Source organism: Prionailurus viverrinus, unplaced genomic scaffold, assembly GCF_022837055.1.
Source record: "Prionailurus viverrinus isolate Anna unplaced genomic scaffold, UM_Priviv_1.0 scaffold_60, whole genome shotgun sequence".
In the NCBI taxonomy this organism is placed as follows: domain Eukaryota; kingdom Metazoa; phylum Chordata; class Mammalia; order Carnivora; family Felidae; genus Prionailurus; species Prionailurus viverrinus.
In genome coordinates, this window is record NW_025927622.1 from 65,441 (window position 1) to 131,535 (window position 66,095).

General features: G+C 63.1%; 3 protein-coding genes and 1 long non-coding RNA gene across 16 annotated transcripts; 3 read left to right on the forward strand and 1 right to left on the reverse strand.

Moving 5' to 3' along the window:
• The first annotated feature begins 3,704 nt into the window (after positions 1–3,704).
• On the forward strand, positions 3,705–35,774 carry TCF3 (transcription factor 3). 9 transcript variants are annotated; one of them, XM_047848318.1, is made up of 19 exons: positions 3,705–3,843; positions 6,730–6,861; positions 10,072–10,144; positions 20,918–20,991; positions 21,189–21,267; positions 22,989–23,056; positions 24,228–24,357; positions 24,940–24,989; positions 26,150–26,252; positions 26,352–26,458; positions 26,543–26,675; positions 26,996–27,054; positions 27,161–27,239; positions 28,047–28,120; positions 28,473–28,631; positions 28,722–28,845; positions 32,082–32,217; positions 32,392–32,627; positions 35,045–35,774. In XM_047848318.1, the coding sequence occupies exons 2-19, from the start codon at positions 6,790–6,792 to the stop codon at positions 35,185–35,187; spliced, it is 1,899 nt and encodes a 632-aa protein (XP_047704274.1). In that variant the 5' UTR covers positions 3,705–3,843; positions 6,730–6,789; the 3' UTR covers positions 35,188–35,774. The 9 variants fall into 9 exon arrangements, with proteins under 9 accessions (XP_047704274.1, XP_047704273.1, XP_047704275.1 ...); XM_047848317.1 differs by lacking the exon at positions 3,705–3,843 and adding an exon at positions 4,570–4,866; XM_047848319.1 differs by lacking the exons at positions 3,705–3,843; positions 32,392–32,627 and adding exons at positions 4,570–4,866; positions 34,687–34,913.
• Positions 35,775–41,845: 6,071 nt separating this feature from the next.
• On the forward strand, positions 41,846–44,250 carry LOC125159756 (cytochrome b-c1 complex subunit 10). Of its 2 annotated transcripts, none has more exons than XM_047848382.1 (3): positions 41,846–41,977; positions 43,376–43,524; positions 43,968–44,250. In XM_047848382.1, exons 1-2 carry the CDS (start codon positions 41,928–41,930, stop codon positions 43,494–43,496), a joined length of 171 nt encoding a protein of 56 aa, XP_047704338.1. In that variant the 5' UTR covers positions 41,846–41,927; the 3' UTR covers positions 43,497–43,524; positions 43,968–44,250. The 2 variants fall into 2 exon arrangements, with proteins under 2 accessions (XP_047704338.1, XP_047704339.1); XM_047848383.1 differs by having other exon boundaries at positions 41,898–41,977; positions 44,114–44,250.
• Positions 44,251–44,772: 522 nt separating this feature from the next.
• Positions 44,773–47,623, reverse strand: LOC125159757 (uncharacterized). Its single transcript, XR_007149895.1, has 2 exons — positions 46,545–47,623; positions 44,773–45,131 (listed from the first exon to the last, which is right to left on the reverse strand). It is a non-coding gene; the product is annotated as an uncharacterized LOC125159757 (long non-coding RNA).
• A 1,066-nt stretch (positions 47,624–48,689) lies between these two features.
• MBD3 (methyl-CpG binding domain protein 3) lies at positions 48,690–59,383 on the forward strand. 4 transcript variants are annotated; one of them, XM_047848341.1, is made up of 6 exons: positions 48,690–48,792; positions 53,799–53,958; positions 54,653–54,790; positions 55,596–55,686; positions 55,974–56,151; positions 57,727–59,383. In XM_047848341.1, the coding sequence occupies exons 1-6, from the start codon at positions 48,779–48,781 to the stop codon at positions 57,923–57,925; spliced, it is 780 nt and encodes a 259-aa protein (XP_047704297.1). In that variant the 5' UTR covers positions 48,690–48,778; the 3' UTR covers positions 57,926–59,383. The 4 variants fall into 4 exon arrangements, with proteins under 4 accessions (XP_047704297.1, XP_047704294.1, XP_047704295.1 ...); XM_047848338.1 differs by having other exon boundaries at positions 48,763–48,888; XM_047848339.1 differs by lacking the exon at positions 48,690–48,792 and adding an exon at positions 49,240–50,721.
• The last annotated feature ends 6,712 nt before the right edge of the window (positions 59,384–66,095 follow it).

Sequence of the window (66,095 nt, forward strand, 5' to 3'; positions counted from 1 at the left end):
TGAGCCCCGAGAGACCACGTTGCCCTCCTGGCTTCTTCCCAGAAGCGCCGGGTGAAACCCAAGCTCCTTGGAGTGGTGCGGTGCTGGCGGCAGGGAATGCCCTCCCCGCGTTTCTGGAAGACGCCAGGAAGCACGTGGAACAGCTTGGCGGGGCAGGCGAACCCGGTGTGTGAGCCTTGCCAGCCTCGGGCTGGGGCCTGAGCCTCAGTTTCCCCAGCTGAGCCATGGGCTTGTGTGCGCCGCCTCATCTGTGAAGCTCAGGGGACCTGGAGAACGCCAGGAGAAGCAGCTCGCCCTTCGCGTGCCGGGGAGAGACAGGAGGGCCCCCTCGCTGCCAGGGGCAGGGGTGAGTGGGGCCGCCCCGTGGGTGGGTGCGTGGGCAGGTGGCGGGAATCCGGCCGGCTCCCTGTCCCCTGCCCACGCCCTGGTCCCCGGGAACTAGGACGAACAATGCGCATGGGGGCCGCCGAGGAGGCACCCCGTGTTTACACAGGCCACCCCGGAATGTGGCAGGACAGGCCCTGGGGGGCCCCTGAGTCAGGAGCCGTAGGCACCAGGCCAGGAGGGGGGAAGGGCCGCCCTCGGCGGGTAGCGCGGTCCTCGGAGGCGGCTGGGGCCCCGGGGGAAAGAGGCTCGATGTGGTTGGGTCTGGTCCGCAGCGGGGGCCCCCGCCGGGGTCGGGGTTCAGTCCGGGGCTGGGGCTCAGCCCCGATGCATTCACCCACTCACCTGCTGCCCCTGGTGCACAGCCCTCCGGCCAGGCGCTGGCTCCACCCCATGGGGCCTGGGCACGGACGGCACGTGAACTTCCCATGCCTCAGCCATTCCTGCCACCAGCGCCGAGATGTCCCTGCTCGGAGGGTGGCCCCGCACCCAGCGCCGATGGGTGGCTGTGTCCTCACCCCCACGCCGTCAAGAGCCCCCCCCCCGCCCCGTCTGCTGCTCATTACCCCCACAGGCCAGCCCTTCTCTCCCCCTGATGTCTGTCTCCACCCCTCCCCTCTTGAACCGCCCGCCACAGGGCAGCCATAGGGACCACATCTCCCTTCTGCTCAAATCCCTGCCATGGCTCTCTAGTGCCCTCACCGTTAAGGCCCGACCCCTCTCTGGCCTTAGTTCCTTTGGTTTCCATTTCTCTGGGCTTAGGTCCCGTGGGCCTGGAGGGCTCCTCACAGACATGACACACGGCCCCATCTCCCAGCCTCTGCCCCTGCAGTTCCCCCACTGACTCTTCTCATCCTTCTGGTCACACCCAAGTGTCACTGCCCCGGGGACACACCCCAGGGAGGTCAGGGGCCTGTGGGGCACATAAAGAGCCCCTTCTGGATATTTACCGACACTTGGCAATGGGAGGCATGAGGCTGGGGGGCTGGCCGCTCTCAGCCGGTTCCCAGCTCCCCTGGCCCCCTGGCTCCCCAAGAGGGGCTGGGCAGGTCACTGGGTCCCCTCCCTTCCTTGACCTTACAGCTTCCAGAGCCAGATTAGTCGTGCCTGGGGAGGGGCTAGAGCTATATCCCCGCCCCCCCCCCCCCTTTACATCCCGCATAGCCAGCGGCTCCTTCCTCCTGCCTACCTCCAGGGAGGTATATCCAGGGAGACCCCCAGCCCCAGGCCCAACCATCAGGCCCTATGGAAGCCAACCTCCCTCCCAAAGCCAGGGAGAATGCACGAAGGATGGAAGGAAGGAACCCTGACCCAGGTCCCCGGGGGAGGGGCGTCAGGGCAAGCATGTGGACGTGCCTGGGTCGGGACCCTCTGTAGGGGCCTGAATGGACGAAGAAGCCCCCAGCCTCTGTGGCCGTCATCACCCCTGTGTGAGTGTGTGCTGGGGATGGTGACTGGGCCGGGGGTCTGGCTTAAGTGGCAGTGCCCCTCCATCCTGCCAGGGCTTCTGAACAGCAGGGAGGAGTGGTGGCGGGGGGTGGGGTGGGGTCTGCTCACACCCCAGGAGAAGGTACCCACTTTGGAGACAAATGAAAACACATGTCGGGAGGATGCCCCCAAAGTCCTGAAGTCAATTACATTCTCTCTGTGGACAACCGTGGCTTGTATGCCTTCTGTGTCTCTTCCGGAAGTCTCCACCACCATGCCTATGTTCTGTCCCTTATCCCCCCACTCGCTGGTGACAATCTGTTCTTGGCATTAGTTTTGCCAACCAGAAATAGGGTTATCTCCCTCAATGTGGGGTCCCCGGCCTGGGGTGTGGCTTGGGTGGAAGGAGGAAGCAGGTGGGGAGGCAGGGCTCCGGCTCCAGCCTGCCCAGGCCCAGCAGGCGAGCACCCAGAGGAGAACAAAGGCCACAGGCAGGCAGGCAGGGGTGGGCGGGCTGTGGGCCGGCCTCAAGGGGCCCCTGGCGCCAGCCACCCGCTGCCTGTCCTCATGCCAAGGCCTTGCAGGGCTCACCCAGGCCTCGGGGCTGGGCAGAGGTGGCAGCGTGGGGGGCCCCTGTGGACTGCTCCACCCAGTGACTCAGCCCATGCTGGGCCTCCCCAGGGAGGACAATGGTGGCTTGTGGGTGCCGGGAGGGCCTCCTGGCAGGTGTGAGCCCCAGGGTGGACCAGGCCCCAGGGAGGAGCTTTCTAAGCCTTGCTATCCTCATCTGTACAATGGGTTTAATCTCTCAGGCATGAGGACCTGACAGCCAAACATATGGATGGAAAGAGCCACATTTGGAACCAAAGGAGGACCTCTGATGGCCCATCTTGCCTTGGAGGGCAGGTGCTGGGCAGGGCACAGGCACCACTGTGGCCCAATGCCCAGCACCAAGAAAGGCACCCAGTTGGTGCTCGATAATTGCATGGTCCACGAATGGATCTTCCCCCCCACCTCCAGTGAGTGTGTTGAGGGCCACTCCAGGAACCTTAACCCCGACGCTAAGGGTTAGACCCTGAGCATTCTCGGGCAAGGGGGAACTGATGTACGCTGAGCGAGGCTGGGACCCTGAGAGGCCTTGGCCCCAGCCTGGCCCTCAAGAAACTCCCCGGGCTGGGGGGATGCCGGAGCAGGAATAGGCCCATGGGGTCAGAGTCGGGCCACACGGAACAGCTGGGGACTGAGGGGGCCACTGCCCTGCCACAGACGCGGGCCCGCCACCGGGGAGAGGCTGAGGGATGCGGGCACAAGCTGTGGGCACCGACTCTGTACCCATCGCTGTGCCTTCCATTTTCCTGAGGGGGAAACTGAGGCCCAGAGAGGGTCAAGAATTTGCGCAAGGTCACGGTGAGGCGGGAAGGAATGAGGAATTCGAACCCAGACCCCAAGACCCACACCTCCCTCTCCAGGCGTGCGGCACAGGGAGCTTCTCTGAGCTAGAAAGGATCAGGGTCAGCCTACTTGGGGTGCAGCGTGAGGGGCCTGTGCCTTTACTAGGAGGCCCCTGAGCCCTCCACTCACTCCTCACCCTGGACCCCCTCTTTTCTTCCTGGGCCGGGAGCAGCACTGAACTGTGGTGATTTGGGGTTTCCAGGTGTGAGTGGAAAAACACGCCAGACAGAGGGCAGGACAAGGACAACGGGGCCTGCCCGGAGGTGAAAAGGAGTCTGGCAGCTTCCAAACCAGCAAAGAGGCCCCTGGTGGCGAGAGCCCAGTGGGCCAGGAGGATGATGGCTTCTTCCCAGGCCTGGAAGGGAATGTGGCTTTCTGGGGACCCAGGAAGTCACGAGAGCTTGTCATATTTTCATTTATAATTTTATCATCCCCTTTCTGAAGGGTCTGTGGTCCTCAAAAGCTGAATTGCCCCTGGAGGCGGGAAGAGTTTCAGACCCCAGAAGACACACAGCCCGCTGAGAACCAAAAGGCTTGCGTCCAGATTCCGTTTCACAGATGAGCAAACTTGAGAATCAGGTAGGCCAAAGCAACCAGCAAGTCAGAGGCACGCACAGTGCGGGTTCCCTGTGGGCCTCTCTGACCCTGAAACAGAGCTGGCTTCCATTGCTCTACCAACAAAATGGGTCCAAATCCTGTCCTCCGGCCATGGATGCCCGCTCTCAACAGCCAGCACCAGGGGCCAGCCCTAGGAACTGAGACACGACCCAGCCCAAGAGGCCGCGCGGGCGGCAAAGCAAACCTGACAAATAAAACCCCAAAACCCTCCCCCCCCCCACCGGTTCTCGAGGCCTAACGCTCCGAGAGTCCCACCTCCTTCTTCGCTAGACGCCGCGGAGGCGGGACAGGGGGCGGGGAAGCCCCAGAAATGGCCGACGAGCCCGCCAATCACGGTTTCGCGCCCTCCGATTGGCCACTGCTGCCGTGTCTTATCTTTCCATCTCAGGGTCCCCTCCCACTTGCGTCACGGGTGTGTCCCATCCTGCGTGCGCCTCCGCGCTGGAAGATAGTCCCGGCCCCCTCCCCGAGCCTTTTGCTGGAGGCCCGGCCGGGCGCCCCTGCTCCTAGAGCCCGGGCCTCACGAGCCCCAGCCGCCGCCGCGGGCGCGCTGGAAGGCGAGCCGCGGAGACCGGCGCGGGCCGAGCGGGCGGCGGCGGCGGAGGGATCCGCAGCGACGCCGGGCGGGGCGCGGGGCGGGGCGCGGGCGGGGCCTGGCGGGGGCGGGGCAGCGCGCGGGGCGGGGGGCGGAACATGTCTCCCGCCGCAGGAAGATGAGGCAGCGGCGGCGGCCGCGAGCGTAGCGGGCCGGACCGAGCCCAGCGACGCGGGCGGCGGGCACCGCGAGCTCCTCACACGCCGCCCCCGCCAGCGTCCCGGCCGCGCACGGGCCCCTCGGGGCGGGCCGCGGGGAGGGCCGGGCCACGCGCGCCGCTGCCGCCGCCCACGCGCGACCCTCGGGGGCCCGGCGCGACGCCCCTTTGTCCGGGGGGGCCGTTCATGCCGCCGCCCCCCGCGCACTGCGGGCCGGGCAGCGCCGAGCAGGTGAGCACGCCGGGACTGCGGGCCCCGTGGCTTTGTGCGAAGTTGGTCGCCCCCCCCGCCGCCCCCCCCCCCCCCCCCAGCCGCCGCCGCCGCGGGCCCGGGGAAGTTGGGGCGGGGGCGCCGTCCGGGAGTTCGCCCCCGCCGCGCCGCGGGCCGGGAGTCATTGTTCTCCAACTTTCGGCGGCGCGCCCCCCGCCCGCCGGGCCGCACTTGGCGAAAGTTTGCGGCGCGGCGGGCGGGGCCGCGGCGGGGCCCCCTCCGCCGGCGCCGGAGTTGGTGGGGGGCGGGGGGGCGGCCTTTTGTCTGGCGGGGAAGGTGCGGCGGCGCGGCCCGCGGGCGCAGGTTGAGGGCCGGGCCGGGCCGGGCGGGGGGGGCGGGGGCCGCGAACATCTGCTCCGCGTTAGCGCGGCCCGGGGCGGCGGCGGCGGCGGCCCGGCTTCAAAGGCCCCCGGGCCGCGCGCCTGCACCGGCCGCGGCGGGGGGGTGGGGGCGGGGCGCGCGGGCGCGGGGGCCTCCCCCTGGGGCCGGCGGCCGGGCCCTCTGCGCCCCGAGCCCGTTTCCAGCCCCCCGAGGTCCGGCGACACCCCAGAAGTTTCCAGTCCCCCCTACCCCGGGTCGGCCCTGAAATCGGTTTCAACCACCCCACAAAAAAGTGCGGTTTCGTACTCCTCAACAAAGTCAGTTTCACACGCCCTGCGAGAGAGGGAGGACTTGGGGGAGGGGGTGCGCCGGGGCGGCCGTTTCACACCTCGCCCCTGGTTGGCAAACAAAGCGGGGGTTCCTCCGCTCCTGGAGTTGGGTCTCCCTCGACCTTGGCACCCCCTCTCCCCCGCAGCCTCCGTGGTTTCCGTGGGGCCGCCCCCAGCCTGGGAGCTCGGCACTGAAGCCGGAGGGGCCCCGCGCTCTGTCCGCGGGACGACGGAGACATATTCCGTTCCCTTCCCTGGGGGGGATGGGGCCAGGCAGGTGACTCTCCACCCCCCGTTGTAGAGCGGAGGCCCCTGGGACCGTGCGGGGGAAACCCTGGTTTGGGGGACCCCCTCTCCACCCCCCTCCAGCGGGAGGCAAGGGATGTTTTCAAAGTTGCTTAAAAATAATTCCCGGATACGTCGTGACAATAAAACAACCTAGGATTGTTTTTTGTTTTTTTTTTTTTTCTCTCTTTTTTTGAGTTCTGTTGTTTTTCTGTGTGGGGGTAGGAAGTTAAGGGTGGAGGGAAGCTTCGTAGGTAGGTCTCTGCACAGGGCACCCCACCAAACTCCCTTGCCTGTTTTTTTGTTCGAGAGTTCTTTTTGCTTTTGAGTTTGGGGTAACCTGGTTTTCAGCACGCTGTGACAGCTGCTCGTGGGGGGGGGGGTCACAAAATTTCCCCTGGGATGCAGCCTGGGCCCCCCTCCCCCTTCCCTGGCGGGTGTGGGAGAGAGGCGGTGGGGAAGCCTGTGGGGGGGGGGGGGTTGGAAAGGAGAGAGGTGGGGAGAGGGGCGGGTTCTGGCCTACTGGGGAAGGGACCACTCCCACCCTGCATCCAGTTTAAAATTTGCAATCTGATTCCCTGGTGGTCTTGGAGGGAGTTTAGGGAGTGTGTGTTTGCAGGGTCCCGACCCCCACCCCCACCATCCTTCAGACTCCCTGAGGGCTCTGGGGAGAGGTCTCCTGGGGCCCAAACCCAGTCCTGCCTGCCCTGCCCCCACCCCCAGGGTCGTGAAGGGGCTCCTTCTGGGAACACCCAAGCCCTCTGGGCCTTTAGAGGAAGGGCTTTTTAAATAGCTCCCCCGTTCCCCATCTGTCTGCCTCTTGTTTTGGTCACTCAGACCTCTTCTTTTTCTCTGTTTTTCTGTGTGTCTGTCTCCTCTGCTCTTGTAGGGCCGTCTCTAGGGCCGAGGTGCCCATCCTGCCCCCTGAGCCCACCGTTGCCACTGGAGAATGAACCAGCCACAGAGGATGGCACCCGTGGGCACCGACAAGGAGCTCAGTGATCTCCTGGATTTCAGCATGGTGAGCCAGGGCCCTGCCTTCCTGGTGCCTCCTCTGCCTCAGTGTGGGTCTGCGCACCCAGGGTTCCTGGGAAAGAAGCTTCCGCCAGAAGTACCCCAGCAGTCAAGAACCGAGCCTCAACGTTGGTTGGGCGGAGGGGTCTGGTGGGGGGCTGGTTGGGGGAATTGGGCTGCATTGGTTGTGGGTAAGCAGCGGCCTTGGTCTTCTGATCTGGAAAATGGGTGTGATCAGGGTTATTTATTCCAGCGTGGACGCAAAAAGAAAAAGGTGCCTAGCACCAGGTGACGGGTGTGGGGGCCCTTTCGAGTGAGGCAGGGACACGGGTGTTGGAGGTCTAAGAGCTCGGTTATTCATCCGCGTGGCGGCTCGTGCGATGGTCGGTCGGGAGGGGAGCAGCGGGCAGGCAGGCAGAGATCTGGAGAGCGTGCGCATCCCAGGGTAGCAGGAGCTGCCGCTGTCACTGCTGTCCTGGCTGTCACAGGGAGGCAGGCCCGGGTGGCAGTCTCCCTCATGCTTCCCGGGCCCGGTGAGGCTGGGAGCCAGAGCTCCCTCGGTGACTAGAGCCGGGGCGCCTCGTGAAGGACCAGGGGGCTCCGTTTGCCCATCTGTGCCGTGGGCCACCTGTCCCAAGTGTCGGGGTGGCCAGCGTTTTCTTCAGAAACTCCGCACCGTGCGTGTGCGCGCACGATTCATCTGTCCCGCTCCCGCACCTCCCAGGCAAGCGCTAGACCCGTTTGAAACGTTGGGGGAGGGTGCTTTCAGTGTGAATTCACTCCTCTGCCAGTACGAGGCCCCGGCCACTGAGGCCTGTCGAAAACAAAAGTCCCCAAACCGAAACGACAGCAGCCATCCTGTGGAAAAACACAGCCCACGGGACAGAGGGGCTACAGCTCCGGAAGGGCCGTACTGGTATTTTTGAGCCATTTTTAAGCCCCGTTTTATTTTTGCTTTCCCGGCTGAGTAACCTAGAGTGCGGTTCAGTTTTTTTCTTTTTTTTTTTTTTTTTGTTAAACTGACAAGTCACAGACTATTGGGCTGGAACAGACTGGGGTGGGGGTGGGCATGGGTTCAGACCTGGGCCCTTCGCCTCGTCTGTCCAGGAGCCCTGAGCCCCTGGTTCCCCTGCCCCTTGTGCTTGGTGGGTCCAAACATCTCGCGCTTGCACGTGTTTCCAGCTCACAACCCATTTCGCAGGTGAGGAAATTGAGACTGAGGGTTAAGGTGTTCTGTGCCTCCCCCGGAGGGACCTGGGAGCTGGATTTCCACGCACCGTCCGTGCTGTTGCAGGGAGGGAGGCCTGGCCAGAGCACGGAGGCCGCTCCCCGGCTCGTCTCCCACCTCCCCTTCTGTCCGTCTGGAGCTGCCCCCTCCCGCCTGCCTCCGAGAAACTGAGCTGATTTACATTTTTTTAAAATAGCCGGGTTCAGACTGGAAGAGAAGACCTCCAAGGGGAAGGCTCGCCGGGGCCGGGTCACGGGTCACGGGAAGTGGTGGGAGAGGCGGCCGTCAGAAGGGGAGGAAGGAAGGTGGGAGCCACGGTGTTACAGCGGGCGCTCCCCGAGCAGGCCGATGAGGGGCCGGGGCCGTGCCGTGGGCATCGCTCGTCCGGTGACGCGGCTCGGTAGCCCGGAGGGAGGTAGCACTGGCAGAGGCTCCCGTGCGCCCACGGTGCCCTCGTGTGATGGGGTTTCCGCCTCCCACGTGCTCGGGGCCCTGAGCCCATTTCACGGAAGAGAGGGCAGGCTGCAGGGTACGAGGGGCCTTGTCAGTGCCCCGGTGGCAAGTGCCACATCCGCGGAGCCCCTGGTACCCTAGAGGACAAACCAGACACTTGGCGTGGGGCCCCCGTTCTCCCAGGGGCTTGGTGACTTCCGGTCCTGGCTCAGGCCAACCCATCTCTCCTTGCAGGCCTCAGTTTACCCAGTGGGACAGGGCCTTTTCCGGGAGAACAGGGCCCTGGGGAGGCTGGGCCAGTTGAATGAGCACAGCCACGCCCCCAGGAGGGGGCGCAGACCCACTGAGAACCTGCTTCCCGCCAGGCTCCACGCCAGGCTCCACGCCTCCCATGAGGCTCTGCTCCTGCGCCCGCCGGGGCCAGGTGAGCACGTGGCCTCCGTTTCCCTCCTGTAGAATGGGGCGTGGGGACAGGACCCCGCTTACCGGGGCCCTCCCCAGGCTTGCTGTGCTGGCCTGAGAGTCCTGCCCACGGGCCCCCTGCCCTGACCCCCTGGTGGGTGGGGTGGGGTGGGAGGTGGGAGGTGGGAGCATCAGCAGGTCCCCGATGAGCCCCTGGCCTTGATTCCACCCACTCGTGATCACTCGGGCCCTAGGTGGAATCTAGAGAACCTAGACTCGGTGCAGGGATGGGACAGGTTTTGTTTTTGTGTGGCAAAGGGGTTTGTTGATGTTGGGTTTTCCTGGCTCATCTTGCTAAGCTGTTTAATCTCCAGGGACTTAACGCCGATCGGGTAAACGGGGGTGGGGGTGGGGTAGGGGCCGGAGGCGCTAGGGAGAACCGCTCAGTCACCTGTGGGGGGGGTGCTGCAGCCTTTGCCACATCCCTCCAGCTTCCTGTCCTTTCGGGCCTCAGTTTCCCTTGATGCCTAGGCTGGTGATGAGGGCCCCGGGTAGCCACTGAGTGCAGAATCTGGCATGTGGGGGACACTTGGCCAGGCCACCGTCCTCCCGCCCAGTGGCCGGGCTGCGTGCTGCTCAGGGTCAGGGGCACACGGGAGGTGCTTCTGGCCTCGGGGAAGGCCTGAGCTCCCCTGTGCCTCGCTGCCCCCACGCTCGTGGAGTGTGAATGATCCGGCTCCCTCAGGAGGAAACCTAAGGAAAACTTGGTGTTGATTCTAAGGGCAGATAAACCATTTTAAGTGTGGAGATCGGTGACTCCGGCCCCAAAACAAACTGCATAGACAGCAGAGGTTTGGGGGTTTGTTTTTCTGGTGGTGTGTTTTTTTTTTTTGTTTTTTTTTTTTTTTTTTTAACGGTCATCTTTTAAGTAAACTCCCAACCCCGAAGCGAGGCATGTGCTCCCCCAGCCGGGCGCCCTGACAGCTTTGAAACCCTACCAGATCTCCATCGCTGGCACTGGCTGTGCCTTCGGGCTTTACTGGAAGGGCCTTTTCTGCGTGCAGTGTGGGCCTTCTGCCTTCTCTCCCGTGGACGGCCCAGCCCCCACACTCACTTCTCTCTCTCTCCCCACAGATGTTCCCGTTGCCAGGGGCCAACGGCAAGGGCCGGCCCACCCCCCTGGCTGGTGCCCAGTTTGGAGGCTCAGGTAGGACTCCGCTGCCTCGGGGCGGCACAGGGCGGGGGTGCGGGACCAGAGGCACTCTCAGACTCAGAACCAGAGGAGGAGGTGTTTGGGGGCGGGCCGCTGGGGGTGGGGGGCCTGTGTTACAGTGGGGCACACGTGAGGTGAGGACTGGAGCCTCCCAGGTCCCCGTGGCCTCAGCGGGCCTTGGGTCTCCAGTTGAAGGGGGAAACTGAGGTCCAGAAGAGACGAGACACGGAATCTAGGTTGTGCTAACTCTTGCTCACCTTGTGAGTCTGGAGAAAGGCCCAGCTTCTGGCTGGTTTTTTTCCAAGGTTGTGTTACGAGTCTCTCGTATACAGGATCTGACACTGGGGTGACCAGCCATCCTGCCGAGGACCCAGGGGTGTTCCCGGGATTGGGGATTTTGAGCATTCAAACTAGGTCTTTGGCAAACCTGGATGAATGGGTTACCCTCCCCGGGCACTGAAGGCCCCTGACGTGGTTGGGGGGAGGGACAGACGGTTCTTTTCTGCTCAAGGAACACACAGGAGGCGTCAGGGAGGAGACCGTCTCAAAGCCAAGGTGGTCGGGGACAGTCTCTAAGGAGGTGATGTTTGAGTGGAGACCAAAGGGTTCAAGGCAGAGGGTACAGCTCTTGCAAAGGTCCTGGGGCAGGATCTGGGTTGACGTGTTAGAGGAAGAGAGAAGGGGCTGGTGCAGGTTGTTCAGGGCCTTTGGGGTCTCCGGGAGGACTTGGGCTTTTGCCTAGGAGGTGGGAGCCGTGGAGGGCTCTGGGCAGAGACTGATGCCTTGTGCACGTTGAGGAGTCTACCCTGTTTGGTGGGATTTGGGGGAGCCCTTCAGGGAGATGAGAGGACTTGGGAAACTTGGCCATCTTTCTGGGGTCTCAGGATCGGGACCGTGTCTTTCTGTGACTCTGGGATTTGGAATAGAAGATTCTTTCTCGGAGTCGTCCGTGAATTCCGTCGGGGCATCCCGTGTGCTTTGGCTGAAGGAGGGGGTTTTCAAGGGTGGTTTGTGCTCAGCCTCCCCCCACTCCCCCCAATGAAGGGAGGGACATCGTGCTGTGTCCTCCCATCCCCCGCCGGTGCTGGCCTTCCCCTCTGCCTGAGGAAGTGGCTGCAGGGCTGGACAGAGTCCTCTCTGGGATACGGAAGTCCCCACAGGCCATCCCGCCCCCACCCCCTAGAAACCTCACCCGGGAGCCGGCGTGCTACCCTTTCTCTGCTGGGGGTACACGGTCAGGCCCTGGGGGCCTCCTGGGAGGAGGTGCACGGCACAGGCACGTGCCCTCGTCCTTCCCCTCCCCCAGGCCGCTGCCCCCGCTGCCTTTTCTCTTCAGTGTCCCCTTGGACAGCAGCTCCGAGTCCCCGAAGCCGAGGGGCGCCTCCAGGCTGGCCTGCCCTCTGGCCCTGCCCCGACCACTTTGGACGGGGATGGTCTTGCCCCGTCTCCTCCCCCTCGCGCCCCCCCCCCCCCCCCGCCCCGGATGGATGTCGTGTGGTTGTTCCAGCCCGAGCCCTCGCTTCAGCGGGCACCAGGGCGTGGGACGGGGAGCCCCAAGACCCGAGCTTCAGGGCCGCTCCTCACTGCCGCCCCAGGCACAGGACGTGCTGTGTCACCTGTGGTGGGCGGCATGACTGAGCCTCAGTTTCCTCATCTGTAAAAGGACATCTGCTTGTGGCCAGATGATTCAGTGAGCTTGTGGGCGTGAGTGCTTTGTAAACAGGGATGGGGGTGTGTCTTGGGACCCTCTGGGCCCGGGACCGGGGGGACCGGGGAGCCGGAGGCAGGGGCCGGCCCCCACCGAGGCTTCTCCCTGCTGGCGCTGAAGGCCCGGGAGAGGGGCGGGTCCCCCTCTGTCGGGAGCGGGGGGGCCCGGGTGTGTGCTTGCAGGGGCTGCCAGCGGCTGGTGGCGCGCCGGCCCCGTGCCCCTTCCGGTCCTGCCGCCTCGTCCTGGTGTGGCAAGCGGTCCGTGGTGCCGGCCTGGTGGGAGGCCTGTGAACGTGGCTCAGGTCGAAGCTGAGTGGTTGCAGAGTCCGGCGGCAGCCGTGTTTGGGGGTCCGTCCGCGGTCTTTGTTTCGGAAAAAAGAGGGAAGTGGAGACAGCCTACCGGAGGTGGAATTTTCTGGTTAGGATCCGGGTGGGAAAACGCCGAAAGGGCGAATACTTGGGTTGGCCCCCTTGCGGGAAGGCCTGGGGCGAGAGCTCTCTGGCGCCAGAAACGGGGGGCCCGGCTGCGCGGGGCGTCAGGAAGTGCTTGCTGCCGGGCAGGGGACAGCTCGTTCCCGCGTGGCTTCCCTGGCTTGCTGCTTTGCGCGCTTGGGGACAGAACACGCGCTCAGGGTAGGTCTCCGGCACTCGGACAGACGCTGCGCACCAGGTCCCGGCGAGGGCTGCGCCAGCACTGGCTGCCGAAGGTGTCCCTGGTGAGCTCCCGGCGAGAACGTCTGCCCGGGGCCCTGCGCTCAGCCGGCACTGTCCTCAAAGCTCTCCGGCCTGGTAGGCGACCAGGAATCCGCCGTTTCAGTGGCTGTTTACGTGATTAAAGACGGTTGGCTGGCCGACTTTTCAAAAGTGTGTTGGCCGTGAGTTCTTGATGAATTTTCCGTTACTGTCTTGAGCTCTTTCGGGAATCGATCATCTCTTTTGAAGTTCTCGTCGATGGACAGGAGCTTGCGAAGACCTGTCCCGGAGGTCGAGTGCAGCCCTCTCCCCCCGCGGCGGCCTCGTCCGTGGTGCAGGAGCTGACCTCGGTACCGCACGGAGTCGTCCGGTCTCCTGTGCTGTGCACGCGCGTGTCTGCACAGGTGTGCGGGGGGGTCCTGTGCGCCTCACCCCACGTGTGGCCCGTTGACCCACCGCCTGTCCCCACTGCACTGGTGACAGCTGACTTACCATCATCCGGCTCACGGTTTTGTCACGTTGAGAACGTCGCGTATGCGAAACCGTACGGCACGGAACCTTCTGAGATTGGCTTTTTTTTTGGCCGAGCGGGATTCCCCGGAGACCCGTCCAAGTTGCCGGCCACATCACTTCCTTCTGTGTTGTTGCCCGACCAGCGGGACGCCGGCAGCGATGACACGTGTTGGTGACGACAGCCTTCGGTGGTTTTTGCGAACTACGCTCCAGGCGCAAAGCCTGGACCCTGCGCGAGCCCTCACAAGGAAGATGAAACTCCAAGTGTATTAACCGTCCCGAGAAACCACCCAGCGCTGCCTCTTGGCAGCTTCCTTTAGCCCTGCCCTGTGCTGCTTGTGTGATTTGCGAGAGTTCTTTACGTAGGAAGGACGTCAGTCTCGTGTGACCGGGGCTGCAGCTTTTTTCTTAATTATAGCTCGCTAACGGTGGAGAGTTTTAGCACGTTTCGGTGTTTTACAGTTATTTTTACGTTGTCGGATCTCGTTCGTTTGCGGGTCCTACCCTGGGTGCCACTTCTGAAAAATCCTTAGGTGACACGGTCCATTCAGCAGTGCAGACGTGAGGGTCGTGGAGGCGCCTGCTCCTTGCTGGGTCAGGCAGAGGAGTGTGTGGGAACGCTGGAGGAGGGCAGGAAAGCTTCTGGCCGTCCTGGGTGGAGCAGACACGCGAAAGTGGGCGGTTAGTGATCTAGGTTCCCAGCCGTGTGCACACGTGGGCTCACCTTTGGGACTGCTCATGACAACCCCCCCCCCCCGCAGCCCTGGTCCTGGTCCTGGTCCTGGTCCTGGTCCTGGTCCTGGTCCTGGCCCCGGCCCTGGGCCTGGGCCACTGATGGAGAGGCTGGCAGAGGGCACATAAGAGCTTCCGGGTAGTTCCGAGGAGGGCCTGTCCTTGGTGGAAGCACGTGCCCTCGAAGGGCCGGGCCCGGGACATCCGGACCACACCCCCTTTATGAAGATTGACCACGTACTGGTCACAGCGCAACATCTGACGAACGAGAAGGAAAGACGGGAGCACAGACCGTGTTCTGTGGTAGCAGGGCAGTGAAACGAGAAGGAGACAAGAGACCGGAGAGTAGAAAAGGTCCGGCCGCTCGGAAAGGCTGAAATTCCTTCTAACCTGCCCGTTGGGCTAAAGCCGGCACTCAAACCCGCAGGTGGGGTGGACTCGCGGGCACGGCCGGAGTCGTGCTCGGGGGAAGGACCACTCGCCAGGACGGATCAAGCGGAGAGAAGCGTGTTGTGCGTCAGCGGGAGACTCGGGCCCAGGACGCCTCAGGGTGGTTGGGGGGGGGGGGGGGCGCGTCCTCGGGGGCGGGCGGGCGGGGCAGCCGTGAACTGTCTGTGGCCGCCCGGTGCTCCCGGGGTGCCCCGGTCCCCCCTCAGCTGTGCCTCCGCAGGCTCTCGGGAACAATCCCTTCGCGCCCGCTCCCACCCCACCCTGTGAAACTCACGGGGACTCTGGGAGGAGCTGTCTCCACAGCACTGGTTCCCGGGTTCCTTCCCCGTCTGTGTAGGTTTTTTGTGTTGACCCTTAGGGCTTTAAGAATAAACCTTGGAGGTTCGCCTGGGGGGGCTCAGTCGGTTGAGCGTCCGACTTCGGCTCAGGTCACGATCTCGCGGTCCGTGAGTTCGAGCCCCGCGTCGGGCTCTGGGCTGACGGCTCGGAGCCTGGAGCCCGCTTCCGAGTCTGTGACTCCCTCTCTCTCTGCCCCGTCCCGCTTGTGCGCGCGTGCGGTCTCTCTCAAGTGTAAAGTGAATAAAATGTTAAGAGAATAAGCCTTGGGAGCTGAAGCTTGGGGCGGTGGGTTCTTGTGTGCTTTTGGTTTTCCCGCCCCTGCTCCTCCGGTGAGGGTCGTCGAGGTGTCGGACAGGTTTCCATGTGGTTTGCTTCTACCGGGTCGACACCCCTTAATGATTCGCGTTTTGCCTGGGTTTCGTTTTCTGGGTGCAGCGGGGCCATCCTCCGGCGCCTGCTGTCGGCTCGTCGGCGGGGCCGGGTCTGATGCAGGCTGTGGCTTTGAGATAGATCTTCCCGCGTGTGCACGTGTGTGTGTGTTTATCAGTCTCGGGGCGTTGCCTTCTGGTCACACGTGGCCATCCGTGAGCGTGGTCCGGGCGTCGTGGTCCGGCCCTCGGCGGTCTTCCTCTGCCATGTCCTGGCACTGTCCTCGGCCCTTTTTCTCCCCTGGGACGTTCCTCGCTTTGCCCTTGTCCCCGAGGTGCGTGGGGCCCGTGCCTGGACCCGGCTCGGGAACAGTCTCCGACGGGCGGGACCGCGGGCGCTGGGGAACCACCCTCCGCCCTCTTTGCCTTGGATGCTTTCTCGAGCCACATTCGGTCCTGCAGCGATGGGCCTGTTGAGGTTGTGTCCCTGCCTCCTGTCAACTGTGGCGTTTTCTCGGGAGAAGATCTCACTTTGGACACGTTTGAAGGTGGCTAACGCGTTAGCCTTCCAGGAGCTGCGCGGCCACGGGTCGCGGCGTGTGAGCAGGCAGGCCCCATCTTGGTTCCCAGCCTGCTTGGTTTTCCTTCTCGTTCTTCGTCCTCGGTTAAGCTGCCTCCTCTCTCGTCGTGTTCACTTTCCTCCGGTCTTGGTTCTGCCGTCAGACTGCTCCTCTCCCCCGGACTTCTTCCCCTCCCCCGCTCGCTGTGTGTGCGGTTCGTTCCGCTGGCCACCGAAACGCATGTCTCGTTACTTCTTAGACCCACTTGTCGTTTGTGGAGGAGGTGCTCGTGGCGTCAGGCTCCCGTGGAGACCTCCGGCTTCCAGGCAGGGAGCGGGTGTTCGCTCTGCGACTGCCTAACGCGAGGCGGCCGGTGCTGTGCCGGGTGTGGCCGGAGCCTCCTGTTGTTGCCACGGCGGCTGCTCTTGTCGTCGTTCGCGGCCTAGAGGTGTGACGCGCAGCCCGATCGCGGTTTCCACGCGTGTCGCGTCCAGGACCAGGCACGGCGCCGGCTTCTCCGGCGTCCGTGGGTCGGGCCCGTGTGCGTGCCGGCCGCCGTTAGGCACGGCCCGTGGAACTCCCTCTGCGGGGTTTTCGTGGGCATTCCGGCCCATCCTCCGTGAAGGCGCCTTGGAGCCAGGCTGCCCCACGCGCGTCCCGACCCCCCCGGGTGCCTCTGCGCGGCGCGTCCGCCCTGGTGCTCCCTCCTTGCCGTGCTCCTGGCGGGCGTGTGCCTTCTGGAATTGGCTCTGGGAGGTCGCGCCGTCTGCGGCCCCGCGGGTGGCTGTTCCAGGGTTTGTAATACCGCGGCAAAGCTCCCGTTCCCAGCGGGGAAACCGGACGCCCTGTCCTGTGGGGCTGCCCGGCCGTCGGGGCGCCGACCCTGCCGCTTGGGCTCTTCATGCCCCCGCTCCCCACCCGCGAGGCCGGGAGGCGGCCGCTGCCTTCGCGCGGGTTCGCCTGGCTGACGGCCACCCGCACCCACGTCTCTGGGGCCGCCCTGGCCCGTCTTCTGCGCCCAGGACCGCGTGTGCGGTGCTCGTCCCCGTCCCGTTTGGGGTCGTCCGCGAGCCCTCGGGGTCCGGGCCCAGGAATGCTTGGTCGGCTGCGCCTCGGAGTCCGGTGTCGCGGAAGGCCAGCTCTGTGGGCGTGGGTCTCCCGCCCCGTCCCTCCGTGCATGGTCCCCGAGCCCCGTCCCTCCTGCCCTCCCGCGGCGTCCTTCCCGCCGCTGCCGCTTTGTGGGCTTTCTGTCTCCCTGAAACCTCGTCTCCACGAGCTGCGCCAGCTCCGGGCCTTCCCTTGAGGCCTCGTGGCTGTTGCTGACGTTGCGGATCTTCCGGAATCTTGGTCTTTCTTCCGTGTTCACGTGTGTCTCTGTTTTGTGTCCGTTTCCCGCACGGGGGCCCCAGGTTGGGGAGGTTCTCCCGTCCCCACACTCGGATGCCCCATGGGTCCCCCTTGAGCCTGAAGCAGGATGAGGGTCTTTCCGTTAGGAGTCGGTCACGGGTCTGAAATCCACGGGGGGCCCAGTTTCTGCAGCGGGGGGGGCCCGTTTCCCCGTGCATCACATACAAGTGGGATCCACAGGAGGGCTGCGGGCTGCTGGGGGCGGGGGCGGGGGGGGGGGCAGAGCCCCTGGCTTGGGGTCCTCCTGGTCTTGGAAAGGGTGGGGTGTGGCCTCAATTGCCTGTCTGTCTCCGATCTGCTTGCTCACGGGTTGTGAGCAGAGCAGGGGCCCCGCTTTCCTGCCCCCACTCGGGGCACCTGCCCCCAGCCGCGCGGAACCTGGTGCCTCTGGGGGGAACGTCAGTGCCTGGGGTGTGCACGCTGCTGGGCTCTCCTGCTGCTGCTGTTTTCCACGCCGTGTCTCCTCCTTTCCAGAAAACAGCAGGGGGTGGGGGGGCGTTAGGTGGCCTCCGGTCGTGGCCAGCCCTGGAGACCTTGCTGAAATGTGAAACCACGCAGCCCAGAAAACCAAGTGTTCCTGCAAACGAACAGGGCAGAGGACGAAGCAGAGGGCCGGGAACGCGGAGGCCAAGTGAGCCTGGGTTCAGGGCTCGGCCCACTGCGCCCCTCGCAGCTTTTCTCCAGCTCCAGGGTGACACAGGAATTGAAGGGTTAGCCCCCAAAATCCCAGGAAGAGAGGCCTCCCCTGGCTCGTGGGAGCGCACGGCCCCAGTCTCCAAGTCCAAATTGGTGTCGGTTTTGCCCCCACACGAGACCCTCGGTGCTGCCCGACGAGCCCCCGGTTTGGGAAGATTTTGATGGTGAGACAGAAGGGCCCCAGGGGGGCTGACGGGCCCAGCGTGCACCGGCTGCCTGGGGAGCTGGAGAGGGCGAGTTTCCCGAGCGTCTGCCAAGTGGTGGTTCTTAAGGCGTCTTTTTTTTTTTTAAGTTCATTTAATCTGAGAGCGAGCACAAGCAGGGGAGGGGCAGAGAGAGAGAGGGAGAGAGAGGGTCCTAAGCAGGCTCTGTGCTGACATCGCAGAGCCCGACACGGGGCTCAAACTCAGGAACCATGAGATCGCGATCTGAGCCCAAGTTGGATGCCTGACTGACTGAGCCCCCCCCCCCCCCCCCCCCCCCGGGCACCTGAGCTGGGCTGACGACCACCTGGGTCTTGCCTGCCCCACGCCCCAGCCTCGTGCCCGGTCCCGACATCTGTGGGTCAGGCCTCTTTGCACAGAGTAACCAGCTTCAGGAATCTTCCTTCCTGCTGGGGTTGGCTGAGCTTCTCCATAAAGGGCCAGCAGCTAATCTGTTCTGTCTTTGCAGGAACAAACAGGCGTGGTCACTTGTCAGTAAAACTTTATTTACCAAAAGCAGGCAGAAGGGGTTTGTGGGGGTCCCTGGGTTGCAGGATGCCACCCCAGTTTCTGGGGAATCCAGCACATGCCGTGGGCCACTGGGTCCCAACCAGCGTTGCCGCCCCGTGTCGCCAGGTGGGGACCAGGGTCTGCCAAGGGCCCACCACGCCCCGCCCCCCAGCGCTTCCGGTCCCCTGCCCTCAGAGCAGCCCAGGCAGGTTAAGTGGCACTTCAGGCCCGAGACGTGGCCCTGGCGGGGCACCCCTACCCTCAGCTCTGTCCCGTCCCACTCCTGCTCTAGTCTGAGGCAGCCTCTTGGCCCCGTGCAGCCGAAAAGAAAAAAGGCGTAAAAAAAATTGCAGTCTGACAGCATTTTATTCTATTAGTACGTTTTAATTAGAACACGAACGAGGGGTGTTATGAATATTCATGATGATTATTAAAGTGTATGATTAATCACGTGCAGTGGGGGAGGGAGGGGCCGTCCCCGGTTTTGTCACCGTCAGAAGAGGGGAGGCCAGCGGCCCATGAGGGGTTTTTCCAGAAGGGACAGAACAACACCCGTTACCTCTGCCCAGAGCTCATGGGCTCTGTGGGTGCAAGTCCCTGGGCAACGGGTCCTGGGGTGCCCCTCAGGCTGCCGGGCTTCGCGGGGGCTGGGCTGTGGGTGCCGAGGCTGTTTCCTCCGACGTGGTCTGCTGTGGTCTCGGATGTGGCCTCCCTGCTCACTGTTGCGGGGTCTGCTGCCTCCAGGGGCACGTTGTGGATGCCCCGGCGGGTGGGGGGCTGCTCCAGAAGGGGTGGGTAACAGGCAAGTTGGGTGCAGAAGGAGACTGAGGCTCGGGCTGCCGGCACTCTGCCCCAGGTCGCCCTGCCTCACCGGCCGCTCTGTTCCCAGAACCCAGGTAGGGGTCCGGGACCTCAGGGACAGACCCTCAAACCTGGTGGCAAACGCTGGGTAGACCCCCGGACCGCGGGAGCCCCTGTGGGTGTGCCCCCACCCCCACCCCAGCTAAGGCAGCCCCCCACTGCAATCGCGTTGGGATTTTTTGATTAGAAAATAAAACGTATGTGGGCTATATGAATATTCATTAGGCTGAGGGATTAATATGCGTAATTATGCAAATCCAACAGCAATTAAACACCAGCTTGGGGAGAGCCGATTAACACAAAGGCACCGCAATGGGGTGAAATCTGAAAGGAGTTTCTGGTCAAGACGAGTGCGGGAGGCTGGGTGGGCTGGCGGAAGGATCCGGGCTGGGGTTCCTGCAGCCTCCCCCAAAGCCCAGCTGTGTCGGGTCCCGGGGCCACTGAGGTGGCTCTCCTGGCTGAGACTTAGGGCCTGGGCACAAACCTCCACCCCGTCACCCTCCAGCCTGACTCGGGTCCTGTGGAGGAGGGTCTGTTCGTACTCCTCCTGTTTACACAGGAGGGAGACTGAGGCACGTGGAAAGAGTGGCCCTGGGGCCGGTCTGGGGGCCCCCAGGCTTCTCTGTATGTGTTTGTCAGGCAGTGAGCTTCAGAGCCCCGGTCCTTAAGGGTCTGTGCCTACTGGGTGGTGCCTGGGAGTGTTAGGGGAGATAAGGGTCCCTCCCCGCCCCACCCCACCCCACCCCACCCCACCGCTACAGACCCAGGCCCTCTGCCTCTCTGGCTAACTCCCCTGCGCCGTCGGCCTCGGGGGTCCACCGGGCTGGCAGCAGCCCCTTGTCTCTGCCCGGACCTAACCGGGGCTCCACTCCACCCTTAAGGGGCTGCCGGCCTATGTCTGGAAGGCAGTAGGTTGCGGCCGTGCTGTTGTTTCCACCGAGGAACCGCCCCCCGCCCCCCCCTCCTGAATTGTCAGTGGTGGGAAGGGAGAGCCTCCCGCTTGCCTGAGATCAGAGGTTATCTGTCACTCTTCACCCGTTCACTGACGTCCTCGTGAACCTTTCTTCAGGGTCAGGAGGGACTAAGCCTGATGCAGAGGCCCCGGTCCCTTGGGGTCAGGGCTGGGCCAGAGGGAGAAACTAGGGGCTGGAGGGAGGAGGCTCTGAGAGTGAGGGCCCTGCCCGGGGCGGGCATAGTGGCTGGGGCCTTGACGGACGGGTAGGAGTTTGCCAGCAGAGGTAGCTGGTAGAATTAGGCTGAACTGTGGGTCTTAAGGGATGCTAGTTGCCGGGATGTCGGGGGCGCTTCCCACCAGGGGCAGTTGTTTCGTTTTTTAAGATTTTATTTTTAAGAGAAAGCACACGTATGTGCACACGGGTGCGGTAGAGGAGCAGAGAGAGAGAGAGAGAGAATCCCAAGCAGGCTCCGTGCTCAGCTCAGGGCCCGACGCCGGGTTTGATCCCGGGACCATAAGGTCACGACCTGAGCCCAAATCCAGATTCAGACGCTCGACCAACTGAGCCGGCCAGGCGTCCCGTCAGCAGTTTAAATAGGGGCAGCGCTGGGGTTGGTGGGGCCAGATGGGCTTCGGCCCAGGCTGGATCAGGAAGGGCCCAGAAGACCTGCCGAGTCGAATGAGGGCTTGTCCCTGAGGCGGTGGGGACCAAAGCCACGTTTAGAGTCGAGCGGCGGCGACAGGGACCCTGACTCTCTCCTCTTGCCCTGCAGGTCTCGAGGACCGACCCGGCTCGGGCTCCTGGGGCACCGGCGACCAGAACAGCCCCTCCTTTGACCCCAGCCGGGTAAGGAACCTCTGTGAGGCCTGAGACCTGGCTTTCTCCTCTCCAGCGTGGGGAGTATATGGGAAACTGAGGCTCACGGCGAGGTCACGTGCCAGCCTGGTCTCCCGCGGCTTTGGGCTCAGACACGTGGGTTCAAGTCCCAAGTCGGGCACTCACCAGCCGCCTGCTTCCCCTCATGCCCGCGTGTCTCTCCACAGGCCTATGGCGAAGGCACGCACTTCCCTGAGCCCCACGACAGCCTGTCTCCGTCCACATTCCTGGGACCTGGGCTCGCGGGTGAGTGTGCCACACGGTCCCCTCCCCCCGTGCTCGAGTGTGGCCCCCGGGTGTGGCCGGCACACTCCAGGCACCGTGCTGCAGGGGGCTCTCCTGGAGCAGAGGACGCAGGTGGTCATGGCCTGGTGCCCGCGGGAGAATGGGCTCGGGGGTCCTGGCAACTCACGGAGGTGGTCCCTCCCCGCTGGGACCCAGGGGGGTACTGTCCCCTCGGTGTCCCGACTGTGGGATTGGGATGCTCACAGAAGCCCTCCGTACCGGCCCCTGGGACCCGCGGGGCCTGGGTGGACGGGTGGCCGTGCACGTCCCCACGACAGGGTGCGCGGCGCCTGTGGAGGGAGTGGGGGGCAGCGTCCGAGGACACGCTGTGCGGCGGGAGTCTGCCCGTTTCCCAGACCGGGAGGGTGGAGGCTGGCCCAGCACGTGGCCTCGGGTGGCCTGTGCACCTGCCGGGACACCGGTTCCCTTCTGCCTGTTCCTTCCTCCCGCTTCTTCCTGACGTGGGCAGTTTCCCACGGCCAGGCCTGGTCACCAGGGCCCAGAGCCCAGCTGTGTCCCAGGCCCAGCACGTGGCACCCAGGCCGCCCTGGGCTTCATGCTGTCGCTGTCAGCCTGGTCCAGCTCCGCAGTGAGGCCGCGGTCCTCCCACCCTGATGTGCGGGCCCGGCGCACGGCTTTAGGTCCCTTCTCTGGGCCCACGGGGCTCGTGGCCGCGCCTCTCCAGCCTCGTCCTGCCTCCCAGGAAGCCCCTGTTTGGTGCCTGCTGTACACAGGGCCCGGACCCCAACCCGCTGAGAGTCTGGGAGGGAAGCCGTCCTCCTGGGCCGAGCCCAGAGCCGTGGCCTTGTTGCCCTGCTGACCCCGGGGGCACGGGAGCCAGGGCACCACCGTTCACTCCCGGGGCCGGGACAGACCCCCTCTGGCCTCTTGGGTCTTGGGGAGGTGGGACTGGGGACATAGCCCGTGGGGCATCCCCCAGCAGCACCTGCTCCGGGAGCTGGGCTGAGATCGCAGTGCTGTATAGAGGAACCGGGGAACGTTCTCCTGTAGCTTGAGAGGAAATCCAGTAGTCGGCTGAGCGCTTGAGTCCCTCACTCACGTCAAGGCAGGTTACGGTCTCCACTCAGTCGTCGCCAGCGCCCAGCTTCAGCCTGAATCAGCTTTAAGGGGCTCGGGTCCTGATCAGCCTGGGCCTCTGCCTCCGCGAGGCCAGGTCAGTGGTAGGTCCGGGCCTCCGTTGACATTGGTACTGATGGGCAGGCTGCGTCCCCACAGGTCCGGGCCTTGCCTGCCCACACAGGGGCCGCCACGCGCGCTTCGGGAGCTTGGGTGGAGCCCAGGGCCCTGGTGCTGAACCCCGCGGTTGCACGGGACCCCGGCCTGTCCCCTGGGAGCCCAGCGCTCTGCGGAGTGGATGCCTCGGGACCGTGAATGGAGACAACGGAGGCCGAGTGCAGATCCCTGCCGTCCCCCCTCGGGGGCAGCACATGCGGGGGCCCCCAGCGGTTCGCCAAATCCTCTGCAGGTCATCTTGGGACAGCGTCTGTCCAGACCTCTGCTCGTCCCCGAGCCTGACGGGGGGACCAGGGTTCCTCCAAAGCCCTGTTGGTGTTGCGCACCGATCCAGTGACTGCTGTGTGCAGGCACGTGCCTGGCGGTGGGTCAGCCGTTGGGACGCGCCGTCCCCGGGGTCAGCTCCCAGTGAGTCTTTTCTCTTCCAGGCAAGGGCAGCGAGCGGAGCGCATACACTGCCTTCGGGAGAGATGCGGGTGTTGGCGGCCTGAGTCAGGTGAGGTCTGGGGCCAGGGCCCCTCTGCTGGGTCCGCTGCTCTGGAGAGTGGAGCAGGGGGCTGCCGTCACGCGTCCGCCCCACCGCCTCCACCCCCCACCCCACCCCACCCCCGCCCCGGGGCTGTGACTAAGCAGACGCGTCACGGACCTCTTCTCCTCTGCAGGAGGTTCCCTGGTTGAGCCGAGAGCCGGTCGGCTGCAGTACGGCCAGACTCCGGGAGGCCGGCAGGCTGGGTGTGGACCGGGCGAGGGGGTGCCGGGGAGGCCGCGGCCCCTGTCCCGTGGCTCCCCGACCTGGGGTAGTTAGTCTATAGGGCAACAATGGTTTCGGGGGTCACCGAGCACGGCTGGAGGGTCTGAGAGACATGTGCCACCCCCAGGTCGCGGGCGAGGACGCTGAGGCCGGCCTGCAACCCGCCCCCCACGCCCCCCCCCCCGCCTCTCAGGCTGGCCCTGGGTCTCCCACAGCCTCCCGGGGAGCCCCCGGCGCAGGCGAAAGCCCCACCACGCTGACCTAGCTGAGAGGCAGGGCGGCAGTGACCAGCCCCCGTGTCCCAGTGTGGCCCCCGGCCTGGGACTCTTCCAGCTCGGTGCGGCCGGGCCTTGTCCCGGTTGGTGCCACCTGTCCGCGTGCCGTGTCCCCTCAGGAGCGGTAGCGGGTGCAGCTGTTGAGGGCCAGCCGGCCGCTGGGCCCCGTGCGCTGTGGGCGCAGCCAGAGTGCCCGCCGTATAGACAGGAAGGGTGAGGCGTGGAGCGGCCGCTCACCTGAGCTGCGGAACCGGCTTGAACCCTGGTCGTTTCTGCCCTTGAGGAAAGGAAGTCTGTTTCAAATTAACACACGCAAAACGAAGCCGAAGCCGGGTACCTTTAAAAAAACAACGCGCAGAGTGAAGCCACCAGGTTTCTCTGACGCTTCGACGCCCGGCGTCCTAGAAGGGCCGCGGTTTGCTGGCGGCTTTTCTTTCTATCCTCTTGGGAAAGAGCCTGAGGCTTACGGTCGCTCACGTCTCAGATCAGAGAAACGGGACCGGTGTCGGGAGGGGACCGTGCCGAGCAGGGCAGGAAGGGGCTCCGCTGAGGGCCGCCGGCACCCCTCGGGCGGCTCCGAGCAGCGGGGCCAGATGCCGGCCCGGCGCCCCACGATGACCTCTCCCTCTCGTTCCCCCCAGGCTGGCTTCCTGCCCAGCGAGCTGGCCCTCAGCAGCCCGGGGCCGCTGTCCCCTTCGGGCACCAAGGGCGGCTCCCAGTATTACTCCTACGCCGGCCACCCTCGGCGGAGAGCCGCGGAGAGCGGACTGGGTGAGTGGGGATCCCGCCCCCCCCCCCCGCCCTCCCCCCCGCCCCCCGCTGCGCAGGTGCGTTCGGGCCCCGCGTTGGGAGCGTCTGCCCGGGCATGCCTCGTGCAGGGTCTCCTCCTGGTCCTTCGGCACTCGGCTCTGGGCCAGCAGCAGCCCCGTGACCCGCCCGGTGCGGGTTTTCCCTGCCGCCACATCGTGGCCTTGTCACACTTGGGGACACTGGCCCGCACCGCGGCACCGTGCTTGGGGACGCTTTAAATGGCGGCAGGACCCACGAGACCCAAAGATGCAAGACTCCGGGCACTGAGTCAGCCATGAGGAGGACCCGGTTTCCAGAAGCAGGGCGCTGCCCGGTTCCTCCTCGGCTGGGCCACGTGTGTGGTGGCTCACGCTGTCCCAGTGGTTTGTGTGCCCGAGTGGCCGCATGAGCCCTGCACGTAGAGATTTTGGGTCCCTGAGTTGGGCAGTAGGCGAGTTTGCAAGGGCGGGAGCCAGGACGGTGGCAGGGAGGGACGGAGCAGAGACCTGGGCACGTGGTGGGGGCAGGAGGCGCCCTGAGGACCCCCGACCTTGCTCCTGACAGACACACAGCCCAAGAAGGTCCGGAAGGTGCCGCCAGGTCTCCCGTCTTCGGTGAGTCGCAGGGTCCCACGTGCCATGTTCCCGGGCTCAGGGTCGTCCCTCTGGGGGTCCACCGCACATCATGGGGGGGGGGGAGGGGATGGCCCCCAGGCTGGAGGTCGTAGCTGTGACAGCTGGTATGCAGGAATCCTGGACATTGTTTCTCGGGTCTAGCTTGGATTCCTCCTGTAAGAGCCACGTGGCACTTGTGGGCAAGGCACCTTGGGTTGAGTGTGATGGGGTCTCGGGGGCACCCTGGGGGCCCAGGTCAGAGAGTCCCCGCCCTGGCGATTGGCAGGGGGCCACGCTCTGGCAACGGACTCCCTGGAAGAAATGGCAATCTGCTGGGGTGTCTGGCTCCTGCACCGGCGTCCGGGAGCCCCTGGGCCCCCCAGGCTGGGCACAGCCCCCGTAGGCCGACGCAGGTTGCACCAGACCCCGGGGTCAGGGTCACAGGGTTGGCGCTCTGGTCTGCAGCTGGGAGGTGTGGGTCAAGCTCCTTTGAGACCTCAACCCCCGCTTTCCCCATCTGAGCCCCCGCCCCGGTTTCCTGGGACATCAGAGCTGAGAGCCCCCTGAGCCTGACTCGGCCCGGCCCACCCCACCGGCACTGACCCCACTTCCGCTCCAGGGCCAGGGCGGGCGTTCCCAGCCGACCCGGGGCTTTCCTGCCAGCCTGGCCTCCGCCTCAAGCAGTGTCCCTCCGATGTCAGCATGACCCTAGGGCTTCTTTGCCTTCTTGGCGCTCTGGAACCAAGGGCCGGGTGTTAGTCCAGGGCCCCGCCTCCGAGGGCCCCGCCTCCGAGGGCCCCGCCTCCGAGGCCCCCACGTCGTCTGTGATCAGGGCTGCGGCCTTGGGGGGGCTCCGGTGCAGGGGGCTGAGGAAGAAGGCAGGGCTGGGGGGATCACAGCCAGGTTCTGCTCTGATGGACCGAGAGCATCTTCCGGACTGGGGGGGGGGGGGGGGGGACGTTCTCGGCAGGGGGTCCCGTCTGCAAAGACCTCAGGTGCCAGAGCCTGGAACTTGGGGGGGCGGGGGGGGACAGGAGGTGGGGAGGGGAGGAACTAGAGGAGTAAGGGCGCCACCAGAGCCTCCAGTGCTGGGGAAGGTCAGCCGCACAGAGGGGTGGGCTGTCCTCCCCCCCCACCTGACCGCGCCCGCCTGCCCACAGGTGTACCCGTCCAGCTCAGGTGACGACTACAGCAGGGACACCGCCGCCTACCCAACCGCCAAGACCCCCGGCGGCACCTACCCTACCCCCTTCTACACGGCAGGTACGTGGGGGCTCGCCTGAGGGGGCTGGGGCCTGGCCGGGCCCCCCCCCCCCCCCCACCGCCTCACCGTCTGCCGCCCCCCCCCCCCCGCCCCAGCAGATGGCAGCCTGCAGCCTGCGGCCGAGCTCTGGAATCCCCCGGGCCAGGCGGGCTTCGGGCCCGTGCTGGGCGGAGGCTTCGGCAGCCTGCAGCCACACGAGCGCATGGTGAGTACAGCCTGGGTGGTGGGGGGCTGGGGGGGAGGGGGCGCCCCGCCTGACCCCGCCTGACCCCGCCTGACCCGCCCCCAGGGCTACCAGCTGCACGGAGCGGAGGTGAACGGACGGCTGCCAGCGGTGCCCACCTTCTCCTTGGCCCCCGCGGCCGCCTACGGCAGCGCCCCCAGCCACACGCCCCCTGTCAGCGGGGCCGACGGCCTCCTGGGTAGGGCTTCGTCCTGCCGCCTCCCTCTCCCAGTCCCGCCCTCTGTGTCCGCCGTTGGGTTAGGGTTAGGGTTAGGGTTACAACGGCTTCTGGAAGGGCGGGTCCCGCTTTGCTTTGCGTCAGAGTCTCAGTGGAGGCGGGTGGCGGGACGCCAGGCCAGAACCCAGACCCAGGCCGGGCTGCCCGGTGCCGGGCGAGGGCGCCTGTGTCGGGCACGGAAGGACCAAGCGCACGGGGGCTCCCCGTCAGCCGGGCGTGGGGCCGGCTGGGTGCCGGGGCCGCCGCGTCCCTGACGTGGGGCTTCGCCTCTCCACCCCCAGGCTCCCGCGGGACGTCGGCCGGCAGCTCTGGGGACGCCCTCGGGAAGGCATTGGCCTCGGTGAGGCGTGGGACGGGGTGGCGGGCGAGGCGGGGCCGGCGAGCCGGGAGCCCGAGCCTGCCCCTGACCACGCGGCGGGTGGCCCCGTCTCTCCTCCCTGTCGCAGATCTACTCCCCGGATCACTCGAGCAATAACTTCTCCTCCAGCCCCTCGACCCCCGTGGGCTCCCCTCAGGGCCTGGCAGGTCTGTGTGCGGTGCTGGGGAGGGGAGGGGGGGCTACATCCGGTACCCCGGCCTTGGCTGGGCCACCTGCCCCGGAGCTCGTGTTCCCGTGGGCATCCCAGAGAGGCTGTCTCTCTGGGACAGAGAGGTGATCTCTGAGCCAGTCCGCGCTGTGTGAGCCGTGAGGGGCAGATGGGATCTCGCAGGGCCAGGGCACGGGGTCCACCCGCCAGAGTGGCAGGCGGAGACCCGCAGCCGGACTCTGGGTCACGCACGTGTTAGTGTCCGTCCACCTCCTGGACGACAGTTAGGCCCCAGTCGCGCGACCCTCTGCTTGACCCTTCCGAGGTGGGGGATGGGTCCTCCTGTTCCCAGGAAGACCTACCTGGGCATCAGCTTGTTGTGAAGTTTCGGGGAGGCCGGGTGGTTTTATTAGAAACCCCGTAGGCCCTCACCTGTGCGGCAGGGAGCCCCAGGGGCCCTCGCCTCACCTCGGCCCGTGCAGGGGCCCCGGGTCAACCACTGCCCTGCTCTGGCTTCTGAGACTCCTCCCACGTGTGCCGCCAGGCTGCCTTCCTCGTGGGAGGCGGGGTGTGGGTCTCGGAGATGGTGGGTTCCCGGGAGCCCCGCCTGGCCTCCCCGCCGGAGCTAAATTCCCAACTTGGCCCTTAGACCGGCCTTGCGGGCATCAGGGTCCCCGGGTGGCCGGCCCGGGCGTGACCGTCCCCTTGGCCCCCTCCCCACCCGCTGTCTCCCTCCGGCTCCCATCCGGCTGGTTACGCACCCAGCCACGGGTGCCCCCGTTGATGCACCACCCACCCCTTCCAGGGACGTCTCAGTGGACCCGAACAGGAGCCCCCGGTGCCTTATCGCCCAGCTACGATGGGGGTCGTCACAGCCTGGTGAGCCTCCTGCCCCAGCCTTCCTGGGGGGGGGGGAGGGAGGGGGCATGGTCCTCGTAGGTGTGACATCGGTAGGGATACTTGTTCCTGGGATAGAGGGGTCGCCCGTGAGGGCGGCTCAGCGTGTCTGCTGTGACCGACTTCTGTGACTTCGAAACCATGTCCCGGGAGGGCCGTTCGGTCTCCCGTGACCAGCGGAATTTATAGGACAGACGCCCCGGTGATGGTGGATTCGTGGGGCGGGAGGAAGAAAGCTGGTGGACCGTGCTTGTGGCCTCCCGGCCGGTGGAGTAGAACCGTGCAGGGTCCCCACGTCTGGGCCCTTCACCAGCTCCCCAACACCCCCTTCCAGAACAAGGTAGAGGACCGCCTGGACGAGGCCATCCACGTGCTGCGCAGTCACGCGGTGGGCACGGCAGCTGATGGTCACGGGCTGCTGCCTGGCCATGGGGCCCTGGCCTCCGGCTTCCCCGGCCCCGTCTTGCCCCTGGGTGGGCGACACGCCAGCCTGGTGAGTGCTGTCCGAGGGCGGGCTGAGGGGGACGGGGGTGGGGGGGCAAGGTGGGCCGGCCGACCGACCAGCAGTCTCCCCTGCCTGCAGGTGGGAGGCGGCCACTCGGAAGACACGCCCACAGGCGGCGGCAACCTCACGCACAGCCACGTAGCCCTCCCCAGCCAGCCCGGCCCCCTCCCCGACCTCTCTCGGCCACCAGACTCCTACAGTGGTAAGCCTCCGCGTCCCGGCTGGGACGGTGGAAGGGGTGGCCGGGGCCTTGGGGTCAGCTGTGCCCTGACGTCCTGTGCGAGGCCCGGTCAGCGGGCGGTGTGCCCCTGAATGGGGTTCGTCTTCTGGAAAACGGTGGCAGAGTTGCTGAGAGCCGCCAGGCTAGGGCTAGGCCAGGGGTCTGCTCTCTGCCAGGCCCCGGGGTGGGGCCCCCACCATACACAGCATCCCCCACACCTTGCACTGGGAGGCCCTTCAGGAGGCCAGCAAGGTCAGCCTGTCTGTTCCTTCCTTCAGGGAGGTGGAGCCTGATGTCCTCACGTTCGCTCATTGGGGGTTCCCGGCACGAGCACATACACATTCAGCGTCCGCTGTGCGTCTGGGGCTCTTCTCGGCGCTGGGGGGTGAACTGAGAATTAAACAAAAAAGCCTGTCCCTGTGGGGGTGACAGTGGAGTGGGGAAGATCAACAGTGGACTCGATGCAAAAGGAAAGGGGCAAAAGTGGGGAGGAAGGGGTGTGAGATTGTGACGTTTGAGCCGAGATAGGCGGGAGCAAAAGTTGACAGGTACTTGAGTGAGGCGTGTGCAAAGGCCCTGGGGCTGGGTGATGGTGTGTTGAAGAAATAGTGAGGAGGAGCCCTGTGCTGAGTGAGGGGGAGAAAGGGGAGGGCGGGCAAGGAGAGAGTGAGGTCAGGGAGGGGACCAGGCAAGTCTCACAGGGTCTTGGGGGAGGACTGGGCTTTAACCCCGAGGCACCAGGAGAGCCCTAGATGGCTGTGGGAAGGGCAGGGACCTGCCAGACGCGGTGCTCACAGGTGCCCTCTGGTGGCAGCAAGGAGAACAGACCCGTGTGGCACCTGAAATCCAGGCTGGAGGGGACTGTGCTGGGCGGGGGGGGGGGGGGGGGGGGGGGGGGGGGGGGGGGAGGGGCGTGGTGGTGAGTTCCGGGTATTCAGAAGGCACAGAGGCCACAGGATTTCAGATGCCGGGTTGGTGGTGGGATTCGGGTCTGGAGTTCAGAGTGGGGTCCAGGCCTCCTCGGCGTTTGGTGGAGTTCAGGGCTGGGGGTGGGGGGTGGGGCGACTGTTCCACAGGTTCCTGAGATGAGGACCGCAAGCAGGACAACGTGGGGTCAGGGTCGTGGCCGGCGGCCGTGGGGTGTGAACTTTGCAGGGAAAGGACCGAGGAGGTGACTGCCTTGAACGCGGCTGGAGGGAGGCCCGTGGCCAGTAGGCATCGTTCCCGCTGTGGCCGGAGGCCTCCCTGGGGGGGAGGGAGGGCGACGCCCCCCCCCCCCCCCCCCCACGTGCCATGCTGACGCTGGCTCCACTGGTGGGGGAAACCGAGGTCCAGACAGGGGCCGGCCTGCTGGGCAGTGCACACATCAGGTGCCCACCTTGTGGAAAATGCCACATCACACGGTAACAGGATGTGGGTAACAGTGCCACCTGCTGTCTGGAGCCCCCAGGAGCTGGCCACGCAGCCACATCAGGGCAGCTTCTCTCTGTCTCTCTCTCTTTTTTTGGGTTTATCCCTTTTGAGAGAGCGTGAGTGGGGGAGGGGCAGAGAGAGGCAGACACCGAATCCCAAGCAGCTCCAGGCTCTGAGCTGTCGGCACAGAGCCCGACGTGGGGCTCAAACTCACACACAAACCGTGAGATCGTGACCTGAGCCGAAGTCGACGCCTAACCGACTGAGCCCCCCCCAGCGCCCCCTCTGCATGTCTTGGTTTTTATCACTCTATGCCAAGGGTCTCAGGGGACACTGGATGGTATCTGGGACGTGTGTGGTCATCACAACTGGGGAGCTCCTAGCACTGAGTTGGGGGGGCAGGGATGCTGCTTGACCCCTCACAGTGCCCAGGATGCCCCAATGTCCGTGGTGTGTTGGGGGGATTCCATGAGCTGAATCTTGTATCCCCAGTCCCTCCCCCTCCCCCCCCCCACCTGGCCCTGCCCTCCCAGTTCACCTGTTGCAGAGCTCCAAGTTCAACGTTGCTGTGTGCCTTTAAATCCTGTGTGTGGTTTTTTTTTTTTTTAATTTGTTGATTTTGCGGGGGAGGGTCAGAGAGAGGGAGAGAGGATCCCAAGCAGGCTCCAGGCTCCAAGCTGTCAGCACAGAGCCTGACACGGGCTCAATCGCATGAACCAAGAGATCATAACCCGAGCTGAAGACGGACGCTTAGCCGACTGAGACACCCAGGCACCCCAAAGCCTAGATTTCATCGTGCGGTGTTGGGCTTTGTGAAATTGGCACCCTGCTGGCATGATGCCCTGGCTGGGAGGGCCACCTTGCTGCTGGTGGCTGAGATGGGCCCTGGCCCTAGTGTAGACCGTTACATTGTTTCACATTCTGTTGTCATGCGATGCTTTCTGCCGCATTCCGAAGCTTGTGCCCAAGTGTTCTTGAGTGTGATTCCAGGTTGTGGGGATCGGGGGTTGCATGTACCCTCCCGATAATTCCAGATTATTTCCCAAACTGCCCTGCCAACTTCCCTCCCACGGGCAGTCCTTCCAAATTGTTAGGTCCTGCCGAGTCCGCCGATTTAATGGCTTACCGGATCCTGATTTGCATTTTCTCAGTTTCGTGGTGTCGGTGCCATGGCCGCTTCCTTGTATATGAATTGCCCACTGGGAACCCTCCCTGTTTTTCCTGTGAGCCGCTGGTCCTTTTATTGGTTTGTAGGAGCTGTTTACATATTATGGAGCCCCAAGCCTTCACCGATTTATACGTGACAAGTATTGCTTGTGGCATATTTTCTTGTTTTTTTGGTATGGTATCCCGGTAATCAGAAATTCTCAATGGACATAGTTGAGTTTAGCAATTTCTTTTTTCGTTCGAGAATAGCTCTTTTAGTATTTCAGGGACTAGTTCCCCCACCTCTAAGTCATAGCAGGGTCTCCACGCATTTTCTTCTAAAGGTTGTCGAGCATCCCCTCTCCCACCAGACCTTGGTCTGTCTGGAACTGATGACTGTGGCGTGAGGGAGGGACCTGATTCTGGGTGTGTTTTTTGTTTTTTTGTTATTGCTGTTTCATTGGGTTTTGTTGGGGGGAGTTTTGGGTTTTTGGTTGTTGTTGTTGTTGTTGTTGTTGTTTTTGCGAACAAAGGCCTGCCTCTCCCAGGAGAGCTCACTACAGCCCACACGGGGGGGGGGGGGGGGGGGGGGGGGGGCAGAAGGGATCGGTCAAGTGGCCCTGGAGGTGCCCCGGACCCTAACCCCAGGCCTGTCTTAGGACTCGGGCGCGCCAGTGCCGTCTCGGGTACCGGTGAGATCAAACGGGAGGAGAAGGAGGACGAGGAGGACGCCTCAGTGGCTGACAACTCGGAAGAGGAGAAGAAGGAGTTGAAGCCCCCCCGGACTCGGACCAGGTGCCAGCCCTCCCTCAGCCCCCCCCCCCCCCCCCCGCCCCGCAGGACGCACGCACGCACGCACGCGCACACGCACACGGCGCCCACACCGCGAGGCCGTCGGCGGGCCCCCGCCTGCCCCCCCGCCTCACTGTCTCCCTCTGGCCCCCGGGCCCCCCCCCCTCCCCCCCGTAGCCCGGACGAGGACGAGGACGACCTTCTCCCCCCAGAGCAGAAGGCTGAGCGGGAGAAGGAGCGCCGGGTGGCCAATAACGCTCGGGAGCGGCTGCGGGTCCGAGACATCAATGAGGCTTTTAAGGAGCTGGGGCGCATGTGCCAGCTGCACCTCAACAGTGAGAAGCCCCAGACCAAACTGCTCATCCTGCACCAGGCCGTGTCGGTCATCCTGAACCTGGAGCAGCAGGTGCGAGGTCAGTGGGGGCGCCGCTCCCCTCCCCCGCCGCTGCTGTCCTCGCTCTCCCCCCACTTCCTGGAGCCAGCCTCCCCTGCTGTGACTGTCCCTCTCCTGCAGCCACCGTCCTGCCCTGCTGTGACCTCCCCCTGCAGCCACCGTCCTGCCTTGCTGTGACCTCCCCCCCCCCCCCCCCCAGTCGCTGTCCCCCCTATTGACCAGGGCCGCCTAGCCTGGCTCCGGGGTCCCCTGTGGCACAGGAGGACCGTCCTCGGACCCCTAGCCCTGCAGGCCCGGACACTGCAGCTTTGACTTGCGTCCCTGGAGCCCAGGGATCCCCGCCCACCCCAGCCCTTCCCCCTCTTGGGAAGCCTGTAGCTCTCTGGCTGAGGCCCCTGTGCCCCAGGGCAAAGGTCACTGTCGCTCCCAGAAGACACATTCTGGGGCCTTGTCAGCCCGTCAGACCCCATCTACAGGTGGGGGTCCCCGCACCCCGTTTCCCAGGGCTTTGTGTGTGGATCCAGAAAGACCCCCGTGGGACTTGGCTCCCCATCTCAGCTGCTTCCTTAACGCCTCCTGTTCCCGCGCGCCCGTTAACCCTTTCTTTCCTGCAGTGCTGTCGCTTGGACCGGAGCTGGGGCCCTAGCCCACCCGGCCTGCTGTGCCCTCAGCTCTGAGGTTTCCGTGTTTCCATGGTGGTGTGGGCACCCCCCCCCGCCGTGTTCCCCGCGCCAGCTCTCTGCTCTCTGCCTCTCGCCCCTCCCCCCCCCAATCTCCGCCCACCCGACCCTTTGCTTCCACGGCAGCCCCTCCTTACCTCGCACTTGCTGCCCAAGCCCCGGATGGCAGGGCGGCGACCTTGGGGGTCTTTCCTCCCCCCGAAGCCCCCCAGTCGGGACTTGAGGGAAGAAAGGAGACCAAGGGGTGTGCCAGCCTCAGGCCTGTCAGTTTGGTCTGCGCGCTTGTCCTGGGCTCCGGGGGCCGCCGCCGCCGCCGCCACCCGGCAGGATCCGCTCAGGCCCAGGGCAGGTGGGCGGGGGCAGGGCAGCAGCGCCTCAGCACAGGAGCAGGACAGGGCAGCAGGGAGCTGCCCAGATGCAGGTGCCCGGGCTGCTCCTCCGCGTCTTGGGCGCACACCACAGCTGGGCCTTCGCCGTGTCTGTTTCATGTTCCGCGGGACCAAGCGTGGCAGTGTCCCAAGTGCGATGTGCCCCCACCCCACTGACAAGGGCACAGAGTGACGTCCCTTGGGCAGAACCGCATGGCTACACAGTTTGTAGGGCTTGAGCCAGGGTTTGGACCCAGCAGGCAGGTGTCTGTCTGATCTCCAGAGTCACGTGTGAGTGCCTCCCAGTCCACAGCAGGTGCTCGGGAACTCGGAGCCACTGCTTGGCCAGGTGGGGCTGTTCGCGGTAGTGGGGAGAGCAGAAGGCCCAGGGAGCCCACCCTCCCAGCCCAGAGTCGGGGCCTGCGGACAGGGCGCCTGTGGCCACGCCACATCCAGCTCTCGGGGTGGCCAGAGTCTGGTGTGGGCAGGAGGTGGGGGTCAGGCCTTTGCCTGCTGAGCCAGAGTCTCCTCTGCCTCTCCCACCCACGCTGGTCCGGTCAGCTCAGGCCTAGCACTCCTAGCCTGCTCTGGCCAGGGAAGATCATTCCGGGATCCTCCTGGCCCGGGTCTCCTCCCCTGCCTTCCCGGCCAGTCCTTGGGCATGTGGAATGGGCAGAGGGCAAGGGATGCCCTCCTGCACCCCACAGATCCCCAGATGGGAACCCCAGGCCCTACCTCCCCTCTCTGGGAACAGTCACACGTCGGTCTCCTTTGCAAGGAACCACACACACACACACACACAGCCTTGCCTACAGCCGGCCCCAAGGGCGGGCACAGAGACAGGCACACGCCCAGGGTCTCCGCTCCAGGAGTGTGCGCCCTGTGCACACAAATGAGCACGTTCTCGTGGGCGTGAGCACGCACGTGCTCTCACACACACACACACAAGCACGCACGCGCGCACACATCAGCAGGTGCCTGCCTGCACGCCCCACCCGTAACTAACAGAGGCCCCGGTGCTGTGACCCAGCAGTACGGAGGAGGTGCTGTCCCTGGAGGAGAAAGACCTGAGGGACCGGGAGAGGCGCATGGCCAATAACGCGCGGGAGCGGGTGCGCGTGCGCGACATTAACGAGGCCTTCCGGGAGCTGGGGCGCATGTGCCAGATGCACCTCAAGTCGGACAAGGCGCAGACCAAGCTGCTCATCCTGCAGCAGGCCGTGCAGGTCATTCTGGGCCTGGAGCAGCAGGTGCGAGGTAGGCTCCCGGCCGGGCGGCCCCGCCCCCGCCACGCCCCGCCCCCCGCCCCCTCCTCCAGCGCCCGCTCGCTCGCTCGCTCGCTCTCTCTCGGGAAGGGACGCTCTCCCACGTTGTTCTCCCTCCCCCAGAGCGTAACCTGAACCCCAAAGCGGCCTGCTTGAAGCGCAGAGAAGAGGAGAAGGTGTCGGGCGTGGTCGGAGACCCCCAGATGGTGCTTTCGGCGGCCCACCCGGGCCTGAGTGAGCCCCACAACCCCGGCGGGCACATGTGAGAGGGGCGCCACGCGGGACAGAGTGCGGGACAGACGGGACGAGTGACCGGCCCACGCCCCGTGCGCGTGCGCGCCTGTGGTTGGCATTGAGCCGGCACCGCCCCGGGGGGAGGGGGCAGGGGTGGGGGCGCCCCTCCCCGGCCTTGAGCCCCCCACCCCCGGGTCTCACGGCCTTGACACCTGGGGACTTACCTGATGGATCCTGAAACTGCAGCCCAGGCCCGGCCCAAAGGGGCAGTTTTGTTTTGTTTTTTATTTGTAAACAAAACCAGAAAGTGAGCGAGATACACACTTTGTCAGAAGAGACAAAAAATGCCTTAAGTCTAAAACGCGGGGGAGTCCGAACCTGCCGCTCGCCGGACGCGGAAGCTGCACAGACCGGCCGGTTCTGGACGAGCCGGCGAACGTGCCTACGCCTGACTCTTTTCTTAAGGAAAACAAAGGACGTTAGTTAGGAGATTTTTTTTTTTTTTAATGTATTAGGAAATTAGCAACAAGGATGCCTTTGATCTTTTTTTTTTTAAGCTTTTTTGCATATGTTTTGTAAGCAACAAATTTTTTGTATAAAAGTCTCATGTCTCTTGCTATTTCTGCTGCTGATTCTAGAGCTGAGCGTTGCATTTCACGATCAACAGATTATTAAAAGTGTATTGAAAAGACCACTGTAAACCTGAGGTTCCCCCCCCCCTCCCCCCCCCAAACCCTGGGAGCTGTCCGGCTCAAAGTGTCTCCCAGCTGCTGCTCTCCCAGCTGGTGTTTAAGAGTCTAGGTGGTTCCCTTGGTTTGAAGAGACTGTGAAGTGGTGGGCGGGCCTCTCCCCTACCTCTGGAAGCGGGTGGTGTCTGCAGGGAGGCAGTGATCCTCCCATGAGGACTGCCTAGGAGCCCCTGAAAGCAGCTTGGTCCCCAGGCGCTTCCCCACGGCCTGCGGGCCACCGTGTCCCTCCCCGGGACCCCACAAGCTGCCCTCCCAGTCTGCAGGCCTCCCCGACTTGGATGTTGTTGGGACCTGTGTTCTGGGCACAGGGACCATACCGTTGAGCCCGGTGCTACAAGGGCCTCCCGAGACCCCGTCCTCGGTTCCTTTGACCTGGGGACCTGGCCTGCATACCACTCAGGGCTGGCTCAGAAGCCCTCACCCACCAGGTGACTGTCCCCAGACCCCAAAAAGCACTCAGGCTTTGCACCTGCTCACCTATAAGACCAGGAGGGTGGGCCCTTTCGGCCCTTGGTGGCCCTATCTCGGGCCCAGGTCCCAGGTCTCCCTGAGTCCCCACTCTGGTCTCACGTGTCACCCAGCAGACCAGCTCCTCCCAGCTTGCCCAGGACCGTCCGGGGCTTATAGTGAAAGCCCTTGTTCTTGGAGTCGCTGCAGCCCCAGGGAAGCCAGGACCATTGGCCCCTCTGTCTGATCTCTGGGTGCAGATCAGGCCTGCTGGGCTCCTCCCTGTACCCCCACACCCACATGGGTCGTATGGACCCCAGGGTTCACCGCAACACACCAGCCTGACGCACTCCCGGAGCCCTGGGACTCCCCGAGGCTAGGGAGCTGGGCGCCCGCGAAGGAAGCACCAGGCAGGACATCCAGAGCTACCTCCCGTCCCGAGGTCGCCTGGGGCCCCCCCCTGGGTGGTTCCCCACCCAAGACTGATGGAGACTGGCCAGGGGTCGGCGAGGAGCCGTGGGCTTGCGAGGGACTCTCCTTGCTGGCACCCCCGGCCTGTGTGGGGCTCGTGTGTCTTTTGGGGAAGCTGCCTCAGTTCCCCTCCTACTCTGCTTCTGGTTTCACAGGCGGGGGCCCAGGAGCCTCTGCCCCCCCCACACCTGACTTTGTATTCCGCGTAAGCAGCCTTGGGGGAGGGGAGACCCACGATTCTGGGGAAGTGTGCTGAGTGCCTCAAGGTAACTGGTTTTCAAAAAAAAAAAAAAAAAAAAAAAAGCTCTTTAAGAAAAATGATTTTATCCAGATGTCACCACAGCTGGCTGGATTCCTTGGGATGTTTTTAAGCAATCCTCCCTGAAGTTGACCTGGAGAGCTGTCCTGTACATAACAGCACTGTAGCAATAAATGGCATTTTATGACAATGCTGGCTGCCCCAAGGCTCTCGGCTGCAGGTGGCCACGCTGGGGGTCTGGGGACGGAGGCTGCGGCCCTGGGCACGCGAGCCTCCGGGGGCAGCCGTGACAGACACACACACACACACACACACACACACACACACACACACGTGGCCTAAACCTCCAAGAATTTATTCTCATTCTGGAACCGAAGTCCCAGGACAAGGTGCTGAGAGGCTGCCTGCCCTCCCTCTCGTCCAGCTTCTGGTGGTCAAGGTGGCCCTCAGCTTGTGGCCACACCGCTCCCTCCATCTTCTAGTGGCTTCTCTCTCTCTGCACACGTCTGCGTCCAAATTCCCCTCTTACAAGGAAAAAGCCACAGAGTGACAGGAAAGGTGCTCAGCATGATGGTTCCGGAACCAAAGCTCAGGTCAGGCGGGAAACCTGCACTCGTAACAAGGGCTCCTGGGGGTCTGGGCCTGGGCCTGGCTCACCGGGGCAAAAGCTACTCCCTGAGATACTGCCTATTAATTTTTTTTTTAAATTTTTTTTTCAACGTTTATTTATTTTTGGGACAGAGAGAGACAGAGCATGAACGGGGGAGGGGCAGAGAGAGAGGGAGACACAGAATCGGAAACAGGCTCCAGGCTCTGAGCCATCAGCCCAGAACCCGACGCGGGGCTCGAACTCCCGGACCGCGAGATCGTGACCTGAGCTGAAGTCGGACGCTTAACCGACTGTGCCACCCAGGCGCCCCTAATTTTTAAAATAATGCAATATACCAAAGCCCACTGGATTATGCACGTTGTGTAAGTTGGGTGGTGTATGAATTGTACAAAAAAGGTGTTTAAAAACAGATGATAAAGGGGGCATCTGAGTGGCTCAGGTCATGATCTCACGGTTCGTGAGTTTGAGCCCCGCGTCGGGCTCTGTGCTGACAGCTCGGAGCCTGGAGCCTGCTTCGGATTCTGTGTCTCCCTCTCTCGCTGCCCCTCCTCCTGCTCATGCTCTGTGTCTCTGTCTCCTCTCTCTCAAAAATAAACATTAAAAACAATGAAGTGTTCAGTGAGGCACCACCCCCCCACCCCAGGACCAGCTCCGTGGGCGTCACCCCCCCTACCCCAGGACCATCTCGTGGGCATTCTGGGAGGAGCACTGTCTGACCCGCCGGAAGGAACTGCAGAGGCAGGGAGCAGCCACAGGAGACTCAGTGCCACGGATGTGCCCACGACCTAGCAGCGGCAGTGGCGCCCTGAGCACAGTCGCAGCGTGCAGGTCACTGTGCTCTTGCGGCGTGCCTTCGCCCCGGCCCCGGACAGCCCCAGGCCTTCCCGGCTCTTGGGAGGCCGCGCTCGGCCCGGGCCTGACCGGAACCCCCAGCAGTCCTGCTGCCCCCTCCCCCACCCCGGCCAGGGCAGAACAGCACGTGCCACACCAAGACAGGGGCAGCCCCTCCCCGCTAGTCGTCCTCGGAGACCACCCCGCGCCACGGTGTGACGCCAACGGCTCTTTAAGAGATGCCCACGTCCAACCCCGGAGCCTGAGATCGCGGCCTTGTCTGGAAAAAGGGCTTTTGCAGATGCAATTAAGGATCTTGGGGCAGGATGGGCCTCCCATCAGTGACAAGCATCCTCGTAAGAGAGAAGAGAAGCTGCAAGCCAGGGGCACCTGGAGCCCCCAGGGGCTGGAAGAGGCAGATGGAGGCAGCCCCGTGACACCACCCCGGAAATCCTGTCTGTCGTCTCGAGCCACCCAGTGTGACCACGGCAAACAGCGTGGGTGTCCTTTTTAAAGCAGCAAAATACCCAAATCCAGCAGGAACTCACACGTCTCTGGCAGGAGCCTCAACAGGTGTGACCGCTTCGGAAAAATCCGCTGTCGTGCCCCCGGCGCTAAGGTCATGTTGCCCATCAGTTACGCCTACCCGTGCCTCCCGGCCCGGACGTGACTGTTCATCAGCCACGTCTGGAACTGCCCAAACCGGGAGCAACCCAAATGCCCTTGACCAGGTGAGTGGGTGAACACAGGTCCACCCTTCCACGGAACACGACCAGGGGTAGAAGGAACGTGCCAGTGACAGACACGGTAAGCTGGAACACTCGGAAGTCACCGTGTCGCACGGGGGAAGCCGGGCACCAAGGAGAACATACTGCATAGAAAAGTCTAGAAGATGCAGGTGAACTGACAGAAGGGTGGTTGCTGGGGCTGGGAGGGGTGGGAGAGGGTCCAGAAGGGCGGGAGGAAGGCTCGAGGGCACCTTGACCGCCACGAGCTTCCGTGCGCACGCACAGGTCCAATACCCCGTTGTATGTTTTCAGGACGTGCGTGTTTGTAGGTCAAGTATATCTCATTAAGCGGTAAAGATTTTTAAATGAAAAAAATCCATCAACGGGGAAACAGATACACGCGGCCACCACACACACGAGGGCACGTCCCTCGGCCACAGCAGGAGCGAGGCGCCCACACCCGCCGCCCCGCGGACAGACCCCGAACACACGACGCTCAGGGAGGGAACCAGACACGAGACGCCACACGGGGTGAAACTCAGTTTATGTGAAATATCCACAACGTGCTCATCCACGGACAGGAAGGGGGCTCGTGGCGGCCGGGGGCTGGGAAGGGGGGGGGGGGTGACAGCTGATGGGGACGGAACGGAGCTTCTCCTGGAGGCGATGAAATCTGTCTGCAACTAGACAGAGGGAGTGGTTGCCCAACTTCGTGAACGCACTCAATGCCACCGAAATAATTCAGTTTAAAACGGTTAACTGTACGTGGGGCGCCTGGGTGGCTCAGTCGGTTGAGCCTCCGACTTCGGCTCAGGTCACGATCTCACGGTTCGTGGGTTCGAGCCCCGCGTCGGGCTCTGGGCTGACGGCTCGGAGCCTGGAGCCTGTTTCCGATTCCGTGTCTCCCTCTCTCTCTGCCCCTGACCCACTCGCATTCTGTCTCTGCCTCTCTCAAAAGTAAACATTAAAAAAAAGAATAATAATGAAAATAAAACGGTTACCTGTATGAATGCCACAGCAACAAAAACAAGAAAAGGAGTCCCGTTTCCCCCACGGGCCAGACAGAACTATCACAGGGAGTCCTGGAGGCCCCGGCAGAGGACCAGCAGGATGTGAGAAAGGAGGGTACTTTTCGCTTATCTACCACCTCCTGGGCTCTCAGAATCCTGGCTATTCCCTTTTGGGGGTCCTCCCCGCCCCAGCCTCAGCTCACGTCCTCTGAGGAGTGCCTGCCTCCGCTCCACTTCCACAGCAGGCCAAAGACAACAGGCCTCACAACGTTGCCTGCAATGACTGGGGGAGAAGAGCGGTCTTCCTTCAAGGGCTGCTGGAACGTTAACCCGGAGTTTCCACACGCCACTGCTCAGAGAGAGCTCACCGAAGAGCAGGGACAGCTCTCAGATGAGCTGAGACACGCAGAGAGAGAGATCCGTAATGATACTGCCAGACTCCTGGATCTGGCCGTGCCTGAAGCCATCCAACATGCCATAAAACCTCCTTCTTTTCTCTTACACTGGTTTTTGGTTTGTATCACTTGAAAGAAAAACATTCTGCCTTATGAGCTGAAGTGCATTCGGCAGAGGGAGCAATGAGGCAAGGCTTCAGGAACTGCTGGACCCACGACCTGCAGCCCTCAGGTCCCTATGCCCATCTCTACTCACTTTTTCAGGCAGCGTTATTCTGTGTCTCTCTCAACAATCTTCGTGACGGCCTCTATATCCGGCTTAAGTTTCCACCCACCGACAGATCCCCTGCGATCCCAAGCTCAAAACCCCAGAGCAACTGTAAAGACGAGAAACGACGTCCAATCCAGGAACAACGAGCACCTGCGGAGCCCCGACCGTGGTCTCTGCACGTCATTGCCGGGACCCACCCGCAGTCTGCGGCCAGGGCCGGGTCGGGACCTGCAGCCCCCATGGGAACTGCCGTCTTGCAGGAAACCGGGGAGCGGCCGCCCGGAGCGGGGCAAGGCGGGGCTCCGGTCCTTACCTCCTGCATTCGGCGCCGGGGCCGCAGAGGCAGTGACTGGAGCGGGCGAGCCCAGGCGGGCCCGGGGGACCCACCGGTCCCGGCGGGCCGTCCGCGAACAGAACGGACGCTTGCGGCTCCAGGAGCCGGGCCGCCCTCCGCCGCCAGGGCGAGGTCGACGTGCGAGAAGCTGCCCACCGGGCCTCCGAACGGCAGGCAGCTCCGGTGCGCGCACTGTGGCTGCGGAGGCGCGGCCATGTGGCCTACGTCCCGCCGACCGTTCCAGGCGTGGCTTCAAGCGGCACCCTTCCCCTCTGTGCGACCCCCGGGCAAGTCCCCTTCCCCGCGGGGCCCGTCTCCTTAATTGCGAACGAAGTTCTGGCAGGCAGCAAAGACACAAAATCACCAGCCAAATGTTGCCAGAGGCTGCCCTGCTGGGGGCCACTCGGACCGCGGGCGCGGAGACCGCACCCAACTCCCGGCCCTGCCCACTCTCTGCCGCATCCGTAACGACTTCCGACTCTCCCCGGAAGTGGCTGCAAATGTCTTCCGGGTCCGCGCGCGCAGCAACCGGGGGCGCCGGGCGTAGCGCCTTCGGCTCGCCCGGGGCGGGGCCTTCCGGTGCGCCTGCGCGCTGCGGCGGCCGCGCTTGCGCAGGACGACGGGGAGGCAGCCCGGGGGGTCACCCTGAGCTGCGCACCGCGCCGCGATGCTGAGCAGGTTCCTGGGCCCGCGCTACCGCGAGCTGGCCAGAAACTGGTGAGCATGTGCCCCCGGGCCCCGTCGTCTCCAACCGGGACCCCTTCTGGAGCCGGGGTCCCAGATGGGACAGGTGCAGAGCGGCGGAGCGGCAGGCTCCTGACCTCCGCCTGGGCGCACACGGCCGCCGGGTCTCTGCAGCACCCCCGGTTCGGGCGCCCGCGGGCACACCAGGGACACGGGGCGGGTGGCGCACACCCTCCCTAGAGGGAAGGCTCCTGGGACATCACTAAGCCTCGCGGCCGTGGGACGGCGGCAGGAAAAGTTGAGCCCAGAGCCTGTGCCCACATCAGCAATAACCCGTGAGCCCGCCGAGGCGCCAGGTGGGGGGCGTGGGCCGCACTCGGGGTCGTCACTGGCGAGGTGGGGGGCCTTCCAGCCCTCACCCCCACCGTCGCAGGCGCGCGGCTGACCACGATCCGGCCAGGTGAGGACGGACCTGGAATAGTTACATAGCTAGTGGCTCCGCAGAGCGGGCAGCTTCAAACTACCAGCATGTATCCTGTCCCAGTCTGTGTGGGTCAAGGATGCGGGCACCCCTGGGCTGGGGCCACCACACAGTCTCAGGAGGCTGCAGTCTCGTCCAAAAGCTCTGCCCGGGGGTCTTCCCAGGCTCGAGTATGTGATTGCTGGAGGGGCGCCTTCAGTTCTCTGCCATGTGGGCTCCTCTGTAGGGCAGCTCAGGTGGCCGCTGGCTTCCCCCAAAGAGAGCAGGAGCAAGCCAGAGCGCCTGTGCCGGAAGCTTGTGTTCATAAGGTCACCCCTGCGAGCCTCGCTCATTACAGACCAGACACTGGGTCCTGCCGAGGCGCCGAGGGGGGAGGTACACCAGGCATGAACATCAGGGGGGACTGTGGGAGCCACTGTGGACTCCCACAAATCACAGGACATAGTGAGGAGTGGCCATGGTGGGTCAGAGCTAGACTCAGCTCGGTGCCCTGGATCTGCACCATGTGGCCGAGTATCCTTGGGGTAGTGACCTGCTCTTCCTGTGCTGTGTGCTCCCCGTCCGTAAGACCGAGACCCTGATACTCCCCTCAGTCCTATGGCCGTCATGAGTCAACTGTAAACCTCATAGTTGGTGCCTGCATGCAGACGTTAGCTATTGTGACGGGTGGTTATGAGCTTGGGGTTTTGAGTTTTTTTAAGCAAATCCCCCCCCCCCAAAAAAAAAACCTTAAGAAGATCCCAGTGCAAAAGCAGATGGGAGTGAAGGCCACTCAGGCTCTTCTGCTGTGTGCCCACCCTGTGGAGCTGTCAGAGGCTCTGCATACACCGGGCAGGGGCTGGGGGCTGGTGGGCGCTGAATCGGTGGCAGCTGGGGACGGGGAGAGACCCAGAAATACAGCTGGGAGGCACATTCCCGGGCAGGACCTGACCCCCGCTGTCCTCTGGCAGGATTCCCACAGCAGGCATGTGGGGCGCCGTGGGTGCCGTGGGGCTGGTGTGGGCCACGGACTGGCGGCTCATTCTGGACTGGGTGCCCTACATCAACGGCAAGTTTAAGAAGGACGATTAGTGAGACTGACCCTCCTCGGATCCCTGTGGTAAGTTTCGGCAGCCGTCAGCAGGTGCCACGGTTCCCGCCTGGCAGAGGGGGCTTCCGTGGGGCTGCTTCTCCATACCCCCGGAGCTGGGGTGGCACGTCCGGGAGGCTCACCTGCACCGTCGGCCCTGGAGAATCCTGCCCGAGGGTGGGGCTCTGGGCTGGGCCCTGCACGCACCTCCTGCCCGCCGACGCAGAACTGCCAACCAGCACCCCTGGGCGTGGGACTGGGGAAGGGGCAGTGCCCCCGCACGGCCAGCCCGGGGACTGACTGCGCATCCTACACCATGCCGCCCCGGTCGGCCCAGCCCCGGGCGTGATGGAGGGATACCCCATTTTACAAGCGGGGCAGGGGGGAGCTGACCCACAGCTGCTGGCCTGCCTGGGTGCCAGTCTGCAGTCCGCATGACGGGCTGCAGCGCCTCCTACGTCCCCATCTTCCAGAAGGGCCCCCGGGCCTGCGGCAGCCAAGCGGCATCACCGGATTTGATTTTGGAGCCCGGCAGTGGCGTCTGTCCCTCGTCACCACTCAGCGCCTCCTTTCCTACAAGAGCAGGAGCCGGGGGCTCACCCTGCCGTCTCCCCTCCAGGTGTCCGCGGTGCCGCCCCCTCCCACGTGAGGTCCTGTGGTGCCTGGAACAGCCCAGCGTGACTCAGGACTCTGTGTTTCTGACAGCAGCTTTCATGTTTGAATGCACACAGCATTAAACCGTGCTCTGAAACCCGCCCCCCCCGACGTGGTCATGCTGGCGACTTGGTAACCTTCACCGCAGCCCTGGTGGCTCGAGTGACCGACCCCTGGGGTCCTTTCAGTTCCAAAATTTTGCAAATTAGAAATTTCTCAATGGCTGGCAGAAGTTGGTTACTTAAGATGCTCAATGGGTAAGACCTGTAAAGCGTACCTATCGCTGCCTTAAGAAATTTCCCCACAACTTGGTGTAAAACAGCAAACGTCTATTACCTCTGGGTTTCTGTGGGCAAGAATTTAGGAGTAACTTAGTCGGGTGGTCCTAGCTCCAGATGGCTCAGGAGGAAGCAGTTAAGGCATCCGAGGCTGGACCGGGGCGCGAGGAACTGCTCGCGTGGGTGCCCTCGTGTAGGGGCCTCGGGGGCCACTTTTCGTCTCTGCGGGTGGACACCATGGTCTTTAGTGACCTTTCCCCAGAAGTGTCTCCATCATCACCTCGTCCACACCTGTCAGAAGCACGAACCCACATCCAATCCTCACTCCAAGGGAGGAGAACTTGGGAAGAGTCTCAGACCTTGCAGGCATGTTAACCCATCACATGAAGGTCACAAAAATGAGCAGATACAGAAGGACCTGTGGCACACAGTCCGTTCTCTCCCTCCTGCCCAGTTCTGGAAAATTCTAGAAACAGCGTGCACATACATGCCACATTTGTGAACACAGCCGTCCTGTTAGTCTGCCGTTACAAAACACCAGACTGGGTGGCTCAAGCAACAGGATAAAAATGTTCTCCATTCTGGGGGCTGGAAATTGAGATCCAGGTTCTGGCAGGACTTGTTTCTAGGAAGTTCCTGCTTCCCGAGTTGCAGACTGCCAGCTGCCTTCTTGCTGTGTCCTCACGTGGCCTTTCCTCAGTGCACCTGTGCAGGGAGGGAGGGACAGCAAGTCTCTGAGGACACAAACCCTATTGGACAGGGCCTGACCCTTCTGACCTTGCTTTCCCCGCATCACACACCCTGGGGCCCGTCTCCAGCAGCCACACACGGGACTAGAGCTTTAGCACAGAATTGACGTGGCGGAGGACACGTTCGGAACCGCTGCACGTTTCTTTTTTTTTTTTTTTTTTTTTTTTTTAATTTTTTTAACAATTCCCAACTCACGCAGGGGCTGGATAGTCCACAGCCCCGGGCTGTGCTGAATCGTAGCATGACCTGAAGCAGAAAGAAACTTGTGCCCCTGTTCCCGTAATTTTGTGTGTTTTTGTAATGTTTAATGGTTTTAATGAAAATATAGCTGAGTTTGCTTCCATGAAAGCCAGAAAAGTCGAATTCTAACTCAGACTCTGTTATAAATACAATATTTAAACAAATTACTGTGAGTTTTAATACAGCTTTTCAGGGACACCTAGGTGGTTCAGTCTGCTAAGCGTCTGGCTTTGGCTCAGGCTCATGAGTTTGAGCCCCACATCTGGCTCTCTGCTGTCAGCGATCCCCCGTCTCCCTCTTTCTGTCCCTCCCTGCTTGCACACGCTCACTCGCTCTCAAAAATAAATATTTTTTTAAAATACAACTTTTCGGTATTTTTTAAAACTTGACTTAGAGAGCAAGCAGGGGAGGGACAGAGAGAAAATCCAAGCTGGCCCCATGCTGTCACTACAGAGCCCTTTGCGGGACTCAAACTCCTGAACCCCAAGATCATAACCTGAGCTGGAATCGGGTTGGCCGCTTGACCGGCCGAGCCCCCCAGGCACCCGTACAACTTTTCAGTATTTTAATGCTTTCCCAACCACTTTAAGTCCTGAGGGGGGCGGGGTCACAACTCTTCCATTTTGTCTTGGGCTCCACAATGGCTCAGCACAACGCTATTCAATCCTGTATCCTAAAATTTGAAGTTTTGGAGAAATAACAAAAATCTGACATCTTGGAGACGCCTGGCTGGCTCAGTTGGTAGAGCCTGTGACTCTTGATCTCAGGGTCATGAGTCTGAGCCCCACATTGGCTGTAGAGATCACGTATAAATAGATAAAAGCCGACGTTTCGTGTGTCACGGGTTTTGCATTCATCTTAAGTGGTCACAGTGGTCACAGTAGACTGAGGTCTCTGGCACAGCTTTCCATGCCACACCCCTGCTGAGTGCCAGGCAGGCCTCCTACCAGCTCAGGGACTGCGGGCCGGGAACATCCGTGCTGGCGTCGATTGGGTGGTGTGAGGGATGCTGTTCAACGCTCCGTGGTGACCAGGACGGCCCCCCAGTCACCCAGCCCCAGTGTTCCCGGTACTGAGGGGAGAGGCCTGCCTCCTCACGGGTCAGCTGGTTTGGTTTCTGTTTCTTACCTTGTGTAGATGGGCAGGAGAGGGCGTCTGCTCGGGGCCTGCGCCAGCCAGCCAGCCCAGGAAAGGGAGCCCGTTTCCAAAGAGCAAAGTTCCAGCAAGCCAGGAGGGGAGCACCACTGCCCGTCCCCCTTCCCAGGGCTCCCAGCCTCTCCTCTCTGCTGGCACCCCCATCATGTCCACCCTCCCCGTAAATTCCGTGCCCGCTCACACAGGCCCCGGACCAGCCCTTCAGGGGGCAATCCCAGGGGCTTGGGCCCCACGATGTTCACAGGCCCCGTGTCTATGCTCTGGAGACAGCCTGGGCTCGAGGGGGTCAAATTCCCTGAGAAGCAAGCGAGGGCTGACAGGCTGGATGCCCGAGGAGAAGGGTGGAGGGGCGCTACCTAGGGAGCATTTTTGACTTTATTGTGGTGGTGTTTTGGTTTTTTTTGTTTTGTTTATAAGTAGGCTCCACACCCAATGTAGGGCTAACTCAACCCTGAGATCAAGAGTCACATGCCCCACTGACTGAGCCAGCCGGGCAGCGCCCCTCAATGGTGGTTCTTCAGGTCAAATCTTATGACCCCACAGTACACATCCATCAATACTGTACTATCAAAACCCAGAAAATAACATTAGCCAGGGTGTGGCAAAATAGGGACCCTTCATGCATCACTGGCAGGAACGCGAAATGGGGCAGGTGCCGAGGAAAGCAGCTGGACAGTTCTAAAAATTAAACCTGGAATTACAATGTGACCCAGCAATCCCACTTCCGGATATGCACCCCAAAACTAGAAAGCAGGGCCTGGGGGCGGTACCAGGGGCCTCTGACACAAGAACGTTCATACCTTTTCCTTTACGTGCCTTCACGTGGGTTCACTGACTGCAATAACCACCCATACCTTTGTTTAACTAGTTCTTAACATAAATAAAATCGTACAAGCGAGAAAAAGACCCGCAGTAGTTACGAGTATTGCCCTCCACAAAGGCCAGGGTCCTGAAGTCCTGGGTCCTGGCCTGAACTCTCCAGCCAGGAAACAGTGCCCAAACCAGCTTTTTTGCACGGTGACCGCTCAGCCTGCCAGCCTGACCGCTTTGCCCTTTTTTACCTGTGAGACCGCAGGAGGAAAGGAGGCGTAAGGAACTGTCAGAAGCTGCACTTAACCTCAAAACATGAAGTAAACGAGTTACTCCTGCCCTCCACGCGGTGGTCTGGGGCTGCCCGACGAGGACCTGGCTCCGACCCGAGCGTGATCACAGGGCTCCAGGGCAGTGAAGACCCCGGCCCTCCGCTGTCCTCGGCCGAGCAGGCCCCACCCTCCGCCCTGCTCCTCTCTCACACAGGGACCGGACGCCAGGTCAGGCCCGTCGGGAGACTTAGCCTTCCCCCGGGACTGGTCACAGGCCTGTCCACTCGTTCAGGCGTCTTTCCTTCAACACCCGCCCTGGGCCAGCCACAGGAGGGGCTGAGAGGGGGAATCCACCGGGTCTCTCGCCGCGGCCAGGAAGGGCTTGGGGGAGGGGTCAAAAGTGGAGGCGAGAGATTCCGTAGGAAGGTCCCAGACCCGGGAACGGAAGGCCGCCGTGCTAAAGGTGGAGCCGGGAGAGGGGGGCTGACTCCTCGATTCGGAGGCGTTAGAAAGGCGGTGGGAGCGATTTGGGGCGTGGAGGGCGGCGGCCACCGACGGTGCCCGGAGGCTGGGAGACCAGGGGGACGGTGGGACGGATGGAGGGCCGACACTGGAGCGGGTAACCCGGGATTCGAGCGGGGACCTGGGGCACGGGACGAGAGGCAGAACCCAGGACGGGACAGCGCGCGGGCGCGGGGCGGTCCGGCAGCTGGCCGGTCGTGGGGCCGAGGGCGCAGGCGCGGGGCGGGGCGGGCGGACCGCGCGCCGCCGCCGGCCCCACCCCTGGCCGCGCGCTGATTGGGGCCGCCGCCGTGGGGCGGGGCCGGCGGCCGCGGGGTGGGACCCGCGCGGCGCCTGCGCAGCACGGGGCCCCGCGCGGGCGGGTGGGCGGAGCGGGCCCCCCGAGCGGGGGCTGGCGAGCGCGGGGAGGGGGCCGAGAGGGCGGCAAAGCCGGCGCGTGCCCGGCTGGGGGCGGAGGGCGGGGGCCCGCGGGCCGGAACAGCCGCGGCAAGTGGCGGCGGCGGCGGCAGCGGAGGCAGCTGAGGCGGCGGCGGCGAGCGGGGGTCCGGGCGGCGGCGGCGGCGGCGGCGGCGGCGGCGGCGGCGGGCCGAGGAGCCGGGCGCGATGGAGCGGAAGAGGTGGGAGTGCCCGGCGCTCCCGCAGGGCTGGGAGAGGGAAGAAGTGCCCAGAAGGTCGGGGCTGTCGGCCGGCCACAGGGATGTCTTTTACTATAGGTGAATGAACGTGCCGGCCGGGCAGGGCCCCAACGGGCGCCTCCCAGCGGCCTCTGCGGCGGCCTGGGCGCCTCGACCCGGGCTGCGGCCTGGGCCCGCGCGTGCGTCGTGCGTGCGTGCGTGCGTGCCGGCGCGCGGCGGCCCCAGTCCAGTGCGCGTGCGTGACCCCCCTTCCCGCGGCCGCGTGGAGCGCGGGTCGGCGCCGGGCGGGCGGTGGCCTTTGTTCCCGCGGCCGCAGCAGGCCCGCTGGCGGGGCGAGGGGCGCCCGGCGCGGGCCAGACGCCGCTGGGAGGCGGGGGTGGGGGCTGGGCTCTCCCTTGGATCGGCGGGGCGCGCGCAGCCCGAGGCGGGGACGCTCTGGGGGGCCGGGGCCCTTCCCGGGGTGGCGGGGGCCCTCCCCGGGGCCGCGTGTTTGAAAGGGCCGCCCCTCCGCCATCCACGGGCCCCCTCCGAGACCGCCGCTCCCGGGAGTCGTGGCCCCTCCAGTCTCAAAGACAGGAGGCGCGAGACTTCGTGAGCACCCCTCCCCCAGATTGCAAGGAGGGGCTGCCGTTGGCCGGGGAGAGATGGCGAGGAAGGTTCTCGGCGGAATAAAGAATTAGTGGGCGGCTGGCAGCCCAGCCCCAGACAGTTGGCCACCTGCTGTTTTCCTTCTCCCTCCTTTTTTCTCTCCGATTGGTGGAAGATGCTTTTGTTTCTGAGCCAGCTTTGATGGCTCTCTCCCCCTTGCTTCAGGATCCTGGGTGGGCACGTTCAGGTCTCTAACAAAGTAAAGAGGGACACCCGCCACGTGTTGAAGGCGGGGCGGTGCTGGGGGTCGTGCCACTGGTCAAGGGCCCAGAAACTGCCTGGGTGATGCCTAGAGGGGCGGGAGTGCTGTGCTGTCCACCCAGCACTTGAGTCCCTCGTGGGCCTTTGCCAGCCCCGTTTGGGAAGGAGTGAGGGAAGTGAGCAGGGAAGGAATGGCATCTCGTCCGGTACCCGCTCGGGTTCTGGGTTCCAAAAAGAGCAGGGACCCTGTGACTTCCAGCATTGACCTCGTGGAGGCACAAGCAGCGTCTCTTGGGGACATGTCCACTGCTGCGGTCTGCGACGTCACTCTTTCTGACTGTTTAAAAAGCCTGAATCTTTGCGGTTCTGTCCTGCTGGGTTAGCGAGGAGGTCTCAGTTTGGGAACCACCTGCTTGGTTTAATTCCAAGCATGCTTGTGTGTCGGCTTTTCTTTTTAGGTGTAAAGGCCAAAGAAGCGGGTCTCTCTAGCTCTAGTCCTTTGTTAATGTAACAGACACCCTCTGCAGCACCTGCTGGGTCCTGGCCATTCAGTCAGATGGGAATGAGACCTTCTTCCCCTGGGTGACAGCATCAGCTGGCACCCTGTTACTCCCGTAGTTACAGGTGGTGACCTACACTGAGAAGTCCAGGGGTCTGTGAGGACCAGTAATGGGGTGCTGGGTTGAGGCTGGGGCAGCTCAGCGAGGGCCTCCCTGAAGAGGTGACACGGAGCTGAGCACTGACAGTGGAGCTGGGAGGAGCTCTCCACGCAGAGGGCATCCTGTGCAGAGAACCTGGGAGGCTGAGCCGAGGTCAGAGTGGCCGGAACACCTTGAGAATAACATTGCTCTGCCTCTTGTCCCCACCTGTGTGTGGGCCTCTTTGGGCCTCGGCCAAATGGGACCTTACTCTGAGGCCCTAGACCTGAGCTTGGGGTTCCGGCAGTGGGGAAAAGTTCCAAATGGGCCGGACAGATACCCCAGAGGTGGGCCTGAGGGGAGGAAGAAGGGGTAGGGTCCAACGCCATCCCCAAGTCAATGGTCTGGACGACCCACCAGGCAGGTGGGTGTCACCTTCCCTCCCGATGGGTGGGAGGTTTGTGGGGGGATGTGATCGGGAACCCGTGATGTTTTGTGGAACATGTGTCTGTGGCCTCTTCACCTGTTGGGGCTCCCGCTCAACCAGGCAACCAGGCAAGAGCACGGATGGACTTTTCGAATTTTCTTAATGCAGAGGGAAGGCAGAACACAAGGGCTTTGAGTCAGGCCTGGATTGGGGTCCAAGCCTTGTCCCTAGGAACCGGTGGATCTCGATTTGCTTGTCCAGAGAGTGCAGGAAGCGAGTGCGTGCTTTGCCAGATTGTCACTCAGGAGAGGCGGGGTGACCTCCCACCACTCCCATTGTTGTAGCTCGAAGACCGCGCTCTGCTGAGATTGGGGGGTGGGCGGCGGGAGCATCAGGCCGCAGCCGCGTCTCCTCTGTATTGTGAAAATAACCTCGCCGCGTGACAGTTGTGCCCAGGCAGGAAGCTGAGGGTTTGTGGGATGTTAGTACCCTGTCCTCAGGGCTCATTCTTTGGAGGAGTGTAGAGAAGAGAGGAATCCACCAGAAGATCTCATTGCTCAGGAAGAGCAGAAGGTGGTTAGCATATCGCCCCCTCCCCCCTTCCTTGGGCAGCAGGGTGAGGTTGGCTGTAAGCAGGTGCACTTTGCTGTCAGGGCCTCACGGGTGTCAGTGCCCACTCTCTGGTCCAGGCGACCCTCACAGCAGCCCTTTGTACAGACGAGAAGGGGGGCTGCCTTTTGGGCCTGCGTCCATCTCCTCTGGCCTGAGGCTCTGGGCTAGGTGCTGGCTGGTGTCCCCACAGCCAGCCACTTGACAGGGGCCAGCCCGCAGCCCTCCGTCCCCACTCCGTCCCCATGCTTCTAGCCCCTGGTCTTGCTCTTTTATTCCTATGTGTGCAGTTTTGTTAAATCCAGGGTTGTTAGGGGTGTGTGTGTGTGTGTGTGTGTTTCTCAATAAAATATCAGGGACATCTTCCTCTGTTAATACAGATATCTAGAACCTTTGTTAAAAGTTGGGACATAATCCACATTCTCTCTGATCCATCCTTTAAAAGTGTCCTATTTGGTGGTTTTCAGTACATTCACAAAGTTGTGCAGCCATCACCACTACATAGTTCTAGAACATTCCATTACCCAAAATGAGGCCTATGCCTGTTAGCTTTGCCCCCCCCCCCCCCCGCCTCCCCCAGCCTCTGGGATCTACTAACGCACTTTTTGTCTTGTTCTTTTGTGTTTTCTTAACACCTTTTTTGAGATTAGGATCTACACCTCATAGATCGCCCATTTAAAATGCACGACTGAATAGTTTTCACACATGGGTACAGCGACCTCCACAGTCGGTTTTAGAACATTCTCCAAGAGAGCCCCAGACCCCCCAGCTGCCAGTGCCCAATGCCGCCACGTGCCAGTTCTAAGCAGCCACTTCTCTGTGCCCCGTGTCTACTTCCTGTTCTCATGTAGCAAGCGCAGGTGACTGGAGGCCCAGAGATGCTGGCGAGTGTTTCGCGGGGTCCCCTCCTTCCTCTGTGTGGCTGTATTTGACCCAGGTTCCTTCCCACGGCCCTGGGCACCATAGGCTCTGGTCGCATCAACCAGCACAGCGTCCTAGAAAAGAAAATCTTCCCGGAGAGTCCCCAGCAGCCTTGGGACCCCAGGCCGCCAGGAGCTCTCCGTGCTGGGCGCCTGGGCCCGGCACACGTGGCCAGGCCCAGGGGAACAGCACGGTCTGCAGCCGCAGCCCTGCCTGTGCGGAGCTCCTGGTGGGGGTTCCCAGAGCGCAGCTGGCCACACGCTGGGGTCCTGGCGTCCTAGGAGGGGCTTCCTTCTGGCCGTACCAGGTCCCACGACCCTCCATTGTCCCTAGCAGAGTGGTGGGGGCGGGGAGCAGACAGGCAGTTGCTTGAATTAGGGGCTCATCCTAGAGCCTCTTCAGGGGAGATGAACAAAATAAACCCTCCCCGATCTCAGACTGATGAGCTGTTACGGAGAGTGACTGCTCATCGCGTTGGCAGCAGTGATGTGCTTGGAGAGGCACCAGGCCTGCTGGGTACCACACAAGTGCTGCTTCTGGCAGCTCGAGGGAGAGGCAAGCCGCAGACCGCACAGCCTACCCGCTTAAAGTGTGCAAGCCGATAGATTGTGGTATGTCACAGTCATGCGGCCATCACCACGGCCAACTTTAAAACGTTCCATTGCCCCCAAGAGGAGCCCCGGCCCTCATGAGCCCCCTTCCCGTCCGTGGATGAGCCCGTTCTGGGCGCTTCACGCACGCGGGCTCACACCCCACGTGGCCTCTCGTGTCTGGTTCCCTCCCTGAGCGTCGTGCGTTCGGGGCACCGGGTGTGGGCGCCTCGCTCCTGCTGGTGGCCAAGGGACGTTACTGTGCACAGTGGACACATGATGTTTGTTCATTGACGGAGAGTTGGGCTGTTTTCACTTCGTGCCTGCTACGAACCCCGCTGCTCCGAACACCTCCGGGTGGCAGTTTTGCGTGGACGTGTATTTGCCCAGCCTGAGGTAGATGTTGAGCGTGGGGCTGCCGTCCGGTCGTTGGAGGAGCTGCCTGAGTTGTCCACAGCGGCCACGCCAGTCGGCGATCCCAGCTGTCGTCCCTAACGCCTCCGGGCCCCGTGCGGGTCCTTTGTAGCTCCTTGGCACTGCAGCCCTGTGCTCCGTGTCCGTAGCTTCCCAGACAGGCGGGTGGCCCCCGGTCCATCCACAAGGTGAGCAAGGGCGCAGAGCTTCACGGCCGGGGCTTCGTGGCACCTGGTCTTCCAGTTTCCTGACGGGTCCCACCCCCAGGACACCCCAGTCCCCGACGTGGTACCCACGAGAAGGAGACTGTTGTTAGAGCACCTGCTATCCTGGGTTCTTTTCTCCAGAACATGGCCTAATTCTGCTTCTGGGAGTTCTGAAACGTCAGCTGGGCTCCCAGGGCTGGGCCCCGGCCTTGTCCCGTCGGTGCGTTCTTCCCGTGGTGCCGGCGTCTGCCGGGGGCCCTGGCCAAGAGGCGGCGCTGGGGTCAGGGGTCGGCCCAGCGCGCCTGCCCGCCGCTGACCCCCTCTCTGCCCGCAGCCCCAGTGGGAAGAAGTTCCGGAGCAAGCCGCAGCTGGCCCGCTACCTGGGCGGCTCCATGGACCTGAGCACCTTTGACTTCCGAACGGGCAAGCTGCTGATGAGCAAGGCAAGCCGGAGCCGGCAGAGGGTCCGCTACGACTCCTCCAGCCAGGTCAAGGTGAGCGCCCGGCCTCGGGCTCGCCATTCAGAGCCACTGTTGGGGGCACCTGGCTGGCTCAGTTGGTGGAGCATGGGAGTCCAGGTCTCAGGGTCATGAGTCTGAGCCCCCCGTTGGGCTTAGGGTTTATTGAAAAACCTAACTTAAGAAACACGTTAAAAAAATCAACGCTTTTGGTGGGGAGAGAGAGGTTTCCACTCGTCCTGAATCGCGCTAAGGTCCTATCTGTTGAGGGAAATTTGGAAGCCACGGAAAAGGAGAAAGAAGGGAAGATGTCGTCTGCACTCTGTCCCTGGGAGAGGCCACGGGCCCGCTGCCGCTGGCTATCTCTGGCCTGTCTGTCACAGTCTGTCGCCCAGCCCAGCAGCGGGACCAGAAAGCAGCACATGTTCGGCCGGCACCTGGTGACACTGTGTGTCCTCCAGTCTCCGATAGATGCCTGTCCGGGGGTGGGGGGGGGGGGGTGGGAATGAGCTGCGGTCCTGGCTACAGGACAGTGCCAGCCAGGGTGCCCTCTGGGCCACGCCCCACGGACAGGACAGGTGCACGGCCAGTAGGCAGGGTCTGGGCCAGATCTGTGGATGCCATGGGGTATGCTGGTGACCGAGAGACGCGGGCTCTGCTCCCCGAGGCCCCCAGGACGAGCCCCCCTGAGGCCCCCGGGGCTGCGGTGCCAGCTTGTGTGTCTTTGCAGGGCAAGCCCGACCTGAACACAGCCCTCCCCGTCAGGCAGACGGCTTCCATTTTCAAGCAGCCGGTGACCAAGATCACCAACCACCCCAGCAACAAAGTGAAGAGTGACCCCCAGAAGGCCGTGGAGCAGCCTCGACAGGTGAGCCCACGGGCCCGGCCTCCTGCCCCCACACTTCCCGGGCCGCCGTGTGCCAGCCTGGCTTGCGTCCTGTGGGGGCACACGTGCCGCCTTATAACCTGCTTTCTAAAAACCATGATCACCTGTGCTTTTGTGCGTGTTTACAAACGCCCGTACGTAGCTGGCGTGCGGCCTGGGCGGGAGCAGGAGGCTGTGGGAGCCGCTCACGGGGCCCCCCGTCTTCACCGCCCTCGGTGGCATTTGGATTGTAGCCAACTAAGTAACCACTCAGAGACCTGTCCTCTGCCTCCTGCTTTGGAGCACGCCTCTCAGTGCACCGTCCCCAGAGTCCCCGGTGCCGTCTGTGGGCGCGAGCTCCACGCACCTTCAGGGGCTGCTGGGTCCGTCCCCTGCCTGTCGATGGTGCCCGGTTGTGGTGGGTTGACCGGGTCCATCCCCCTGCGCCCGGGGCCTCTGATGGGCCTCACAGCTCAGCTCTGGGTGGACGTTACGCTTCTGAACGTCAGCGTGAGGGGGGCATTGCCCCGCTGGGGTTGGGCCATCTTTTGGGAACCATAGACCGCCAATGCCGACGGCAAGTCTCGCTTCCCGGGTTGGGGCCTCTGCGGCCCCGGGAGGACCGGGCAGCGGCCAGCAGCACCCTCGTTCCCAAGCGAGGCGCTCTGGCAGGTGTGGGGGTCAGAGGTCACGCCGGGACTGCCGCCCTCCACGAGGATGCGCCCCCGCTCTCCCCCGGGGCACGGCCGCCTGTTGTGGGGGCACAGCTGGCCGTCCGCCGGCCTCACGTCTGTCTGTCCGGTGGCAGCTCTTCTGGGAGAAGAAGCTGAGTGGCCTGAACGCCTTCGACATCGCCGAGGAGCTCGTGAAAACCATGGACCTCCCCAAAGGCCTGCAGGGTAATCCCAGGAGAGGGGTGGGGCTGGGCAGGGGGGTGGGGTGGAGGGGAAGGACGGGGGTGGAGGGGTGGGTGTGGCCTGCGGGGCGGGTCCCTAAGAGGCCGGACGTGTGTGATTTTGCTCACGCGTCGTAAAAACGCAAGCACGCCGTAACCGCGAGTCACGGCCTCTGCCGCTGTCACGAGAGGGATCGTGTGCCTGTGATGGGAGACCCGGGGGCGAAACCAGAGGCCGAGGGAGAGCGGCCTCGGGTGCCCGGTGCTGAGCGCCCTCCGGCCCCCTGGTAGGCGTGGGACCCGGCTGCACGGACGAGACCCTGCTGTCGGCCATCGCCAGCGCCCTGCACACCAGCACCATGCCCATCACTGGGCAGCTCTCGGCCGCCGTGGAGAAGAACCCCGGGGTGTGGCTGAACACGGCCCAGCCTCTCTGCAAGGCCTTCATGGTGACCGACGAGGACATCAGGTACCGGCCGCGCGCGCCCCCCCGTCCGGCTCCTGCCCGTGGCCGGCGTGGCCCCCGTGTGTGAGGGCTCTGGTCTCCCCACGGCCCCGCTGTTCCGCCGGCGCTCTTTGGGGGTCGAAGCGGATGTGGTCCCCGCGAGGGCACGGGTGTGGAAAGCACCCACGGGAGCTTTTCCGCGAGTCTTCGATCGAGGGCAGACCAGAGGCGGCCTGCGGAAGGAACGGGAAGCATCCTTGCCGTTTGGGAATGTTCTTGGGAAGAGAAAGCGGCTCTTCCCCCGTGTGGACAGGCTCACGGTGTGGCCTGCCCGTCTCGGGCACGTGAGGCCTTCGGGGTGCCTGCCGGGGGGGGGGGGGGGGGCCGCAGAGAGTGCCGTGAGCCCCAGACACACCCCGGGGCCTGGGATGTCGGCCGGATCTAGGCTGGGCCGGGGGCTGGGGCGCCTCGGGAGGGTTTCCCAGCCGAGCTGGTGTCCAGGTGCAGGCGGGCTCGTGGCGGGAGGCATCCGTCTGCTGGAACCATCTGGGCAGGCGTCCCGGCGAGGAGATGTTTGAGCCGGCAGCGTGGAACGTGTGTCCTCTCGAACCGAGGTGTGAACACACAGTCGAGGTCAGAGCAGGTAGGGGCTCTCTGTGGGCCCCACACAGAGAAGGGGCCGGAACCGCCGCGGAGCGGCCTGTGGGCGGGCGCCCTGCCGCAGGACTGAGCCGAGCCCCAGGCCCCGCGGGGTGACGCCGGGGAATGGCCCGCGGCCCCGCAGAGGAGTGCGCTGCCGGGGAGTTGGAGGTAGAAGAGAAGAACGCGACCGTCCGGAAAGGCTAGATGGGTGTTTACGGCTGAGCAGAACTTCTAGAACTGGGAGAAGCTCAGTCCCGAGGGAGGGTCAGGCAGCGGACTCAGTCGTGTCTGGAGAGGGGACGAGCGGCCGGCAGCGTGGTGCCGCACGGGCCGGGGCCAGCGTCTGCCAGGCCCGGGGACAGACGCGTGCCGGGTCACGTTCGGGCGAGGGAGGGGAGGCGGGCCTTCTCACGGTCTGGGCTGACGGCTTTCTAGGCTGTGGTAGCCGGAGCCGAAAGACCGAGAACGCCATTCTCCACCTAGAATTGTGCGCCTGCAAAACTCCCATCCGCCACGGGGCGAGTGACACTCTGGCCGGGTGCAGTGACCCGACACCGTTGTCTGCTTTTTCTTTGCAAACCCCACTCAAGCGACAGTTCGGGGACTCCGTGCGCTGGACCCCAGGGGGAAGCAGACAGGCGGTGACCCATCGGCCGGGCCTGCGGGGCCTGCTGGGAGGGGCAGAGGCAGACGGGGCGGGGGGGTGGGGGGGGAGCGGGACACGCATCTGGGGACTTGAGCCCCCAGCCCCGGGGTCGCCCAGGCGGAGATGGACCTTAGGACACGGAAGCTGAGCCGGAGGGCGGCTCGCTCTGCGAAGGTTGCCGCCAGGATGCGGGACAGAGGGCCCCGCAGGCGACCCGCCCACGTACGCCTGCCCGCACCCTCCTCCTGGCCTCGTGCCGTCTTCCCGGAGGCGGGGACGTGCCGCGGCCAGCGCAGCCCCTGTGTCCCCAGGAAGCAGGAAGAGCTGGTACAGCAGGTGCGCAAGCGGCTGGAGGAGGCGCTGATGGCCGACATGTTGGCGCACGTGGAGGAGCTGGCCCGGGACGGCGAGGCTCCGCTGGACAAGACGGGCGCCGACGAGGACGAGGACGAGGACGACGAGGACGACGAGGAGGAGCCCGACCAGGACCAGGAAACGGAGCACGTGTAGAGCAGGTCGCTGGCCAGGCGGGTCCCGGTCCACAGCTCGCGCGCGGGCAGGGCCTGCAGGGGTGAGGGACGTGCCCCACGCGGGGCGGCGGCTGTGCCGGCGTCCCCGGAGGGCAGCTCCCCGCCAGGGCGCCGATGGCGCCCTCTCCCCGTCCTTGCGGAGGCCCTGCCCGCGGGGAGCCGCCTGCCGACCCCGCCGTCTCCACGCTTGGACCGGGCTCTGTGGCCGGGCCCGGCCCGGGGGGAAGGGGGCCCCTCCTAGGTCTTCCCAGGCATGTCCCCTCCCCGGGGGCACGGCTGGAGGACCGCCCCTGCCCGGCGGGCTGCCGCGCTTGCTCCTCTCCAGAGGACGTGAGACCCGAAGTGCCAGCCGCTCCCAGGCCCTGCCCGCGGGAGGCCCCCGCTTGGAGCCGTCGCTGTCATTCCGCGGTGGACTCGGGGCCGGCCTCGTCCCCACAGCTGCCTCACACAGGACAGCTGCCCCCAGGCGGCCTGCGAGGGTGCGCGAGGGGCCAGAGAAACGTTTATTTGGAACAGGCTTGGCCCCCGATCCCTGCACGAGGGATGATGGTCCAGGGCCAGCACACCGGCCTTTCCGGAAAGGGGTGCGGGATGGCTCCCCAGCCACGATGGCCCGGGGTTCCTCCGGAGGCAGTGGGGCCACCCAGACGTTTTCCTTCAGTAAACCCGGGACACGGATGAGGCGGGACGTCCGCGTAACGGCCCGAGCCTTGTGTTGGCCGCACGTGGACGTGAACTCTGTGGACACCTGCCCTGCCGGAGGCTCAGCCACCGCAGAAAGAAACTGCTCACGGCCAACTGCCTCCCTGTCTCCTCCCTCCCCCGTGCAGCAGGGACAGTGACTCCCGGCTCTCGGGGCCAAAGCTTTCCCGAGTTCCCACCCTGGGGCGTGTTTTCCGGCCCAGCATCCCTGAGCGCCCGGTGCCCCGAGCAGCAGCCTCCGGGGAGCCCTGGACACAGGGCATCAGAATTGTGGTCCTTAATCCCCGTCCCCTCCAACCCTGAGTGCCTTGGGTGAGGGGAGCCACCCTGTCCCTGCCCGGCCCTGCCCCACAGCCTGAGACTGTTGGGAAGGCCCCGGGTCGCTGCCCCGTGCGGCTGTCACCCTGGCTGATGCAGGGGGTGGGGGAGGTGGGAGCCACCTGCGCCTCCGAGGATGTCAGACCGGCAGCATCTCTCAAGCCCAGTCAAAGCACAAACCCTCGAGACCCACCCACGGGGTGCCCCGCATGGGCTGTGGTGCCGATGCCGGCTGGGGGGGGGGGGGTGGTGGGGGGAAGGCCCCTCCGCGAGGCCGCGGGCCATCCTGCCCTTCCCGGGGGGCCACGGCCACTGAGAGGGAGCTACGTCCGGGGCTGGCCCCTGTGCGGGCCTGAGTGCGGGGGCCCGGGAGGCACCCTGTCGGTGGGCAACCGTTGAATAAAGCCATCTCGGTGAGTGTGGTTTGCAGCCTTGGTTTAATTCTGAATACCTAGGGCCTTTGTGTCCAGGGAGGGTGGACCCCCGCCTGGGCCTTCAGCGCAGGCTCTTGTGTTTGTTGCCTTATCACGGGCTGGAGAGGGGGGCTGGGGAATCCGAGGACCCCGGTGGCCTTTCCCAGGGAGGGCAGAGTCCCCCCAGGCCTCAGAAGCTCCTCCCACTTTTGGTGAAAGAGCCAGTCTGGTGAAGGCTTCCTGAGGGCTGAGCGCCTGCCCAGAGGAGTCCCTGTGACTGCCTCAGAACCCCCAGGTCCCCTGCTCCCGGGACCGGAGAAAGCCCAAGTCTCAGGCGTGGGGGGTCTGTGCCGGGAGCTCAGGTGGGGGGCGTCCTGGCCGGCTCCCAAGGGGACTGGGGACTGGGGCCCTGAATGATAAGGCCCCTGCCAGCCCCGGTGCCCGGCCAGCCCTGCCCCGCATCTACGGGCAGCAGACGGTCTGCCCTGCCTGGGGTAGCAGGGAGGCAGCTGCCTGGATCCCCTGCTGGGTTTTCCGTGCCCGTGTTGCAGCCGGAGCCTGGGCCCGGAGCCCCTCCACTCCACACCCCTGCCACATGGGGCTTCTGTCTCTCCCGCCCACACCCTGCTCTGTCTCCGCGTGCATTCACTCTGCTCTGCAGTCAGTCCTGCCCTCCTGGAAGAGCCCAGCTCCCGGAAGGGAAACCGGCACAGGGTAGCACCTTGCCAGGGGGCGCCAACTGGAAAGACATCCAGCCTGGCGGAGAACTTGCGTCTCCCTGACCCCAGGCCCAGAGAGTCCCTGAGTGGCCACTGACCTCGGGACCTCAGGAGCGAGAACAGTGTCCAGGGTGCCTGCCCAAGGGCCCATCCGCAAATGAATGGGTACAGAAGACGTGTCTGTCCACACAGTGGACTGGGACAGTGGCGCGAGGGTGAAATGCTACCCGCCCCACAGTAGGGCCTCCACACAGCCCCGAGCCCATCCTGACCTTGAGCTGGGGCTCTTTGCAAGCCTGAGGGCCCCTCCTGAATTCTTTCCTGTCCCCGGAGAGACTTGTGCAAGGACTGAGGAGGGCAATCCCGGGCCACAAGTCCCAGGATGCGTCCGGCTCCAAACCCTCCCAGTGCCACCTGTCGGGTGCCATCAGCTCAGGGATATCCACGCTGCAGACCGGAACCACCCCCGTGTCTCCACCTGGTGCCCAGCTGTCCCCAGTCCGGGGCAGGCATAGAACTTCCCGAACCGCGAGGGCCTCCCAGGGCCACTGTGACGCATCGCCACACGCCGATTCCCTGACGGTCCTGGAGCCATAAGTCCTAACACCCAGGCATGGGCAGGGCCGGGGCCCCAGGGAGCCCCATCTCCCCCTTCCCCGGCTTCCAGAGGTGCCGCATCCTTGGCCCGTGGCCTCTCCGTCGTCACAGCCAGCAGCGCGGATCCATCCGTCTCTCTGCCTCCGACCTCACTACCCTGAAGTAAGATCCCTGGTCTTTTCGGGAAGCCTGCAGCCCGGCGTGGCCTGGCCCCTGTGGCTTGGCCATCTCACCTTTCCGTCCGAGCTCGCTCCTGCCGCCTGGCCTTTGTGTGCGGGTCCCTCGGGGAGGCCGGCAGTGGCCGCACAAGGCCTGGAGCTGGTCGAGCTCAGGACCCACGGAGTTTGAGGAGGAAGGGAGCCTCGGGTGACCTCAGGCAGTGACTCCTAACAAAACAAGTTGGGATTTTATTAGTCAAATGGTGGCAGGACTGGGGCAGAGGGACCAGCTCGCTCAGATTTCTGGAATGGTCCGGTCCAGCCACATACGGCACTTCAGTTCAAACTGGCTACAACTAATTAAACAGCCCCTTCCTTACACACGGGGCTGGTGGCTACTGAACTGGACAGAGCAGACAGAGAACGTTCTGTCATCTGGAAAGTTCTAACACACATTCTATAACAGAGACTCTTAGGTGCGTCTGGGTAGCTCCGTTGGTTTGGGTGTCTGACTTTTTTTAATTTTTTTTATTTATTTATTTATTTTAATTTTTTTTTTTTTTCAACGTTTGTTTATTTTTGGGACAGAGAGAGACAGAGCATGAACGGGGGAGGGGCAGAGAGAGAGGGAGACACAGAATCGGAAACAGGCTCCAGGCTCCAAGCCATCAGCCCAGAGCCCGACGCGGGGCTCGAACTCCCGGACCGCGAGATCGTGACCTGGCTGAAGTCGGCCGCTTAACCGACTGCGCCACCCAGGCGCCCCTATTTTTTTTTTAATATTTATTTATTTGAGAGAGAGCAAGGGCAGGGGAGAGGAGCAGAGAGAGGATCCCAAGCAGGCTTCATACTGTCACCGCAGAGCCCAGCGTGGGGATCAATCTCACGAACCACGAGATCATGACCTGAGCTGAAACCAAGAATCGGCCACTTAACTGACTGAGCCCCCCAGGCGCCCCTGAAGTGCCTGACTCTTGATCTCAGCTCAGGTCTTGGTTTCAGGGTCGTGAGTCTGAGCCCCGCCTTGGGCATGAAGCCTACTTTAAAAAAAAAAAAAAAAAAAAAGTCTAGAACAGGAGCTCTTTGCTTTTGCTAGGGGGCTGCCCAGACCCCCATCCCCAGTAAGACTGGGCAAGTCTTGGTCGAGACTCAAGGCACTCAAAAAATGGAAATAACCCAAGGGTCTATCAACAAATAAATGGATGCAGAAAATACGTCCACGCACGCACACGTCCCTCGGCCGCAAGCCGCCCACGCCGGCTGCCCCGCGGACAACCCTGAACACGACGCTCAGGGAGGGAACCAGCCACAAGAGGCCACCGTGGGTTTTGTTTTTTTTTTTCCAAACGTGATGTTAATTTTGCATCAACTTGCCGAGGCCAAGGGATGCCCAGGTAGCTGGGACACGTTAGTTCTGGGTGCGTCCAGGCACGTGTCTGGAAGGGATGAGAATTTGATCCGGCAGGCAGCGTGGAGGGATCTCGCTCATCAACGTGGGCATCGCTCAGTCCACCAGGGGCCCAAATGGAACAAAACGGTGTCGCCTTCTCCTCCTGAGCTGAGACGGCCGTCTTGCTCAGCACACGCAAGGCAAGGCCCCCAGACTCCGGCCGGGTCACGACCCTCCCAGGGCTCCCGCTTGTGGACGGCGGGCCGTGGGCCTCTTGGCCTCCATAACCACGTGAGCCAGTCCCCTTGTGTCCCCTTAGAGATCTCTCCGTGGGCCCCGCTGCTTCCGTTTGCCCGGAGAGCCCTTAACACGGCCAGAGCGGGAGTCGCTTAAGTGAAAGGTCAGGAGAGGGCAATCCGTAGAGACAGAAAGTGGATTCGTGGGTGCCAGGGGCTTGGGGGTTCGGGGGCTGGGGGTGCTGCTAGTGGGGACAGGGTGTCTTGTTCGGGTAATGATAATGTTCTGAAGTTGACAGCGGTGATGACTGCACAAGTCCTTGATTTTCCTAAAAGCCACTGAACTGTCTACTTTAAAAGGGCAAACTTCGGGGCGCCCGGGTGGCTCAGTCAGTTGAACGTCCGACTTCGGCTCAGGTCGTGGTCTGGAGGTTCGCGGGGTCGAGCCCCACGTCAGGCTCTGTGCTGACAGCCCGGAGCCTGGAACCTCCTGTGGATTCCGTGTCTCCCTCTCTCTCTCTCCTGCTCGCAGCCTGTCTGTTTCTCTCTCTCTCAAAAATAAATAAATAAATAAACAAATAAATATTTTAAAAATATGTTTTAATAAATAGAAGGACAAACTTGGATGCACATGAATTATCTCAGTTTTAACAATAAAAAGATTTCAGGGTCTCAGGAGCCTGAAGTGTGTGCAGAGCGACGAGATCCCAGCCAGTTTGCAGGGAGACCGCGGGCGCCTACACGGCCATCGGGGAGGGGAGAGCGGGAGGCCTGCAGGGGACACAAAGCTGCTGGGCCAGGAATCTTGAAAAACAAACAAAAAAGACAAAAATGAACTTCGGCTGAGGGCAAGAAACTTGCTACAGGAGACAGCACAAGGCAAGCCCGTTATTGACGTGGCGCTCCGGAAGAGACTGGTCCACGGGGGCTGGACGGCAGTGGGGCGGGAGGGGACTCTCTGGGCTGCAGGTCTGGGCAGGCGGAGCTCATCAACCTGGCGGTAAAAACGGGTGTGTTTTCTGACACTAATACAACACTGTATGTTAACTGCCTGGAATGAAAATAAAAACTTAAAAAAAAAAAAAAGCGTGTTTTGTGGCACGTAAATGCTGTCTCGGACAACAACACTTGATCCACAAACGTTATCTTTTTTTTTTTTTAATTTTTTTTTTCAACGTTTGTTTATTTTTGGGACAGAGAGAGACAGAGCATGAACGGGGGAGGGGCAGAGAGAGAGGGAGACACAGAATCGGAAACAGGCTCCAGGCTCTGAGCCATCAGCCCAGAGCCCGACGCGGGGCTCGAACTCCCGGACCGCGAGATCGTGACCTGGCTGAAGTCGGCTGCTTAACCGACTGCGCCACCCAGGCGCCCCCACAAACGTTATCTTGAGTCCCAAATCGCCGGCCGTGAGCACACGTTATCGTGATAAGGGGGAAGGCTGAAAATACAAACTCCAGGGAAGGCCAGTTTTGTGGTTTTATATTCTTTGGCAATGTTCTTTTTTTCCCTTGACCGTTTCTTCTTTCAAAATGTGCCCACGGAGGAGGGCAGCCCTGGAAGGGGAGCACAGCGGGAGGAGCACACACCCGGGCTCCCCCCGCCAAGCCACTCAAGCCCGGTGAAGGGTCCCGGGAGCCGGTGTAATAGGGTCTCTGTCACAGCATTTCCCAAGCACATTTTAAGAACTATTAAAAAAAAAAAAAAAAAGCATATAGTTAAAAATGCAGAGGTCAATGTCACTAAAATCCTCATGATGGAAAGTAGCCATGCCCGGCCCCGTGCTCCCCAGAGGAGAACCTCTTCTGGAGCATTTTCCTCCATGCTGCGTTTTATCCTTCTCGGTCCCCCAAACTCCCACCCCCGTCTCAGCCCCGTCCCCATCAGCAGTCACCCCCCAGTCCCCGGCCCTCACGAGCCCCCCTCCTGTCCGTGGATGAGCCTATTCTGGACGTTTCACACACGTGGACTCACACCCCGCGTGGCCTCGTGTCTGGTTCCCTCCCTGAGCATTGTGTGTTCGGGGTCTGTCCGGGGCGCAGCGGGTGTGGGCCCCAACCCACCGTGGGGGATTTGGATGCTGTTTTCATTCCCAGACCTCTCCAAAGGAATCTCTCAAAGGACAGTTTCTTTTTTCTTTTTGATTTTTTTTTTAATGTTTATTTATTTTCGAGAGAGAGAGAGAGAGACAGAGCGTGAATGGGGAAGGGACAGAGAGAGAGGGAGACACAGAATCGGAAGCAGGCTCCAGGCTCGGAGCTGTCGGCACGGAGTCTGACGCGGGGCTCGAACTCACGAACTGAGAGATCATAACCTGAGCCGAAGTCGGATGCTTAACCGACTGAGCCACCCAGGCACCCTTCAAAGGATAGTTTCTAAACTTAAAAATAGGGGCTTAGTTGGTTGAGTATCCAACTCTTGGTTTCGGCTCAGGTCATGATCTCACAGTTGGTGAGTTCGAGCCCCGCCTGGGGCTCTGTGCTGACAGTGCAGAACCTGCTTGGGATTCCCTCTCTCTCTCTCTTTCTGCCTCTCCCCTGCTCATGCTCTCTCTCTCTCTCTCAAAGTAAATAATCTTAAAAAAAAGTAAACTTAAAAATATATATATATGTATATATATGTGTATATATATATATATACACATATATATATTTGGGGGGGCACCTGGGTGACTCAGTCGGTAAAGGGACTTCACCTTGGGTCATGGTCTCATGGTTTGTGTGTTCAAGCCCCGCATCAGGCTCTGTGCTGACAGCACAGAGCCTGTTTGGGATTGCCTGTCTCCCTCTCTCTGCGCCCCCCCCCCCCCGCTCTCTCTAAATAAATAAATAAATAAATACACTTTAAAAAATATTTTTTTTTTTATTATGGAAAGCTTTGAAATAGACAAATGAAACCCACGTGCCGGCACCAGCCTCAGGAAGGATGCTCGGGGCCCCTGCCGCCCCCCCAGAACCGCCCCCTCCGCTCCCACATTGTTCCATTGCAACACCCCACTGGAGGCACTTCAGCTCAGCTCGGCACAGAGTCCAGGGAATTCTGCAATGACCCTCACGAGCCCACCGCCTACAGCGACCACACACGGGCCGGCACGGAAGGGTGAGCACTTCTCACGCGGGGTGACCGTGCACCCAGGGGACCTGTCTGCAGACATTCTCGGTCGTCCTGCCTGGGGGGGTTCTGTGGGGTGCACTGTGTGCCCCCAAAGGATTCGTCCATGCTCCGATCCCTGAACCTGTGAACGGGACCCTACTTGGAAGTAGATGTAATGAATTAAGATGCGGTCACACTGGAGTGGGTGGCCCCAAATCCAGTGGCCGCTGACTGTCCTCGTGAGAGACGTGGACACAGAGGCACAAGGAGAAGCCACGTGACTACGGAGGCCGACTGCGGTGAGGCGGCCACGGCCACGGCACGCTGAGGCCTGCCAGCCACAGTCCCGCCATACCTTGGCCTGGGATTCCTAGGCCCCGGGACTTGGAGAGAATAAATTGGTGTTTGAAGCCACGTAGTTTGTGGTAATTTGCTAAGTGAGACCAAAGGAAACTAACCGGGGGGGGGGGGGGGGGGGGTGGCGGTGGCTCCTGGAATCAAGTAGCAGAGGCCAGGGCTGCGGC

Bases quoted from the DNA above. Each gene is read 5' to 3' on its own strand.
- MBD3 (XM_047848338.1), top strand. From the start codon at position 48,779: ATGGAGCGGAAGAGGTGGGAGTGCCCGGCGCTCCCGCAGGGCTGGGAG. The intron at 53,959-54,652 runs GTGAGCGCCCGG...GTGTCTTTGCAG, and splicing joins ACTCCTCCAGCCAGGTCAAG to GGCAAGCCCGACCTGAACAC. The intron at 54,791-55,595 runs GTGAGCCCACGG...GTCCGGTGGCAG, and splicing joins CCGTGGAGCAGCCTCGACAG to CTCTTCTGGGAGAAGAAGCT.
- TCF3 (XM_047848318.1), top strand. From the start codon at position 6,790: ATGAACCAGCCACAGAGGATGGCACCCGTGGGCACCGACAAGGAGCTC. The intron at 24,990-26,149 runs GTGAGTCGCAGG...GCCTGCCCACAG, and splicing joins CGCCAGGTCTCCCGTCTTCG to GTGTACCCGTCCAGCTCAGG. The intron at 27,240-28,046 runs GTCTGTGTGCGG...CACCCCTTCCAG, and splicing joins CTCCCCTCAGGGCCTGGCAG to GGACGTCTCAGTGGACCCGA.
- LOC125159756 (XM_047848382.1), top strand. From the start codon at position 41,928: ATGCTGAGCAGGTTCCTGGGCCCGCGCTACCGCGAGCTGGCCAGAAAC. The intron at 41,978-43,375 runs GTGAGCATGTGC...GTCCTCTGGCAG, and splicing joins CGCGAGCTGGCCAGAAACTG to GATTCCCACAGCAGGCATGT.